The sequence below is a fragment of the Dendrobates tinctorius genome, unplaced genomic scaffold (genome assembly GCF_039654945.1).
Source record: "Dendrobates tinctorius isolate UK_male_01 unplaced genomic scaffold, ASM3965494v1 ptg000021l, whole genome shotgun sequence".
Taxonomy (NCBI): domain Eukaryota; kingdom Metazoa; phylum Chordata; class Amphibia; order Anura; family Dendrobatidae; genus Dendrobates; species Dendrobates tinctorius.
The window spans coordinates 45,775,084-45,847,172 of record NW_027361689.1 but is presented as its reverse complement, the minus strand read 5'-3'; positions in this window follow the sequence as shown (position 1 = coordinate 45,847,172).

Sequence of the window (72,089 nt, the reverse complement as noted above, 5' to 3'; positions counted from 1 at the left end):
AGGAAAGGTCTGTAAAATATCTGAGGATCAATGTTTGATCACAAGTTGGGGATTTTTATACATTAAATTAATTGTCCCTGGTAGATAAAGTGACAAGGAAAATGCAATTGTGGAAAAAACAAACTTGCATGATTGTGGAGCCTACTGAAACAAACTATAGCCGTTTTTTCCAGACGCCGGATTGAGACACATTGCCGGATCGGGCGAAAACCGGATGAAACGCATGGCCATCCGGCCCGATCCGGCGCAAATGCAAGTCAATGGGGGGGAAACCGGATCCGGCATTGCATTTCGCCGGATCCGGTTTCTGTCAAAAGCGCCGGATCGCGCCTGACGGCGAAAACCTGATGTGTGAAAGAGGCCTAAGCGACCTTTTTAAACACATAGGAAGCCTTTCCAGGTGTTTTTTGTCAATAATTCAAATTTACTGAGATAATGACTTTGGTTTTTCATTCCCTGAAAGCCCTAATCATCAACAGTAACAGAAATTTGCAAAAATAAAAACCCTGTTTGGGAGAGAAGAACAGACAAATTGCGGCACCCTAAGTGCGTAAACACAATATTACAGTCTTTAAAGGGTGCACAATTTTATGCACTCACCTGATAGAAGACTAATAAGGCTTTACAGTCATGGCCAAAAGTTTAGAGAATGACACAAATATTAATTTTTACAAAGTCTACTGCTTCATTTTTTCTAATGGCATTTTGCATATACTCCAGAATGTTATAAAGAGTGATCAACTTAACAGCAATTACTTGCAAAGTCGATATTTGCCTAGAAAATTAACTTTATCCCCCAAAACACATTTCAACATCATTGCAGCCCTGCCTTAAAAGGACCAGCTAACATCGTTTCAGTGATTGCTCCATTAACACAGGTGTGGGTGTTGATGAGGACAGGGCTGGAGATCAATCTGTCATGATTAAGTAAGAATGACACCACTGGACACTTTAAAAGGAGTCTGGTGCTTGGCCTCATTGTTTCTCTTCTGTTAACCATGGTTATCTCTAAAGAAACACGTGCAGTCATCATTGCACTGCACAAAAATGGCCTAACAGGGAAGAGTATCGCAGCTAGAAAGATTGCACCTCAGTCAACAATCTATCGCATCATCAAGTACTTCAAGGTGAGAGGTTCCCTTGCTGCCAAAAAGGCTCCAGGGCGCCCAAGAAAGACCAGCAAGTGCCAGGACCGTCTGTTAAAAGTGTTTCAGCTGTGAGATCGGGCTACCAGCAGTGCAGAGCTTGCTCAGGAATGGCAGCAGGCAGGTGTGAGTGCATCTGCACGCACTGTGAGGCGGAGACTCTTGGAGCAAGGCCTGGTCTCAAGGAGGGCAGCAAAGAAGCCACTTCTCTCCAGAAAAAACATCATGGACAAACTGATATTCTGCAAGAGGTACAGGGAGTGGACTGCTGAGGACTGGGGTAAAGTCATTTTCTCTGATGAATCCCCTTTTCGATTGTTTGGGACATCTGAAAAACGGCTTATTCGGAGAAGACCAGGTGAGCGCTACCACCAGTCTTGTCTCATGCCAACTTTGAAGCATCCTGAAACCATTCATGTGTGGGGTGGCTTCTCAGCCAAGGGAATGGGCTCTCTTTCAGTCTTGCCTAAAAACACAGCCATGAATAAAGAATGGTACCAGAATGTCCTCCAAGAGCAACTTCTCCCAACCGTCCAAGAGCAGTTTGGCGATCAACAATGCCCTTTTCAACATGATGGAGCACCTTGCATTAAAGCAAAGGTGATAACTAAATGGCTCAGGGAACAAAACATAGAGATTTTGGGACCATGGCCTGGAAACTCCCCAGATCTTAATCCCATTGAGAACTTGTGGTCAATCAAGAGACGGGTAGACAAACAAAAACCTTCAAATTCAGACAAAATAAAAGCATTGATTTTGCAAGAATGGACTGCTATCAGTCAGGATTTGAACCAGAAGTTGATTGAGAGCATGCCAGGGAGAATTGCTGAGGTCCTGAAGAAGAAGGGTCAACACTGCAAATATTGACTTGCTGCATTAACTCATTCTAACTGTCAATATAACCTTTTGTTACTCATAATATGATTGCAATTATATTTCTGTATGTGATAAAAACATCTGACAAACACACATAAAAACCAGAGGGCAGCAGATCATGTGAAAATATAATATTTGTGTCATTCTCTAAACTTTTGGCCATGACTGTATATTGTGTATCCTCAAAATCCTTCCTTCTGGGATACTTCTCAATAGACAGGGCTTGCAGCTTGCCTCCGATGGATCCAAGTGAAAGAGCCAGATGAGTAAATTAAGAAAGGCACATCCAGCCCATGAATGGCAGTGCTTCCCTGGACTCATATCCAAAGATAATATTTCATATTTTTTTTTATTTGATAGGTTAAAAAAGAGGAGATACAACGCGTTTCGGATACAGTGTATATCCTTCATCAGGTATCATAAAATCACGGAACAAATCCTAATAGCATAAAATTCAGTTACACTTATATATAGCAGCAACCTTTTATCCCAGTCTCAAAAATTTGATTTATGGTGTGGACCAAGCTCAGGAACACACACACTGATTGATCCAACCTTGACAACATAGATGCAAGAAGACGAAAAGGAAAAAAACCAGAGGAAAAAAAAAACAGAAAAAAAAGGCAGTGTTCAAACTCTCTATGATATCATTCCATCCATTTGAATATCATGTTCCCAGACGATATATCCAAATTGTTTCTTTCCGGTTTAAAAGATCATTCCTTTTTGCAACACCAGAGGGTATCTGTTCCACCAGAGTTACTTTCATGTTAAAAAATTTTGTTATGTTTAATTAGCAGATGCCTTGAGAGACTGTTTTAAAAAGCCATTTTTTGCTCTATTTCTGTGATCATTAATGTGGGACCGCAGTGTCTGCACAGTGCGTCCCACATATTGCAAACCGCAAATGCATGTGATGACATATACAACAAAATCACTGCTACAGCTGAGTCTTTGTGGAATCTCAAACACCTCACCAGTACTATTACATTTGATAGTTTTAGCCCCATGATCTAGGATCCCACAGGTACAACATTTTTTAGAGGTGCATTTAAAAACTTCGGTTCCTTGAGAAACACCACAAAAAATTTGATGAGTACTTTTTTTTAATTTTTTTTTATTTTGAAGTCCAACTATTTTTTTAATTTACTGGGGGCCACCAAATTTTTCAAAGTTTTCCCCCTTCTATATGTAATCCCTGGTTTATCAGGGAGATGTTTTCCCAAAACAGGGTCACGCTTCAAGATACACCAGTATTTTGAAAGCACAGTTCTTATGACTTTGCTTCCCCTATTGAATGTTGTCACAAAATTCAATTTCCAGAAATCATCACTTTTTTCTTTACCAATGGTCAAATTATCCCCCTTCCTATTTTTTCCTTTTAAACATTCCTCCTGTGTTTTTACTTTGTTATCCCTATATGCATTATTTATCAAATTTTTTGGGTATCTTTTTCCTTAAATTTTCCTTTTAAAATTTTAGACTGAGCTACATAATCAGATTCTCTTGTACAATTCTTTCTTATACAAAAAAAATTGGCTGTGGTGTATATTATCCTTCCACTTCTTGTAATGTGCACTGTTCAAATCTAAAAAGCCATTTGAATCCACCTTTTTAAAGTGGGTTTTTGTAGTAATTTTTTTCCCACTATGGCTGATCTCTAGATCAAGAAACACCATTTTTTCTTTATTAATTTATGATGTAAAGGTAATCCCCCAGGTGTTATTATTGAGCTCCTTTATTAACTGTGCCGATTCCTCCTCTGTCCCCTTCCAACAATCAGATCATCAATGAAGCGCTTATAAAGCCTTATTTTGTCATTGAAAACAGGCTTAGAGAGTGACTATGAGGACTCGAATCACCACATGAATAAGTTTGCGAAACTTGGCGCAACCCAAGTCCCCATAGCGGTGCCGAGCAACTGTAAATACAGTATGCCTTCAAAAATGAACACATTGTGTTCAAGAGTGAATTTAAGACCCTTTAATAGAAAATCTCTTTGTTCAGGGAGCATCTCTGTCTTTGCTAAATAAAAACCCAACGCATTTACCCCCATTTCGTGATCTATGTTGGAATATAATGAATTTACATTCAACGAGATAAAGGAATAGTTATCTTCCCTTTCAATACCCCTCAGTTCCTCGATTAATTGTGTGGAATCTCTCAAATATGAAGGAAGAGACTTTACTAGATCTTGTAAAAACAAGTCAATATAATGAGAAAGATGACAAGTCAAAGACCAATTCCTGATATAATCGGTCTGCCAGGTGGTTTTTCAGGGTTCTTATGCAATTTTGGTAAATGCTAAAATAACGCCATGGTTGGCGCAGGATTTGCTAAAAACTTTTTCTCTGTTTTATTAAGAACTAGCTGAAGAGCCCGGCGCTGCCCGGGGTATATTAACTAACTGTGGTTAGTTATAGCAAATTATAATTATCCTCCATCCCATAGTCCCGTGCCCATTAACCCATCATTCATATCCATGATCCCATAGGCCCGTGCCCATATACCCATCATATGTATCCTCCATCCCATAGTCGAGTGCCCATATACCCATCACACATCCTCCATCCCATAGTCCCATGCCCATATACCCATCATACATATCCGCCATCCCATAGTCCCGTGCCCATATACCCGTCATACATATCCTCCATCCCATAGTCCAGTGCCCATATACCCATCACACATCCTCCATCCCATAGTCCCGTGCCCATATACCCGTCATACATATCCTCCATCCCATAGTCCAGTGCCCTTAAACCCATCACACATCCTTCATCTCATAGTCCCATGCCCATATACCCATCATACATATCCTCCATCCCATAGTCCCATGCCCATATACCCATCACACATCCTCCATCCCATAGGTCCATGCCCATATACCCATCATACATATCCTCCATCCCATAGCCCCGTGCCCCTATACCCATCATACATATCCGCCATCCCATAGTCCCATGCCCATATACCTGTCATACATATCCTCCATCCCATAGTCCAGTGCCAATATACCCATCACACATCCTCCATCCCATAGTCCCGTGCCCATAAACCCATCATACATATCCTCCATCCCATAGTCCCGTGCCCATATACCCATCATACATATCTGCCATCCCACAGTGTGATGGGACTGTGCCAAATTTTGTGGCTGTAGCTGCGACGGTGCGGATGCCCATCCCAGACATACATACACACAAACACACACTTGAGCTTTATATATTAGATATTCCTCTCATAGGCTTCCTTGATCATATGGTGATAGTCCCGGACAAAGCATTGTGTAGGATCTTCTTTTAAAATGTTATAATATCTCATCTCAGACAATATGTTCAAAGCTTCCTCAATATAGCCAGATCTGTTTTTCACAACTACTCTCCCCCTTTATCAGCTTGTCTTATTACTATATCTGTATTTTTTCTCAAATCCTCCAATGCCACTTTTTCTCTTTTAGATATATTGTTCTCCTTTTTTACCTTATTTTTCCCAATTACATGCTTTTCAATTTTATTTTTATTATTATTTTCCCACTTTCTAAATTCTTCAGATACTAATGAAAAAAGTGTCTATATTTGGTCCTCTGTGTTGATGAGGATTAATTAGAGATTGTGGGTGTACCTCCTTGTGGATATAGTCACTTTCTTTGTTTGTCTCTGTTGGGATCAGTATTTTTTTAGATCCCCAATGTCCCCATTTTTTTCAGTCAACAAGAAATGCCTTTTAAGAGTAAGTTTGCGAGTGTATGCATTTAAATCGAGAAAAAGATCAAATGCATTCATATCCTGAGCAGGACAGAAATTAAGTCCCCTACTTAAAATTTCTATTTCTGAAGAGGATAAAATGTGGGATGATAAATTAAATATTTTGACCAGAGGCAGATTTGGTTGTTTATTAGTTTTTGGGCTCCTTGGTTTTTTTTTTATATATATATTCTCAGATTTCTATTAGATCTCTTTCTTCTTTTTCCTCTTGCTCTACTTTTCTTTTTTTGGACCTTGATGTTACAGCAGGTGCAAAGTAATTTGTAATATGATTCTTTTGTATTGGACTTAAAATTTGGGCTGTTTGTGAAGAGTTGATTAGTGGTGGTAAAATCATTTCTGAAACACTTGGACGTGTGGGACCTATCTATAAAAAAGGAGATTATGGATATTACTGAGGATGGGGATGGTGTAGGCGCTTTTATTACTGTGGGTATCTGTTCCACCGGAGTTACTTTTATGTAAAAGATTTTGCTATGTTTAATTAGCAGATGCCTTGAGAGACTGTTTTAAAAAGCCGTTTTTTGCTCTATTTCTGTGACCATTAATGCGGGACCGCAGTGTCCGCACAGTGCGCCCCACATATTGCAAACCACAACTGCATGTGATGACATATACAACAAAATCACTGCTACAGGTGAGTCTTTGTGGAATCTCAAACACCTCACCAGTATTATTACATTTGATAGATTTAGCCCCGTGATCTAGGATCCCACAGGTACAACATTTTTTAGAGATGCATTTAAAAACTCCGGTTCCTTGAGAAACACCACAAAAAATTTGATCAGTACTTTTTTTAAATGTTTTTTCCTTTTGAATCTGTTTTTTTCATTTACTGGGGGCCACCAAATTTTTCAAAGTTTCCCCCTTCTATATGTAATCCCTGGTTTATCAGGGAGATGTTTTCCCAAAACAGGTTCACGCTTCAAGATATACCAATGTTTTGAAAGCACAGTTCTTATGACTTTATTTCCCCTATTGAATGTTGTCACAAAATTCAATTTCCAGCGATCACTTTTTTCTTTACTAATGGTCAAATTATCCCCCTTCCTATTTTTTCCTTTTAAGCATTCCTCCTGTGTTTTTACTTTGTTATCCCTATATGCATTATTTATCAAATTTTTTGCTTTTTTTCTTTAAATTTTCTTTTTAAAATTTTAGACTGAGCTACATAATCAGATTCTCTCGTACAATTCTTTCTTATATGAAAAAATTGGCTGTGGGGTATATTATCCTTCCACTTCTTGTAATGTGCACTATTCAAATCTAAAAAGCCATTTGAATCCACCTTTTTAAAGTGGGTTTTTGTAATAATTTTTTTCCCTCTATGGCTGATCTCTACATCAAGAAGCACCATTTTTTCTTTATTAATTTGTGATGTAAAGGTAATCCCCCAGGTGTTATTATTGAGCTCCTTTATTAACTGTGCCGCTTCCTCCTCTGTCCCCTTCCATATAATAATCAGATCATCAATGAAGCGCTAATAAAGCCTTATTTTGTCATTGAAAACAGGCTTAGAGAGTGACGATGAGGACTCGAATCGCCCCATGAATAAGTTTGCGAAATTTGGCGCAATCCGAGTCCCCATCGTGGTGCCGAGCAACTGTAAATACAGTTTGCCTTCAAAAATAATACATTATATGTAAATTACATACAATATATATACAATGCAAAGTTGACATCAACCCCAAAAATATGAACCCCAATTGCCAAAGCCAAAGGGCAAGTGTGAAGAGCAGGGCAAATGCCAGAATTGGTCCATCTAATAGATGCACCTTTTCTTGGGTGGCTGCTGGCTGATATTTTTAGGCTTGGGGGAGCCAATATCTATGGCCTTTTACCAGCCTGAGATTAGTAGCTACCAGCTGTTTGCTTTAGCTTGGCTGGTTGTCCAAATTATGGGATCCCAAGCCATTTTTTAAATTATTTAAATCATTAAAAAATGTGGTGTGGGGACCCCTTTATTCTTGATAACCAACCTTGCTGAAGCTGACAGCTGAGGGTTGCAGCCTGCAGCTGCCAGTTTTGCCTGGCTGGTTATCAAATATACAGGAAAATCCAACATCATTTTGGGATGCGTCTCCTATTTTGATCAGCAGGAAAGGCTAAGTATACAGCCATGAACTGATGGTAATAGTCTGGAAACCTTTATGATTATTACCTTTTCCCAGAATATTAATATCAGACCCCAGATGTTGGCTTTCCTTCAGCTGTTTATGACATTTATGGGGAATTTTCATTTATTTACTAGTAAAGTAAAATACACACCCCAGGTAGTCTTAGTTTAGAGCATTCAGATTTTCCAGCAGCTGGAGACATCAGGAACCTGAAAATGGCACTCAAAGTTTCATATGAGGTTTTCGGGCCTCCCAGCTGTGTGGAAAAGGTTACCTGAGTTCAAGCCACCAGGTCTTAAGATAGCTCCAGTACAAGACTGTTGAATGCCAGACTGCCGAGTGCAATGAACGGCCGTTCATCAGTGCAACGCTGGCACTTGCAAAGCAAGAGAAACAGCTGAACTCTGGTGACCTTACTGTTCTTGTTGACAATTAAAAAAATTTGAAAAAACGGATGGGGTCCCCTATAATTTTCATAATCAGCAGAGGGAAAGCCAATGGTTGGGGGGTGATGTTAATATTCTGGGAAAGAGATAGTATTCATAAAGCTTCCCAGGCATTTAATATCAATATCAGATCACAGCTTTATACCTAGCCTTTCCTGGCTATTTAAATGGGTGAACCCCCCAAAAAATGATGTAGTGTCCCCCTATATTTAATAACCAGCAAAGGCTATGCAGAAAGTTGTGTATTAATATTAATAGCCTATGAAAGGGCCATGGATATTGGCCCCAACCAGACTAAAAATATCAGTTCTCAGCCGTCCCAGAAATGGCGCTTCAATAGGATATGTCAAATCAGACACTTAACCTCCCCCTTCTATTTCCCCTGGTGTGGTGGCATTTGGGGTGATAGTTGGGGTGATTGATGTCACCTTTGTATTGTTAGATGAAATGAAGCCCAGACGATGGTAATGAAGAGGCATATATAAGACTCCCCCAATACTAACCCCATTGTCATATTGGAAAACCAGATCCTGATGCTAAAATAAAGCCAAGATCAACAACAGAGCATTCAGTGGTAAAATCCACTTTTATTAATTCACATATAAAAAATTTAAAAAAGTTTTTTTATGTTTACAACAGAGGTACAAGAAAAAGAAGAACACAAAACTCGCATTGTCATAAAAATTGCTGTATGGCTCAGGACCATATGGCTACAATTCATGAAAAATAACACAGAAGGTATAATTAATTGAACAAGTAGATGTGTGCTGATTAACCCAGTAAATAATGATGGCTGGAAATGCCAAAACAGTTTTCAAGAGGCACAGGCACAACTACTATTCTGACTGAAAGCACCCACTATGTCCTGACAGCCACAGATGATTAGCTATAGTATTAACCCACAGTTGTAAGGGCTGTATATTTATAAGGACTGCTGTCTCAACCAGACACAAAGGAAAAATCTAGTGAATGTAATTCGTGATAGGAGCCACAGGGGCCATTACCTGGATCCTAGTAGCATATTCTGTGTGTGTAAGGTGAAAGTCCTGTCCTTCTGCCCCGACGTGCACGTTTCGCCCTGCTTCCTCAGGGGGCATGTCTAGGCAGAGGGTGTGTGTGGTTTATATATGAGCAACATCCAATCAACAGGGTTCTTTAATTAATGCAACTTAGGATGGCAAAACGGCGCATGCGTCAGCCTCGCGACGCTCACAATAATAAAGACATGTAGCGGTCATGGTGACTCATCCACCACCCTCCACCCTCAGTCACGTGGTGGGGAGTGAGTGATGTCAGTGTGTAAGACCGCAATTAACATGTCGAGAGCGCGCCGGCCTGCGCATGCACACAGCGATCCACAGAGCTGATAGTGTCTGAAGAAAAAAAAAAATAGACATCTAATTAGTGTGAATGTTAGTTTCACCTAATTATTCATCATAAGAGGATAAAGAATGGGTATAGTGCCAATTGCCACCATTGTCATATTGTATAAAAAAAACACACACCCAGAATAAAGTCCTTTAATTTAAATAATGACACAGACTCCTTTAATGAATATTAATTAAACCATACTTATCGCCCAGTCCACAGAAGAAAATGTCTCCTGTAACAGAATTAAAATAATAAACAAAGTTATTCCTCACCTGTCTACAGTGATTATAATCCATTTTTCCCATGATTGGTCTAACTCTGCTACATCTAGAAGATAGGCTGCATTGTTGCATGATGCGACTATACAGCCTGCCATCCAGCAGAGACACTGAGTAGCGTGTGCTACCGCTGCTCAGTGTCTCATGGTGTACTCCTATGACCTGACTGATGTCACAGTGAGTGTGAGAAAGCCAATGAACTCAAAGCTAATGAACTTTGCTCAACTCACTGACAGCACGATCGCTGTTGCAACCTTTCCCACTGCGCTGTAGCTGACATCAGGGCTTCTAGCTCCTTCTGCAACTCCTAGCTAGAGGTAGCCAGAAGTGATGCTATGGTTCCAACCTCTCAATAACCCTCCAAGACCTGTTGAGGGCCAGTCCCTGGCTCTGTTATTCCGCTGGCTGATGAACGCCTGGAAAGCAGAACGTTACCTGCATTCTACCCTCCAAGGCGGTGAGTAACAGCACCTAGGTAGCCTGTCTCTCCAAGGGACAACAACATAGACCTATCGGACCCAACTAAACTACTATCCGGACCGGCTGTAAATATTACCTCCCTGCCACTCTGACAGTTTGTGGGACATACCTGCAAACCACCCTGACCGACTGGAGACACAATTTTCCCACCCCTCTGACAGGCTATGGGTATCTCTTTCACATCATCCAGACAGATGGAGGAAAAGATATTGTTGTGGGGTGTACCTTTCTCCATCCCACACAAGCTGGGGGTAAGACCTTCTCTGCCCTCCTTGCTAAGAGCTATGATAACTATGAGGAAGCAACCCCTGGCCATGTCAGAGTCTGTCGCGACACTGGTCAGCTGCATGGGATCACCTGCTTTTTGAACTCCGTACCAGCTCCCATCACCATCACCCTGCAGCATAATGTGGCTTAGTTCTCCTTTACCAAAACACAGATTTTCATTAGGCATGACATTCACACTAATGTAAACAAAGAGAAAATTTCAGCTCACCCCTGAGCTGTAATCCTGGTCTGGCACGGAGCGTGATATCCTTGCTGCTGCACAGCGCCAGGGACAATGAGGAAATGGAGGTGGATCCAGCTCGACACACCTGGCAATTAATTTAAATTCAACAATCTTTATTGGAAAATCCTTTCAAAACTTGTAGTGGGGTGGTGTGTGTAAGAAATATTGCCAATATATGCTTTGTCATCTGAGATGTCAATTTTTTGGTCTTTTCTACAAGTTTTGAAAGGATTTGCCAATAAAGATTGTTGAATTTTAATTAATTGCCCGGTGTGTCGAGCTGGATCCACCTCCATTTCCTCATGACATTCACACTATTAACTTTTGAAATGCATGACGTATCAGATCTGGGAGGGTTGTCAGAAAGGTATTGGGCAACTGACCATCCCAGAACAGTTGCCAATAATACATTTGTGAGGAGATTCTTGGACACCTTATCCTACCTCCCCGCACCCCAATCCAGGAAAACCCAAGCCATCGATAAGGGACAGTGAATACCCCCCCCAACATGGTGACATTCAGGGTCTTCCCAGGGATGAGTTATTTCAGTAACACAAACTCAGAGTAGATGAGGAAACGTTTTGCGCACATGTCTTGCGTCAAATAGCCACAGTGTTGCCCACAGTAACCAGTTGCAAATTTTCACTGGCCATCCCAACTATCTCACCCACAAAAATAATAGCTGTACTTAGCCCCATTTGAGGGACACAGTCTCCCATTTGCTGCAGAAGGAGGGGCACACAGGAGTTCACTCCATTCTGGCAGCTGTGGTTTCTGCTAGTTCCCCCTCTGAGTCTGACCGCTCTGAAGCTGGAACCATGGTGACACATTGTGCTCGTCACTGGCATCCTTAAACAAGTACGGATTAACATCTCTTTGATTTTGTCAAAAATATCAAGAACTCGCTTCTCACATAGAATGAACAGCACCACTTTCTCTTGCTATTTATGAGCTCAAATGGGCCTCTTTAGCTCATCCCAGTTGCAGTCACTCTTTTTCTCTGGACTCTGCTTTGCACCTGACATGATCTAAACATGACACATAGGTCAGCAAGGGAAGCCAAAACAATCAAATAGGACCTCTAAGGCCCACAAACACAGTCAAAATATCTTACTAACCTAGCAGACCCGAGTGGGCTCTTCTCATTATCTCAGTTGTAGACAACAATCCTTTTTCAGACTCTACTGTTTCTGGGATAATCTGAAAAAGACCATCAGGTTGCCTTTCCTGGACAATGCTCTTTCCTTGGAATGATTTGAAAAGATCTTCTCAATGATACAAAAAGAGTGAGAACATCTTGCTCATCTAGTGCACTCAAATGGGCCACTTCAGCACACTGCAAAATGGCCACTCAAGTCCAGAAAGACTGCTGGAGCATCTGACTCATGATGCAGAGTTGAGTGGGTCTCTTCAGCTCATCCTAGGTATTTAGGTAGTTATCCCTTTTTTCAGTCAGTTAGGGTCTTACCAGACAATGAGGACCCTTCACATGGGTTGTGAGCTTACAGAATTTCAGAAAAAATATTCAAAATTTATTTTTTGTTTGATTATTTTGGGTAATTTACTCTGATATGCTCTGAACACTGTATTCACAGTGTCGGGGAGTGGTGATCAGCAGCCTGGTATTGTACTACTAACCCAAGGCTATCTGTCATGATTCCAGTGCAGGTTTTTGAGCTGCACACCGGGGGTTAATGTCTGGAGCTCTGTGCAGGTTTTGACCTGCACACTTGGGGTTAATGATTGTGGCCTCTTTCTGGTTCTGGGAGAGCTTCCTAAACCTCTGGGTAGCTTCAATCCCTGCCAGTTATACTTTTGCCTTTGGCCTAGTGTGCTGACCCCCCGTGTGCCTGTTTGTTGCTATAGCTTGTTTATATGGTTCTGACCCGATTCTGTTTCCCGTTGTGAGTTTGCCTGTTGTTTTTGTACTGCGTTATTATCTGTGTATGACTCATTGCTTGTGACCTGACTACTCTCTGCTCACCCCCTTTGGTACTTTGCAGCTATCTCTGTGTGTGACTCATTGGCTATGCCCTGACTATCCTCCCTGTCTATGCCCCTTGGTAACTTTGTCTCGCAGTTACTCTGCTAGGAATTGTCTTGCAGCTCCTAGTTCTGTGGAGTTTAGGCCACGCCTCTAGCAGTCACGTGCTTCAGGCCCTGCAGCTCTGAAGTACGCATCTATTCGGTTGCTGCCCGCTCCACAGGTATCTTTGAGCACGCTTTCGCTTTACTCAGGACACGCGCACTGGCTCAGTGAGCAAGTTCAGTGAGGTGTCTCTGACATTATAACAGGCCTACAATTTTTTTTTCTCTCCTCACTTCTGCAGCATGGACCCAATGTGTGCTTTATCTGAGCAGGTGAAAAGCTTGACTCAGTCACTGCAGAAGCTTAGTTTGGAACACCAAGCTCTGGCCCAGTCCCAACGGCGGGTTGAGGACTCAGTTCAGGGGGTACTTTCCGCTGGCTTCCAGCAGGTGGGGAATAGAGATGTCATTTTAGTCCCACCTGAATCCCCGGTTAAATTACCAGATATGTTTTCTGGTAACAAGGATGGTTTCAGGGCATTTAAGGAGGGCTGTAAGCTTTTTTTTTTCTTTGAAACCCCGCTCCTCTGGGTATGAGAAACAGAGGGTGGGGTGGTGATGTCCCTGCTTAGGGGGTCCCCACAAGCCTGGGCATTCTCGCTTTCCTCTTCTGCCCCTGAGAGAATGTCTGTGGATGCATGTTTTGAAGCCTTAGGGCTTATTGATGATGAGCCTGATAGAGTGCGGTTGGCTGAGGACAAAGTGATGAGTGTCTGTCAGGGGGAGCACTCGGCCGAATGGTTCTGTACTGAATTCAGACGTTGGGCAGCGGAGATTTCCTGGAGTGACGCCGCCCTGCGGGGGCTGTTCCACAGAGGCCTGTGTGAACGTCTGAAGGATGCTTTGGCACTTCATCCTCCACCTGACTCCCTGGAGGATGCCATGGTCCAAGCGGTTCGCATGGATCGCAGGCTGCGGGCTAGAGGCATTATGCAACGGGAAACGCCCTTATTCTTCAGTGGAGATGAGACCCAGACTCTTCCTATGGCTATGGAGGTGAACGCTGTCACCTGTGAGGGAAAGGAAAGGATACGCCACCGGGAAAAGCAGTTGTGCTTCTATTGTGGGAAATCTGGACATTGGAAGAAGGACTGCCCCTCCTGTCCGTCATCCTCCAAGATGGCGGGAAACGACTAGGTCTGGGTAGTAATCAAGGAGGCTACCCAGACCTTCAGGTACAATTTTCCTCATGTGCAAAAATGGTGCTGCAGGTGGAACTGGAACTTGGTTATGGTCCTGTTCAGACTACTGCTTTTATTGACTGCGGTTCAGCTGTGAACCTGATTGATACCAAGGTTATGACTCTTTATAAGATAGGGACAGTCAGGCTTCACGATCCTGTTAAACTTGTGGCAATTGACTCATCTCCTCTTACCCAAAACGGTATCTGTTGCAGGTCTGAACTTTTTTCTCTAAAAGTGGGTTCCACTCATGTGGAGAAACTAAGTTGTCAGGTGGTAGATAACTTGCCTGCAGGACTGGTACTGGGGATGCCTTGGCTTCAACGCCATAATCCTACCATTGATTGGGTTACAGGAGAAATCACTCAATGGGGATGCAATAGTAAATGTGGTAACCGGGGACATCTTGTTAACGCTGTTAAATCAGTGCCTGTGTCATCTGTCGATCTGGAAGGTATTCCGGAGTACCTGAAAGATTTCAAAGATGTTTTTTCCGAAAGTGAGGCTGAGGTGCTGCCACCACATAGACCCTATGAATGTGCCATTGATTTAGTACCCGGAGCCAAGTTACCTAAGGCTCGATTGTTCAATTTGTCTGGGCCTGAGCGCCAAGCCATGAAGGAGTACATAGCTGAGAGTCACCGCAAAGGGCATATCAGGCCTTCTGTGTCACCTGTGGCAGCAGGGTTCTTCTTTGTGAAGAAAAAGATGGTGGTTTGCGGCCGTGCCTCGACTTTCGGGAACTGAACAAGATAATGATTAGGAACTCTTACCCGCTTCCACTCATCCCAGACTTATGTAACCAGTTAGCTGGGGCCCAATGGTTCTCCAAGTTGGATCTGTGGGGGGCCTACAATCTGATAAGGTTTCGGGAAGGGGACGAGTGGAAAATGGCATTCCTCACATCAGAAGGACTCTTCGAGAACCTGGTAATGCCATTTGGGTTAACTAATGCACCCGCTATTTTCCAAAACTTCATCAATGTTGTGTTTTCTGATCTGATAGGCCGTTTTGTTATTATTTATTTGGATGATATTTTGGTGTATTCCCCGGACAGTCAATCTCACTTGCAACATCTAAAGACAGTTCTCCAGAGACTCAGGGAGAACCAATTGTTCGCCAAATTGGAAAAATGTTCATTTTTTGTACAGGAGCTGTCTTTTTTGGGGTTGATTGTGTCCTGTGAGGGGTTTCGTATGGATCCTAAGAAGGTGCTGGCGATCGCTGACTGGGTTCAGCCTCGAGATCTCAAGGGGCTCCAGCGCTTCTTAGGATTTGCAAACTATTACCGGAGATTCATTAAAGGTTTCTCACAAGTGGTTAAACCACTCACGGATCTTACCCAGAAGGGAGCTGATGTAAAAAATTGGTCTGTACTCGCTAAGGAATCCTTCTCAGCTATTAAGAAATGTTTTATGTCTACCTCGGTGTTGGTGCAACCTGACCCGTCCAAACCATTCATTGTGGAGGTGGATGCTTCTGAAGTGGGGGTGGGGGCTGTGCTGTACCAGGGTCCGGCCAACCTTACCAATCTCAAACCCTGTGCCTTCTTCTCCAAGAAGTTCTCTTCAGCTGAGAAAAACTATGATGTAGGCAATAGGGAACTTCTTGCGGTCAAGCTGGCATTTGAGGAATGGAGGCACTTTTTGGAAGGGGCAGCTCACCCTATCACGGTTGTCACGGATCACAAAAATTTGGCATACCTTGAATCTGCTAAGAGGCTTACTCCTAGACAGGCCCGTTGGTCATTTTTTTTTTCACGATTTCAGTTCTCAATTACTTTTCGACCGGGATCCAAAAATGTTAAAGCGGATGCCCTGTCCAGAAGTTTTGATCCAGTGTCTCCCCCTGAGCTGCCGTCCTCCTTTCTTCCCCCAGGGGTGGTAGTGGTGGGGGTCTCAACTGAGTTGGAACAAGAAATCCTAAGGGCTCAGGCCCATGCTCCGGCAACCAGGCCAAGCGATAAACTGTTTGTTCCTGATTCATTGCGGCCTAGACTTCTGCAGGAGTTTCATGATTCTAGGCTGAGTGCTCATCCAGGTATCACGGCCACTAGAGAGGCAGTAACCAGGGGTTTTTGGTGGCCTTCATTAAGGTCCTATGTCAAGGAATTTGTTTCTGCTTGTGGCATGTGTGCCCGTTCCAAAAGCTCGCATAACCGACCGGCTGGGGAACTCATACCTTTACCGGTTCCTGATAGGCCATGGACTCATCTTTCCATGGATTTTATTACCGGTCTTCCACCTTCCAGGGGCAATACCATGATCTGGGTGGTGGTGGATAGGTTTTCTAAACAGGCCCATTTCATTCCCTTGGCAGCATTACCTTCAGCAGAAACATTGTCAAGGTTGTTTGTGCAGCATGTGGTCCGATTGCATGGGGTATCCCTGAATGTTGTGTCTGACAGAGGTGTGCAGTTTGTGGCCAAATTTTGGAGGGCGTTCTGTATGAAATTGGGCATCTCACTCTCCTTCTCGTCAGCATATCACCCGGAGAGCAATGGTCAGACGGAACGCACCAATCAATCCCTGGAACAAATTCTCAGTTCTCTGACCTCAACCAGACAGGAGGATTGGTGTGATGCGTTACCGTTGGCTGAATTCGCTTTTAACAACCGGGTGAGTCAGTCCACCAACATGTCCCCATTCCTGATTAACTACGGCTTTAATCCGCATTTTGGGGAGTTTTCTCGGGTGGATTCCTGTTGTCCAGGAGCAGAGGGGTCCGTTCAGCGGTTAAAAAACCTCTGGGCTGAAGTCCGGCGTAATATCTCTCGGGCCCAGGGGAGATACAAATATTTTGTGGACAAAAAGAGAGCCTCGGGAGACATGTTTCAGGTGGTAGAGAAGGTTTGGCTCTCCACACGTAACTTCAACTTAAAGGTACCATCAGTTAAGTTGGGACCAAAGTTCATTGGTCCGTACGAGATTATGGAGATAGTCAACCCTGTGGCATATAGGTTGAGTCTCCCCGCCTCCTTAAAAATATCTAATGTGTTCCATAAGTCTCTGTTGAAACCAGCAGGATCTGTCAAAGAGAACTCTGAGACTGTTGTTCCTCCAGTGCTGGTGGAGGGTCAATTGGAGTATGAGGTCGGACATATTGTGGACTCTCGGAGGGTGCGCCGCTCTTTGCAGTACCTGGTCCACTGGAAGGGATATGGACCAGAAGAGCGCTCATGGGTCCCTGCTCGTTCGGTACATGCAGATCGCCTGGTTCAGGCGTTCCATGCCAAGTACCCGGGGAAGCCTGGGGGTCCAGAGGCCCCCCGTTGAGAGGGGGGTACTGTCATGATTCCAGTGCAGGTTTTTGAGCTGCACACCGGGGGTTAATGTCTGGAGCTCTGTGCAGGTTTTGACCTGCACACTTGGGGTTAATGATTGTGGCCTCCTTCTGCTTCTGGGAGAGCTTCATAAACCTCTGGGTAGCTTCAATCCCTGCCAGTTATACTTTTGCCTTTGGCCTAGTGTGCTGACCCCCCGTGTGCCTGTTTGTTGCTATAGCTTGTTTATATGGTTCTGACCCGATTCTGTTTCCCGTTGTGAGTTTGCCTGTTGTTTTTGTACTGCGCTATTATCTGTGTATGACTCATTGCCTGTGACCTGACTACTCTCTGCTCGCCCCCTTTGGTACCTTGCAGCTATCTCTGTGTGTGACTCATTGGCTATGTCCTGACTATTCTCACTGTCTATGCCCCTTGGTAACTTTGTCTCGCAGTTACTCTGCTAGGAATTGTCTTGCAGCTCCTAGCTCTGTGGAGTTTAGGCCACGCCTCTGGCAGTCACGTGCTTCAGGCCCTGCAGCTCTGAAGTATGCATCTATTCGGTTGCTACCCGCTCCACAGGTATCTTTGAGCACGCTTTCGCTTTACTCAGGACACGCGCACTGGCTCAGTGAGCAAGTTCAGTGAGGTGTCTCTGACACTATCGTGCTAATCTCACCACTGGAAGAAGTCAACTCTGCAGACCTGGTCTCACCACTCAGAGCAGTACTGTGGTAGTAGTTTCTCCAGCACTGTGATCAGCTCAAAATCCAGGGATTAGCTGTAAATTGTGAGGCTGTTGACCTTTGCTGCACCTCGGCACCTCCCGTCATTGCTTTTGCTGAGCACTGTAAGCGGAGACAGGGGATAATTTGTACCTCACAGCACAGCTGCAAGCTACAATAAAATTATTCCTTGATCTGCCAATGGCTATGACCTGGACAGCCCAGGGGATGAGACCAGTTCACATCTGGAGGCAGCCACAGTGTAGGAGATACAGTAAGGGTACCGTTACACTTAGCGATGCACCAGCGATCCCGGCAACGATATGGATGGCTGGTGCTTCGCTAAGTGGTCGCTAGTGAGCTGCCACACATGCAGATCTCACCAGCGACATAGCAGGGGTCGGGGGTCACTACTTACCTGTCAGACGCGGCGATCCTGACGTCCTCCCGCCCGCATCCACGCGTCGCTCGTCGGCGCCACAGGAAGCCCAGCAGGAAGCGCCTGACAAGAAATGGTCCAGGATGTTCTCGCGCGACCAGCGATGAGCAGCGGGGGAGCCAGTCGGAGGTAAGTATCACATGTAGCGATATCGCTAGCAATATCGCTATAATGTCACAAAATCGGTGATGTTACAGCGATATTGCTAGCGATATCACTATGTGTAACGGGCCCCTTAGACATGGACTGTGGCCTCCTAGAAATTCTGCTGTGTTTAGCTGTCCAAGCAAAGTGGATGTGATTTCATGAAAACTGCATCTGCTGTGGTCTAAAGACACTGATGAGCTTTGCGGTTTTGGGTCTTTTTTTCTCTTTTGTCTTCTATGTGCAGTCTACAAAAATGCATGTAGAAAACTAGTTACTTTTTAAGTGCAGAGTCAAAGCTTTTCTTTGACATAAACCATGGCCTCCTTTGCCCAGGAGTTTCCATATTTAAGGTGTGTAAGTATCGTGCCCAGATACTTCACATCAGCGAATACAAATGGCCACCCCAGTGGCTGCAGGAAAAAGTAATAAATAAAAAAGTTAAATCAGGACATTTCATTTTCTATTAAAAAATTTAATATATAATCAATAATTATTTTTATGATAGTAATAAAAAGCATGACGCTTTCCCTTTAACCTCTTAACGTCCAATGACTGACACAGTCTGTCAATGTACCCTTCCCCTGTTTGGTGCGGGCTCAGGCGATAAGCCTGCACCTTTTCCGGCACATGACAACTGATCTGATCAGCTGACATGTGCCCAGAACAGTCACGGGTGGAATCGCGATTCACCCGCAGCTGTTAACATTTTAAATGCTGCTGTCAAACTCTGACAGCGGTATTTAACATGGTTGCACAGCAAGAGCGTCTTTACCTTCTCCCATCGACCCCCGTGTCACATGACCACGGGTCACTGATGAGTTGGCATTACAACCCTGGGTCAGCAGAAGACCCTGTATTGCTGGATCGCTATGAGCGCCGCCTTGTGGTCGGTGCTCATAGCACGTGAGCATATTTGCTACATAGAGCAGGGCTGCAGCCCTGCTGTATGTAACAGATGCGATCAGACAAGTGCAGCTTCTAGTCGTTCATGGAAACTATTGAAGAAAGTAAAAAGTAAAAAAAAGTTTTTAAAAATATTAAAAATATGAAAATTCAAATCACCCCCCTTTCGCCCTATTCAAAATAAAATACTAAAAAAAAAATCAGACGTATACATATTTGACATCATTGCAGTCAGAATCGTCTGATTTATCAATATATAAGAATTAACCCGATCGCTAAACAGCATAGCAAGAAAAAAAAATCGAAATGCCAGAATTACCTTTTTGGTCACTGAAACATTGCAATAAAATACGATAATGGGTGATCAAAAGAACGTATCTGCACCAATATGGTATCAATAAAAATGTTTGATCGGCATGCAAAAAATAAGCCCAAAACCAGCCCCAGATCCCGAAAAATGGAGACGCTACGGGTCTTGAAAAATGGCAAATTTTTTTCTACAAACTTTGGAATTTTTTTTAACTACAAAGATAAAAAAACCTAGACATGTTTGGTGTCTATGAACTCGTAATGACCTGGAGAATCATAACGGCAGGTCAGTTTTAGCATTTAGTGAACCTAGTAAAAAAAAGCCAAACAAAAAAACAAGTTTGGGATTGCACTTTTTTTGCAATTTCACTGCACTTGGAATTTATTTCCGGTTTTCTAGTACACGACATGGTAACACCAATGGTATCATTCAAAAGTACAACTCATCCTGCAAAAAAAACAAGCCCTCACATGGCCATATTGATTAAAAAAAAAGTTATGGCTCTGGGAAGAAGGGGAGCAAAAATTAAAATGCAAAACCAAATATACCCCTGGTCAACAAGAGGATAAGGCCCATTAGGACACACACCTGTGTTTTAAGATTGAGACTCAAGGCTGTGATTTGGTTTGCCACACCTTCTGTGCACACCATGCTTTACCTTCCTTCAGTTCCTGCTGGAATCTTCTGCATCCATCCTGCTGCTCCCAAGTCCTCTGTCCCCAACTGCTTTCCTGCATCAACCCCTGGGGTCAGTATGCCCACCAAGACCTGAGGTCTTTAGGTAAGCCTAAACAGGGGCTAATGTGATGCTAATGGCTCAAATTAAGCCTTTCTGAGAAAATTCATATGTGAGTATTGACACCCATATATTATATTTCTTTGGATTTTTACGAATATGGAGGATGAATGTGTGTGGCTTTTTCTTTAACATTTTAAAGTAAAAAAATTTTGTATTTTTTTTCTTCAAAGAGTCATAACTTTGTTTTTATTTATTTTTTTGCCAAAGCTGTCCACACGAAGTCCTTTTTTTTTTTTTTAGACTAGTTGTAATACTGAATGACACCACTTTACAATGTATTATACTAAAAAATTAGAGAAAAGCTACGTCTGGTCAAACTGGTGAAAAAATGTGAAGTTATTTGCATTCTATTTTTATCAGCGGCAATGAAGGTGATGCACCTGATATTATTGTTGCCACCATCTCATGAGTATGGGGATCTCCTTTCTGAGAGTCATCTGTTGGGGAAAATCAAGGAATCACCAGTTTGAATTGAAATTGCGCCAGTTCATGTATCTGAGGGAGACGGGTCATCATGGGATCTCAAAAAAATAAAAAAATTCGTAGATGTGACACCGTAAAAGGCAGGCAGATGCTGTCAGTAGTGATGAGCAAGCACTAAAATGCTCGGGTGCTCATTGAACGGGTCGAGCAAATTGGATTACTCTGGTACTCAGACAGAACAACAAGGCCAATGTAATTCTATGGGAGACCCTAGAATTTTTACTGCGATTCCTCCCGGGGGTCTTTTCAAGGTCTAAAAACATCAGAAAATGATGGAAACACTGCTAAAATACCACAGGAACATTGTGGCAACTGCCCCTGGAAGCATTTCTTACTCTTAGGTCACAGTTCTAAGCAATGTCAGAGTTTCATGCCCTTTTCCAGGATGTCCCTCCTGATAGCACCACCATGAGGATGTCCTTCTTATCCTTGATAGGGATATGAACACAGGAGAGCTTAAATAGCCCCTCCCCACTAACACCCTTCAGTGTTTTTCCTGTCCCTATCGGGGACAGATGCAGAGGAGCACAGGTGCATGAGTACCTGTTAGGCCGGCGTGGAAGCGTTGGGACCCGGTGGCATGAGCTCCTGGGAGAAGCGGTGCCCTCTTCAGAGGGTTCCCGGCGGAGGAGGCAGGACGGATCCCCTCCGCAGCAGCGCTGATATCGCTGGAGGTCCCTCAGCGCTGGGGTCAAGCTGGCTGCTCCCCATCGGGCTACATTCCATCAGAGGGCTCTGTGCTACGGCAGCTGCTGCTCCAGGCTGCATGATGCCAGCACCTCGTGCCCTGATTTCCGGCGCGCCGCATCATCGAGGAGCGTACCGGTGGTGACTTCTGGGGGCGGGGCCAGGAAAACATGGTGGCGCCCAGCGCGACATGTCCCGGGCAAAAAGGGATCCCACCAAGGCCGGCGTAGCATGGATTCTGGTACCCAATGCATGGTGGGGATTTAGACCAGTGCAGATCGACGCACCGGGAGCATGCGCAGTAGGGCAGCCACATCATTACCAGCAGCTGGCTCGGAAGGAGGACTAATCAGATGTCTTCAAGCCAGGTGAGGCGACTACTTAAGACACGCTGACAGACAGCACACTGACTCAGTAAAGATGGAAAGTGGTAGACGTCCAGTTCCTAGAGCCAGCTCCGGACCGTGTGAGTAAAGGGGTTAGTAGGGTCCCTTACATGTCTCCATACACAGAGAGACAGGGCCCTCTTTCATATATATATATTTTGCAGGCCAAGGAAGTACCTAGGCAATCCACCTCAGCTACCTGGAAGAAACCTAATAAATGCCCCTTATGCTCGGCACACCAAAAACCTACAAAAACTAAACCAAAATGGATTTTGCTGGGAAATTTATTCAGGAATATCCTTTCCAGGTTAAAATTTTTTATCTAAGCCAAAATAATTAACCCAAAACAAAAATGTTCCTCCACCACTTGGGCTATGTTCACACACAGAGTTTTTGAGGCGTTTGGAAACTTTAGTATTGCATTCAACCAAAACAAATGCATTCACTGAGAAATGTCATTGTAACATTTAACAACCCTTGCTGGCCATGTGGTGTGTGACACATAAGTAGTCACATCTTGTTTCATTTATGAAGGAGGGACTCTTAAAGTCACAGAGCCTATTTTTTACAGGAGCATCAGGCAGCATTAATCTTCCTAAAGGGCCATTACTAAATAGTGGGTCTCCTATGCTGTTATTGCCTATGCAGTGAGTGGATGGGCATTAGTGATAAGTGACCGTGCTTGCTACTACTCGGTACTCGCCCGAGTATCACTATGCTCGGTGTACTCAGCGAGCACCGAGTATTTCCAGGATTTTTCGAACAGCGTTCGGGTCTCCGCCCTGCAATTGTGGCGTCAATGAACACGCAGGGATTCTGTGCCATGCACTGTAATACCGCCACCATCTTTGTTGTGGTATTACAGTGACTGGCTGGCCGCACAGCGGCATCTGGTCTGTGACAGACCTGACGTCGCCCTGTTTAGCGCATTGTGCTCCGGACTCAGCTAGTGTAGGGAAAGGTACAACTGAGATGGGGTCATATTTGTTCTTTTATTTGTTAGTGTAGGTCTACTAGTGTTCAGTCCACAAATCCTGATAAACCAACAGTACTTTTTAGGGCTATTTTGGGGGGTGTATATAGATCATTGTGCTAGATAGGCAGGGGAATCTATGTGCACATATCCATATCAGTGCAAGGCATGCAGGCACTGTATGTGAGTATATAGATCTCACTGCATACATCAAAAGGCTCCATTACAGTCTGCTGCTGTGTATGTTGTATATACTGTACCAAGCTCTGGAAATCCGTGCCCAGTATTATTTACTTTATTTTTTGGAGCACCTTATATCTGCTAATTTTAGTCAAAAGCAATCCTGAGCCCCATTACTCTCTCCATTTACTTGCTTGGTCACACTGCTGACTACAGCCAGGTAATTTTAATACAAGAGTGTTAAAATCTAACCATTGAAAATGGTTGTTTTTGTCAGATGTGGCATCAGATGTGAATGCGCAGAAAAATGTGTTCTTTTTTTGGGGGGGGTACTATTTTTTTTTTTTTTTTTTTTGTCTTACGACATTTTTGGACAGCATTTTGCTAACCAAAAAATTTGTACATGGCAAAAAAAAATATTTAGCTACTGTTCTTATATTTAGCACTGTGATTTGTACCACACATGCATTGCATATCATTGCGCTTAATATTGTACAATTCTACTACTCCAGTTTTTTTTTTTTTAGTGTCACAGCCTATTTATTGACACAATTTTGCTGTTCCCAAAAAAATAAAGGCCACATTTAGATCAGTCTGTTATCTTCGTCACACGCACGGTCTATCTGTGCTGTCCAAAAACTTGGTTTTCAGGCATCCATTCCACTTTTTGGTCTGTCTGTTACCCTTGGTCTATACATTATTTTTTATTTTTTTTTATTATAAAAAATAGATAACTCAAGGCCACATATTGAAACAGTGTGTTATCTCCGTCCGACGCCCAGTCTGTGTGGTCTACAAATAGTTGTTTTTCATGCATACACTCCAATTTTTGTTCTGTCTATACACTATAGAAAAAAAAAGGAACATATATTACAGTTTGTTGGTTCCGTGACACGCCTCATCTATCTGAGGCTACAAAGTGTGCTTGTGAGGCTTCTATTGACCTTTTTTGCGGTGTGCTACCCCAGCTCTAAACACTATTTAGCAGTTAAAAATAAATGAACAGTCTGGTATCTCAGTCAAACGCCAGATGTGTGTGGCCTACAAATTGTGGTATTTCAGGGCTACATTCCACAGTATTTGCTGCCTTTGACCTGATTTCTATACACTATGTTTGGGGTCAAAATAAAAACACAGGCCACATATTTTAGTGTGGTATCTCCGTGACACACCTCATGTGACTTTGGGCTACAAAGTGTGCTTTTTAGGCTTCCATTCACCTTTTTTTTTTGTTGTGTGTTACCCTAGCTCTAAACAGTAACACTATTTTGGGGTTATTTTTGGTTTTTTTAAAAGGCCACATATATTTCAGTGTGGTCTTTCCCTGGCACACCTCAATCTGTGGCATACAAAGTGTGCTTTTGAGGCTTCCATTCACATTTTTTGGATGTGTGTTATCCTAGCTCTAAGCAATATTTATCAGTAAAAAATAAATATAAAAGTCACATTGAAGAGCCTTGTATCTCGGTAAAAATCGTTATGTTTCAAGTTATGGCTGCTTCATGACTGTGTCTTCAATGCACCAACTACTGCCATCATCATCATCATTCTGCCTAGAGGCAGATAGAAAGTCTGAGGATCAGAGGCTGAATGCTTGGCCGGTGTTGGACTCTGTCTCTGGATTACAAAGATCAAATCTTCTAGATTAAATCATGACTGGAAAAGTCAGAGGAAGAGCACAGGGCCAGTACTCACAACTACTGAAGCCTTGTGTTCCTTTGACAGATTCTGATAATCCATCAACTACTAATTCTGAACTTGTTGGACGAGGATGTCAAAAAGGAGACCCTGCAGTTTCTGGAACAGAAGCTAGATATTTTGACATTTCTGCTGTATTTCAAGAGGTGTCAATATTAGAGCATGGTGGCCATAGATGTAACTTCTACTATATGGGTGTTTCCACTAGACAATCCATCCCACATGTTATTGAATCAAAATGTTGTTTTTTTTCTCGCACTCTGTAAAGCTGTGCACAAACTGTATCAAATTGCTAGCTAGACCCCATTGGTTCTTGTCAGTGTCATGTTGACTACAGTCCACAGATGTTGTGTAGATCCCTAATCTCACCTACTTTACAAGCATGATTAATTCATCGGAAAAGCACGGGGTATTGATAGAACGGTTGTTTTCTTGACACCGAAAAAAACTAAGCTCAAAGAGGTGGTTAGTCGCACACGCAATGGAGAAATACTCAAGATGACAATTACTTTCACATTTGAGTTAACACACACTTCAGCAACTTGCTTTAAGTTTTACATTATATTCAGAAGCATTGAAGAAAATGAATATATTGTGGAGCAAATAGATCTGAATAATTATCACCCAAATGATGTTACAGAAGTCAGAACATGCCCAACCTGTGGGCAAATGATTGAATTACCAACGAAACTTTGAAGCATGAGACGAGTGTTATCTTGTGGATTGATGTGAGCCACAAAGTGAAAATGTTCTGAATGTAATGTACAATTTGATATTTAAAATTAGAACATGCATTCTATGATGCTTGCTTTAAAGAACTGATTGGCCAGATATGTACAGACTCAGGATGCCCAAGGTTTGGGTACCTGTGCTTCCCCGAGTCCAGAACTGTCAAGGCTGTGTCCCCTGTTCCCCGAGGGAAGGAATAGGGGAACGGAAAGGCCCCATTACCAAGGAAGAGGGGGAGTGTTTAGACAGGCAATCTGGATGGAAGCTGAGGGAAAAAACACGCAAAGCAGGAGTGAGTACCCAGATGTCAGCGTGTGAGCAGCAAGGGGGGCAGTGCACTACGCATCAGAAGCATCGGCACTACGAAGAACTGCAGCTGCCAGACCCGGTGACCTAGAGGCAGGAGGGTCAGCTTAAGAGAAAGCGTGCACACAGTTGAAATTTTTGGCATGGCCAAGCAGCGCATAGGAGGCTGAGCAGCATGCTCTGTCCTTAGAGCACTGGCTCTACAAAGCAGTGATCATGTTTGCTCATGCAAACTGCCAGAGAGAGGCGCTGTGTGCAGAGTGACCGCCATAGAGCAAAGCTCCATGCTCTACATGAATGTGAGTACAGCGTACGTGCGCAGGAGAGAAAGCTAGTTCATGCAATGTATTCAGCTTCACTAGCCAATAATTATAAGGCACAGAGGAATGACAGAGGATGTTGACACAGTCAGCAAGGTATTGCCCAAAGGCTACAGTTCAAAGCACTAACTGGGACATAGAAAACCTTCCACAACCTGTCTCCTCTTTACATCTGTGACATGGTCTCCCAATGTCCGACTGGATCATGGCTTCCTCTACACTAACCCAGTGTGCCATCAGCAAAATGTACCATCTCTGCCCACAAGCACTTGTCCACGTGTCCGTGGTTAGGTGCACTTTCCCAGTCCCTGTCATACAAGCGGTGGATACCGCGTTTTGATCTACATACCCCAACCGACCTCCACAAGGCCAAGCATCTCACAATGTGCATCATCCTAATTTGAATCCAAGGAGTTAGATACCGCACCAAAATCAATATATATTGAGTCTGGCTAGTTTACCAGCCCATACGCAAACAGTATCAAGTGAGTGCACAGTGCACACCTGCACCAACCTTGATAGCAGGAATCAATATATACAAAATTTTGGACTTGCATTTAGTCACCACACTGTGACATCAGGGCAGCACGGTGGCTCAGTGGTTAGCGCTGCAGCACTGGGGTCCTGGGTTCGAATCCCACCAAGGACAACATCTGCAAGGAGTTTGTATGTTCTCCCCGTGTTTGCGTGGGTTTCCTCCGGGCACTCCGGTTTCCTCCCACACTCCAAAGACATACTGATAGGGAATTTAGATTGTGAGCCCCATCGGGGACAGTGATGAAAAATGTGTGCAAACTGTAAAGCGCTGCGGAATATGTTAGCGCTATACAAAAATAAAGATTATTATTATTATTATCAGTCGGCAGACCGATGAAGGCCTGTTGTGGGCCGAAACGTTTCTGAGACTGCACATAATAAAATTTTCTTTCAAAAAGGATCATTCAAGTTGAGTGCCAAGTTACTATTTGTTATTCATTTGGGTCTGGGTAACCTACTTGTGCACCCTGCGGTAGTGCCACGCTATACTTATCACACTTTCCCAGTAACAGCATTGTTGAGGGCACGGGTACTGTTGTGGGACACATGCTTGCTTTGCTTGTGTAATGCCATGACGGCAGACTGGGAGAAATTGTTGCAGCTGGGGACTTAGTACCTTGTGACAGTCTCTGCCATCAGGTTGCGGAAAGCTTCCGTCTCCATTGCTAGCGCAAGCAGATGAGAAATGCGTGAATTTAGTACTGTGGCTAGTGTGTGACATTGGCTACGTATTTCTGCTTGTGCTCCAAGGACTGGGGTATAGAGAACTGAACTCTGCACTGGGACAAGGATGTGGATATGCTTGATGATGATGATGGTAGTTGATTTTGTGTGCAACTACACATGCAGGCCAGGAGGCATAATTGCATGCACCATGGACAGAGGACTGGCTTGCACACACAGCGGAAGAAGCAGTGGTATCACCCGCAGACACTGTTCATGGATCCTGTTGTTCGGCCTACAAAGTCGGGTGCTCTGCTGCCATGTTTGCTGGTGGTGCTTAGGTTGGTAGTTTTGCTACCCCCTACTGATGCGGGCATGGCAGGTGGTGCAAATGGCCTTTTTTGTGGTTATGGGCAGAGTCTTTAAAAAACAAACAGACTGTTACGGGGACACTCAGTGTCTTCATCTCCGATACCTCCCCCTCACCTCGAATATTGTCTTTCTGTGTTCCAAAAGGCTTAGTTATTGGACTCCTATGCTTCTCCATCTACACTTTTGACCTGGGACAGCTCATGTAATGGCACAGTTTACAATATCAGCAGTATGCCGATGATGCAAATATCTACCTATCTGTACCTGACATCACCTCCTTAGTGACCAAAATCACACATCTTCCCGCTAATTGATCCTTCTTGTCTGCTTGCTTTTAAAAAAGTGAAGATGGACAAAATGGAATACATGAACTTTCAACCATCTCACACTAAATAGACATATGAGAGCTGTGGATGCATCATTCGGTACCTCTTTAGTAAGAGGGAAAGTTTGCCAAAGAGAAAATGATTTTCCAGATATTGATGGCCTTTTAGGCACATTTTTTTTTGCAGCAGTGATCTTCGACTTGGTGTGGATGTGGTTAATTTCAAAGTCGTCATCAATACTATCATCTCCCATATCTTGTAAAGGGGAAATCTGGTGTTTCCCAGGGTTGTAGTAATCTACGTTTAGTGGCATTCCTTTAACAGTGCTTGGTACGCTATAGCAAATAATTGTCGACTGTGAGATTTGGATATTATTGGTAATATGTATGGAAGAAGAAACATGGGCCACGGTTGTGTTCATAGTTACGGATGGTGCACTCCTCTTTAACCCCTTCACTACCAAGGGTGGTTTGCACGTTAACTACCGGGCCAATTTTTACAATTCTGACCACTGTCCCTTTATGAGGTCATAACTCTGAAACGCTTCCGTGGATCCCGGTGATTCTGACATTGTTTTCACGTGACTTATTGTACTTCATGTTAGTGGTAAAATTTCATTCATATAACTTGCTTTTATTTATGAGAAAAATGGAAATTTGGCGAAAATTTTGAAAATTCCGCAATTTTCCAACTTTGAATTTTTATGCCCTTAAATCACAGAGATACGGCACACAAAAAAGTTAATAAGTAACATTTGCCACATGTTTACTTTACATCAGCACAATTTTGGAACCAAAATTTTTATTTGTTAGCAAGATATAAGGGATAAAAGTTGACCAGCGATCTCTCATTTTTGCAACACCATTTTATTTTTACACACCACATCACATTTGAAGCCACTTTGAGGGGTCTATATGATAGAAAATACCCAAAAGTGACACCATTCTAAAAACTGCACCCCTTAAGGTGCTTAAAACCACATTCAAGGAGTTTATTAACCCTTCAGGTGCGTCACAGGAATTTTTTGAATATTTAAAAAAAAATTAACATTTAACTTTTTTTCACAAAAAGAATTACTTCAGGTTCAATTTTTTTTATTTTACCAAGTGTAACAGGAGAAATTGGACTGCAAAAATTATTGTGCAATCTGTCCTGAGCACGCTGATACCTGATATGTGGGGGGGGAACCACTGTTTCGGCGCATGGCAGAGCTCAGAAGGGAAGGAGCGCCGTTTGACTTTTTCAATGCAAAATTGGCTGGAATTCTGATCGGACGCCATGTCGCGTTTGGAGAGCCCCTGATGTACCTAAACAGTGGAAACCCCCCACAAGTGACCCCATTTTTGAAACTAGACCCCCTAAGGAACTTATCTAGATATGTGGTGAGAACTTTGAACCCACAAGGGCTTCACAGAAGTTTATAATGCACAGCGGTACAATTAAAAAATCATATTTTTTCCACAAAATGATCTTTTCACCCCCAATTTTTATTTTCCCAAGGGTAACAGGACCCTAAAAGTTATTGTGCAATTTGTCCTGAGTACACTGATACCCCATATTTGGGTGTAAATGACTATTTGGGCACATGGCAGAGCTCGGAAGGCAAGCAGCGCCATTTGACTTTTTTGGCTGGAATTGAGATCAGACACCATGTCGCGTTTGGAAAGCCCCTGATGTACCAAAACAGTGGAAACCCCCCACAAATGACCCCATTTTGGAAACTAAACCCCCCAAGGAACTTATCTAGATGTGTGGTGAGAACTTTGAACCCCCAAGTGCTTCACAGAAGTTTATAACGCCCAGGCGTGAAAATAACAAAAAAAATTTTTTCCACAAAAATGATATTTTTGCCCCAAAATTTTTATTTTCCTAAGGGCAACAGGAGAAATAGGACCCCAAAAGTTGTTTTGCAAATTGTCCTGATTAGGCTGATACCCCATATGAGGGGGTAAAACACTGTTTGGGTGCATGGCAGGGCTTGGAAGGGAAGGAGCACCATTTGACTTTTTCAACCCAGAATTGGCTGGAATTGAGATCAGATGCCATGTTGCGTTTGGAGAGCACCTGATGTGCGCAAATAGTGGAAACCCCCAATTCTAGCCTTAGCCCTAACCCTAATGGGAAAATGGAAATAAATAATTTTTTTAATTTTATTATTTTTCCCTAACTAAGGGGGTGATAACGGGGGGTGTGATTTACTATTTATGGCGGTTTTTATGTTTGACAGCTGTCGCACGCTAAAAGACGCTTTTTATTGTAAAAATAGTTTTTGCATCACCACATATTGAGAGCTATAATTTTTCCATATTTTGACCCACCGAGTCATGTGAGGTCTTATTTTTTGAGGGACGAGTTGACGCTTTTATTAGTATCATGTTCGGGCATGTGACATTTTTTGATGGCTTTTTATTTAGTTTTTTGGGACGCAGAATTTACAAAAACCAGCGTTTCATGAATTTCTTTTGGGTGGTGCGTTTACGCCGTTCCGGGTGCAGTAAAATTTATAAGGCAGTTTTATTCTTCGGGTCAGTACGGTTACAGCGATACCTCATTTAGGTCGTTTTTTTATGTTTTGGCGCTTTTATGCAATGAAAACAATTTTATATAAAAAATAATTATTTTTGCATCACTTTATTCTGCGAGTTTTAACTTTTTTATTTTTTCACTGATGATGCTGTATGGTGGCTCATTTTTTGCGGGACAAGATGACGTTTTCAGCGGTACCATGGATATTTATATGCGTCTTTTTGATCGCGCGTTATTGCACTTTTTGTTCGGCGGTATGATAATAAATCATTATTTTTTGCTTCATTTTTTATTTTTTAAGGGGTTCACTTAAGGGGTTAACTATTGGGACAGTTTTATAGGGCGGGTCGTTACGGACGCGGTGATACCAAATATGTGTACTCTTATTATTTTGTTTTTAATTTCCAAAAAATGAATTTAGTGGGGAGTATATATATATATATATATATATATATATATATATATATATATATATATATATATATATATATATATATATATATATTTTTTTTTTTTTTTTTTTAAATTATTTTTACACTTTTTTTTAATTTTTTTTTTTTACTTTATTACAATGTCCCATGGGGGACATCACTGTCCTGTGACAGATCGCTGTGACAGATCAGCGATCTGTCACAGGCACTGCACAGGCTTCCTTATGCCTGCGCTTTGCAGACACTGAGGAAGCCAGCTTCCTGCAGGCCCCCGGAGGTCCCCGTCGCCATATTGGATCCGGGGACCTGCAGGAAAGGAGTCCCCCGCAGCAGCGCTGCACATTGCGCTGCCGTGGGGGGCTCAGGGAAGCACGGAGGGAGCCCCCTCCCTGCCGATGCTTCCCATTAACCCCCGGTACACCGCGATCGTGTTTGATCGCGGTGTGCAAGGGGTTAACGTGTCGGGGGCGGTCCGTGACCGCCCCTGACACATTGTGCCGGGTGTCAGCTATGATAATTAGCTGATACTCGGCTGCGATCAGCGGCGCTCACCACGTGGGCGCCGCTGATCGCGATGATGTAATATTCCGTCCATGGTAATTAGGTCCATGGTCACATGGACGGAATATTACGTCAATTGTAGGTAAGGGGTTAAACTTTGTGAAAAACTAACATCCATCAGTTTGTTTGGTTTTACTCCAACAATGATCTGCTTTCTTTAATTCGGCATGTCATGAACATGTTGCACTTTGCCTTTTAGACAGACACATGCGTCTTTGGCATCTTATTTTGGACAGGCGATTTTTAAGCCGAGTCTCTCACTTGCATCTCTTACACTGATCTTCAGATGGGGATGAAACACATTCTGGTAATTGATGGTGGGGTGGCTAAAAGAATACTCATTGTAGGCTGTATCCTGGATCTCATACCTCAAAAACCACGAGAGCAAAAAGAATTTGACCCTAAAAATTAACTTTTATTCCAATATTAAAAACCTGGATAGTACCAATATCACGACCAGCTCTACCCTCGCCTACTGTATTATCACCCATCCCTTGAAGATTGTGAGCCCTCGCGGGCAGGGTCCTCTCTCCTCCTGTACCAGTTATGACTTGTATTGTTTAAGATTATTGTACTTGTTTTTATGTATACCCCCCTCACATGTAAAGCGCCATGGAATAAATGGCGCTATAACAATAAATAATAATAATAATAATAATATAGGGAGCAGGGTACATAATATTTTGAACATACAAATTGTGCAATATATCAGGGCACTACACTCGCCCTAATAGGCCCTAGTGCGTCCCTTCCTTGCCGCGGAGGTTGGCACCCTAATATATGCGATATGGCGCCCCCGCTCAACGTCGGTGACCCTAATAGCACCCTGTACAACCCTAGTTGACGAAGAGGATACACAAAAAAACACAAACACACACAAATCCCGAAAAAATGACCCCTAGTGGAGAGACCATGTACTGTCTCTAGGAGTACACCTAATCTTAACACAGAGTGGAGGGTATATATCCACCCTAATATCTCGTAGTAAAAAATGCTTATGGTTGCAGCTCAATTAGAACCTTATCTCGTAGGAAAAAATGCCAAATGCTGCATAGATGACAGACTGTAGCTTTCTAAAAAAGCGTTTACACATAGCAATAATGCATAGATTAAATCCAACAGGAGTTCATCAGGAAAACATATTTGCTGATCTAGCGTGTCCAAGGGACATAATAGTCCTCAAAAATCACAATAGACACAATAATCTCTTTTATAAACAAGTATGGCAAAAAGCACCATTAAATTCATTCATGGGATGACCCAATTACCCAATAAACAAATTGCCATCCATCAGTCTGTCAGCATAAAAAAATCAAAAAATACTTATCAGCCATCAGATGATAACGAGCCCAGCCCGACGCGTTTCCCCCTCTTAGATGTTGAGGGTTCATCAGGGGCAAAAGAGCACAAGGGGTCTCATCACCCCAGCCGAATGATCAATGCAGTGTGCGGCGTGTTTTCTGTCTCCCGCCGGCTCATATTTACCGCGTTCAGACTACGACGTCACTTCCGGTATGACGCCGTGCTTGTGATCATTGTGGGACGCGCCCCCATGTCATGTGGCCAAAATCATCACTTCCGGTAGCGCATCCTAATTACGCGCATCACTAGAGATCAGTACACTGAAGTATAGTCCCACCGCCACATCATGTGACCCTAAACGTCACTTCCGGTGACATACCCCGATCACGTGTCCCTCTCGGTGCATATCACATCATCTCCCCACGTGACCGCCATCCCCTCCAGAACCACAATGGGGAGGAAACCACAGTAGGTCGCAGCCTGTGTAATTAACAAAGGAAATGAATTATAGCAGAGGAGGCACATAGCCCGAAGGCAGCATTTATCCAGGGGTAGACAAACTATATATTCGCACATAATAAGACAGTGTTATTATTAACCCCTCCAGGAGACAGCTCTATGTATCCCAGCTAATCAAATGGTCCAAACATAGAATGATAAATATCCAAGAAAAATTTCTTTGCTTAAAAAGCATGAAAAAATAGCATGGTGGATCCGTCAGGTACACTAACTACAAGAAACTAGTAAAATTCAAATTTTCATTAAGGCCTTTAGGGCTTTGTGATTCTAGCCAAAAAATCCAACGTGTTTCCCGTTAAAGGATCTTCTTATCCCAATCACCCTGCCTCACTGTGGGTTGAACCCTTTCAATAACACAAAATCCAATCTGTTTCTCATCACCGCCATGGACCAAATTAACATGACGTGCTAATGGGGTCTCTCTTTTATGTCTAATGTCTCCCAGATGTTCCCCAATCCGTATCCGCAGTTCCCGCTTCGTTTTGCCCACATAATCCAACGGACAAGAACATGTGCACAGATAAACAACTCCTGCAGTTTTGCAATTAGCAAATGAGTTCATTTTATACGTTCTTTTCGTGTGGGCACTACTAAACGTTTTTGATGGTACCACATGCTTGCAAAAACTGCAGTGTCCACATCTAAACGTCCCAACCTGCCTGTTTTGTAGCCAAGTCTCCTCCTTCTTATGTGGTTCCAGATGGCTCTTAACCACTAGATCTCTTATAGATTTTCCCTTCCTATAGGTCACTGAGGGTTTGGGAGAGATTATCCCCCTAATATCTTGGTCAGTCCTGAGTATATCCCAGTGTTTCCTCAAAATCCCCATTACTCTCTTTGACTGATCGTCAAAGGTACCTATTAATCTAGTCAGATTTTCCTTATCTTTCTTCTCTCTGGGATTTAGTAGTGAAGATCTCCTAGTCTGTCTGGCCAATTTCAAGGCAGGTTGAATGACATTGGTGGGATAGCCCCTATCCTTAAACCTATCACACAGGTCCCTAGACTGGGCCTGAAAGTCACCCCACTCGGAGCAGTTTCTCCTAAGTCTGAGAAACTGCCCCCTGGGGATACCACATCTCAGGGGGAGAGGATGATGACTCTCCCATCTAAGAAGACTGTTTGTAGAAGTGGGTTTCCGGTACAGAGATGTTGTCAATGACCCATCTTTTGCAATTGATATCGTGGTGTCCAAGAAAGTAATACTTTCTCCACCAATCTCATATGTGAAAAACAGGCCCATCTCGTTAGTATTCAGATGATCCACAAAGGATTTAAACGATTCTCCATTACCCGTCCACAGGACGAGGATGTCGTCAATATAACGTCCCCAAAATAAAATATTCGGGGACCAGACGACATCCTCGTCACTGAAGACCACAGTGTCCTCCCACCAGCCCAGGAGCAAGTTTGCATACGTGGGGGCACAAGGGCTCCCCATCGCAGTGCCCCTGAGCTGGTGGTAGTACCTGCCATCAAACAAAAAATAATTATGGCAAAGTACAAACTCCAACAACTGCAACAAAAACTTATTGTGTGCACCCAAATGTACCCCCCTACCTCTCAGGAAATAGTTGACCGCCTTCAGGCCCTCCACATGCCTGATACTGCTGTACAATGCCTCAACATCAATAGATGCAAGAATGGTACCCGGGTCAACTACAATCCCCTCTATTTTGTTGAGAAGATCCATAGTATCCCTGAGATAGGAAGGCAGGGTCACCACAAATGGTCTCAACATTTTGTCAAGATAGACACTGGAGTTCTGACACAGGGCATCAATCCCGGAGACAATCGGTCTCCCTTTAATCGGGTCCATGCCCTTATGGATTTTTGGTAGTGCATAAAATGTTGCGATTACCGGCCATTTTGGTAACAGAAAATCGAGTTCCTTCTTAGAAATCAGCTTGGTTTCTAGAGCCATTTTCAAGATTTTTGACAATCCCAAACTAAAATCTTTAGTTGGATCCATTCTCAAGATCTCATAGGTTGATTCATCAGATAGGATGGCTAAACACATCTCAATATATTTGTCCCTATTCAAGATAACCGTGTTGCCACCCTTATCTGAGGGTTTAAGTACAATCTGCTTATTATTCATCAGTCCCTCCAATGCTTTTCTCTCACGATACGTGAGATTGGGTAGGGTCTGTTCTACTTTGGGATTTATATTCCGTATCTCATCAGATACTAACTGTAAAAAAATATCAATACAGCCAGTCTCTCCTATCGGAGGTGTTTTTTTACTTTTTAATTTCAAATCTGAAAATGGTCCAGTTCCCACTCCCCGCTGTCCCTCCTCCGCCATCTCTGTTAAAAGGAGCACATCAGGGAGTTCGTCCAACGTTATACCAAGTTGCTGACATTTAGCCTTATCACTCAAGAGAGAAATTTTTTTCCATTTCAATTTACGTGTGAATAAATTTATATCCTTTATCCATTCAAAGGGATCAAATTTGGTGGTTGGTACAAAAGAGAGTCCTCTCCTCAATACAACAATCTCCTCATTGGAGAGAGAATATGACGACAGATTGATTATCTGATTCTTATATTCCTCCCCCAACCTCACCTTGTTTGATTGGTACGTTCCCTCAATCTGTAGGGGACCAAACCTTTGGTCTCTAAAAAAGAGGAGGAGGAGGAAGACGACAATACTCCCCCAACTGTGGTGGAGGGCTGATTTAGATTCCCTACAGTAGTATTCATTGATGCTCTCCCCGATGTTCTTGTATAGTACCTGTCTGTTCCTTGCCATCTCTTATAGCCACCTCTACGGCTATGTCCCCTGTATCTGAAATGGGTTTTCCTACTATTATACCCTGAATTACCCTCAGTATCAGATGATTCAACCTCCGAGGATGATCTATCTGTAGGACAATAATTATTATCTGTGAGAGCTGGGTATGCTGTTTTTTCCTTGAATTCAGCTATGTCTCTTAGGAACCTTTTATGTTTCCTCTCTTTCATATACAGTTGATATTTCTCAACCGCAGTTTTGAGATTCTCCTCCTTGGTAGTAAAATCAGTTACTGTCTTAAATTTTAATACAGCCTCTGTCAGTTCCTTCACTTTCTGAGACGTTTTTTCAAGGGTAATTTTTTCTTCATCTAACAAAACCTGCATCAGACGTAAGGATGAAGATGTTAGTTCTTCCTCCCACTTAGTTAGCAATGACGGGGTTCTACATCGAGGAGCAGGCATCAAATGTATCCGTAACCCACGTGGGACAGTTTTTTGTTTGATATAGTTCTCTAATGACTGTACCTCCCACCACGATTTGATATTATCCTTAAACGCCTCAAGTAAATCAGAAAACAGTGCCCTAAGGGATAGACCCGTAGTAGACAGGGAATCAGTTTCAATGTCAGAAAATACCTCTTTTGCATCATTCAGCCATTTTCTTGTGTCAAATGAACCCGACAGAAATCCAGCCATGCTAGTCCAGAAAAAACCTCAAACGATTATTGGATCAAATATTCTGAAAAAACCACGAGAGCAAAAAGAATTTGACCCTAAAAATTAACTTTTATTCCAATATTAAAAACCTGGATAGTACCAATATAGGGAGCAGGGTACATAATATTTTGAACATACAAATTGTGCAATATATCAGGGCACTACACTCGCCCTAATAGGCCCTAGTGCGTCCCTTCCTTGCCGCGGAGGTTGGCACCCTAATATATGCGATATGGCGCCCCCGCTCAACGTCGGTGACCCTAATAGCACCCTGTACAACCCTAGTCGACGAAGAGGATACACAAAAAAACACAAACACACACAAATCCCGAAAAAATGACCCCTAGTGGAGAGACCATGTACTGTCTCTAGGAGTACACCTAATCTTAACACAGAGTGGAGGGTATATATCCACCCTAATATCTCGTAGTAAAAAATGCTTATGGTTGCAGCTCAATTAGAACCTTATCTCGTAGGAAAAAATGCCAAATGCTGCATAGATGACAGACTGTAGCTTTCTAAAAAAGCGTTTACACATAGCAATAATGCATAGATTAAATCCAACAGGAGTTCATCAGGAAAACATATTTGCTGATCTAGCGTGTCCAAGGGACATAATAGTCCTCAAAAATCACAATAGACACAATAATCTCTTTTATAAACAAGTATGGCAAAAAGCACCATTAAATTCATTCATGGGATGACCCAATTACCCAATAAACAAATTGCCATCCATCAGTCTGTCAGCATAAAAAAATCAAAAAATACTTATCAGCCATCAGATGATAACGAGCCCAGCCCGACGCGTTTCCCCCTCTTAGATGTTGAGGGTTCATCAGGGGCAAAAGAGCGCAAGGGGTCTCATCACCCCAGCCGAATGATCAATGCAGTGTGCGGCGTGTTTTCTGTCTCCCGCCGGCTCATATTTATTGATGTGATATGCGCCGAGAGGGACACATGATCGGGGTATGTCACCGGAAGTGACGTTTAGGGTCACATGATGTGGCGGTGGGACTATACTTCAGTGTACTGATCTCTAGTGATGCGCGTAATTAGGATGCGCTACCGGAAGTGATGATTTTGGCCACATGACATGGGGGCGCGTCCCACAATGATCACAAGCACGGCGTCATACCGGAAGTGACGTCGTAGTCTGAACGCGGTAAATATGAGCCGGCGGGAGACAGAAAACATGCCGCACACTGCATTGATCATTCGGCTGGGGTGATGAGACCCCTTGCGCTCTTTTGCCCCTGATGAACCCTCAACATCTAAGAGGGGGAAACGCGTCGGGCTGGGCTCGTTATCATCTGATGGCTGATAAGTATTTTTTGATTTTTTTATGCTGACAGACTGATGGATGGCAATTTGTTTATTGGGTAATTGGGTCATCCCATGAATGAATTTAATGGTGCTTTTTGCCATACTTGTTTATAAAAGAGATTATTGTGTCTATTGTGATTTTTGAGGACTATTATGTCCCTTGGACACGCTAGATCAGCAAATATGTTTTCCTGATGAACTCCTGTTGGATTTAATCTATGCATTATTGCTATGTGTAAACGCTTTTTTAGAAAGCTACAGTCTGTCATCTATGCAGCATTTGGCATTTTTTCCTACGAGATAAGGTTCTAATTGAGCTGCAACCATAAGCATTTTTTACTACGAGATATTAGGGTGGATATATACCCTCCACTCTGTGTTAAGATTAGGTGTACTCCTAGAGACAGTACATGGTCTCTCCACTAGGGGTCATTTTTTCGGGATTTGTGTGTGTTTGTGTTTTTTTGTGTATCCTCTTCGTCAACTAGGGTTGTACAGGGTGCTATTAGGGTCACCGACGTTGAGCGGGGGCGCCATATCGCATATATTAGGGTGCCAACCTCCGCGGCAAGGAAGGGACGCACTAGGGCCTATTAGGGCGAGTGTAGTGCCCTGATATATTGCACAATTTGTATGTTCAAAATATTATGTACCCTGCTCCCTATATTGGTACTATCCAGGTTTTTAATATTGGAATAAAAGTTAATTTTTAGGGTCAAATTCTTTTTGCTCTCGTGGTTTTTTCAGAATATTTGATCCAATAATCGTTTGAGGTTTTTTCTGGATCTCGTACCTCCCATAGCCCCCACTGTTATTAATCATGTACGTTCCCATTCCTGTCAGCACCATGGCCCTTTTTCTGATCACTTCATCCGATTCGGCCACCATATTTTTACTAAAAACCTGCACCAACTGTGTAGAATACAACTTTACAGTTTTGCAAGGTGTTTATGATGCCCATAAACAATTTTATTTTTTTAAAATGTGCCCCCCATGGGGAAATGTTGGTCAGCCCATACACATAGTGTAAGGGCATTTCAAGTCTAGGAGACCTGCTCCTTTAAGTTGTGACTATTTTTTTAATGAGGCCTTCCTCCATGTCTCATCAACCACTGCCACTTGAACACCAGGGTGAACATGTTCTATGCTGCTACAGCTAGGCAATTTTTTGGCAAGGATGTCTGTGATTCCAATAAAAAATTTTTGTAAAAAATGTACCCCCAAGGGGAACTGTTTCTCAGCCCATACACTTAGTGTATGAGCATTACGAGTCAAGGAGAACCGCTCCTTTGCAATAAAACATTTTTTATGAGACCCTCCTCCATGTTTCTTCCAAGGGGTGATTGGGGTGCGTGCAAATTTGGGTTAAGGCGGCCCTTGCATTCAATGCATAAGGAAACTGTATGGCAGGAGTATCTGAATAATGTGAAGTGGGTTTTCCTGTGGCCATCCAGTACCTGGGTTCAAAGGTCTGTTTGGGTGCATATGACTTGATGGCAGGGCAGGCCTTGCATTCAATGCAGCATTTTTTTAGGAAGCCCTCCTGTACCTCTCGTGAAAAGGGTATTGGGGTGTGTCGCAATTCTTGGCAGCCCAGCCACTCATTGCATAGGTAATAACAGCATAGGAGACCAACTGTTTAATAATGGCCCTTTTAAGAATATTAATGCTGCATGATGCCTCTCTAAAAAATAGGCTCTGTGACTTTCAGAGTCCTTCCTTCAGAAATGAAACAAGATGTGTTTCCTTATGTTTCACGCACCACAAGGCCAGCTAGGGTTGTTAAATGTTACAATGGCATTTCCCAGTGAATGCATTAGTATTGGTTGAAAGCAATGTTAAAGTTGAAAAACGCATCAAAAAAGCTGCGTGTTAAGATAGCAATGGTGGTGGAGGAACATTTCGTTCTGGGGTTAATTATTTTGCCTTATATTCAAGTCATTACCCTGGAATGGATGTACCTTAACATGCTTCCCAGCAAAATCCATTTTGGTTTCGTTGTTGTATGTTTTTTGGTGCACCTATAAAAATGGCGTGAAACTCTGACAACATTGCTTAAAGCTGTGACCTAGGAGTCAAAAATGCTTACGGGGCAATCCCCATGATGTTCCCATGTCATTTGAGCAGTGTTTCCATCATTTTCTGACATTTTTAGTCCTTAAAAGGACCCCCGGGGGATGGCAGTAAAAATGCTCGGATCTCCCATAGACTTGCATTGAGCTCGTTGTTCTGTCCGAGTACCCGAGTATTCCAATTTACTCAACCCGTGCAATGAGCACCCGAGCATTTTAGTGCTCGCCCATCACTAATGGGCATCAAAGAATTACGATGCACTCCAATAGCCCTTTCACGAGATATTGGAGGGATTCCTGAAAAAATGTTTCATTGAATGCAAGGCCTGGCCTGCCCCAAAGTTACATGTACCCCAATAAGCTTTTCAAACCACGTACTGGAAGGACGCATGAAAATCCACTTCACATTATTCATTTTGTACTTCCATACTCTTTTACTATGCATTGACTGCAAGGCCTGCCCTGCTACCAAGTCATATGCACCCCAATAATCCAATGCAGCCTTGAAAGAAACACGGATGAGGGCCTCATAAAAAAAAAATAAAAAAAAAAATGTCCCATTACAAAAGAGCGGATCTCCTAGACTTGTAATGCCCATACTGTACACTAAGTGTATGGGCTGACAAACATTTCCCATTGGGGGGTACATATTTTTTTAAACTTGGTGACAGGCATCATAACACCCTTGCCAAAGAAAAGTTGCTGGAGCATGACATTGACAAGCACATTCACATATCTGTGATAATTCCACCAGCGGCACTAGAAACCCGCTCAGACAGAACGCTAGCGGCAGAGCAGGCCATGACCTCCAAGGCACAGAGATCCAGTCCATGCCATGTGTCAAGCTTGGATACTCAATAATTAGAAGTCATGGAGGATGTTGGTATTGTCGGCAAGGTACTCCATCAGCATCTTAGATAAGATTCCATTCCTTGTGACATTCCCCCGCACCCCAGGGCAATGGGAGTGGCTGAGAAAACTGTCCCACAACTTTGCCAGTGTTCCCCCTACCTCTCCTGGATTGGAGTTGTCTCTCTCACCTGTACTCCTTGGTTGTCCAACGATCTGTTATGTCTGCTGCCAGCATTTTGAGATGGGAATTTTTTTAATAACTCTGCAACAATGGCCCTCTGGTACTACATCATTTTTGTGCACCTGTCTGCCTCTAGAACAAGAGATTGAAAGTTATCCTTGCAGCGTGGGTCTAAAATGTCACTACCCAGTAATGATTGTTACCCAATATTTTGACAACACAAGGGTCACGGGAAAGGCAGCGCAACATAATCAGCCATGCGTGCCGGACTGGTAACAGGCAAGCCTTCCTCTTCTTTCTCCCTGTCCTCAGGCCATCCACGCTGAACAGACGGTATGACAGTTGTGGTTGTAGTACCATTTATAGCGCATGAAAGTAGCTCCTGTTCTTCCTCCTCCTCTTACTCATTGTCAACCAATCCACGTTGTCTGTTATCACCCTATCTGGTTCCTTGCTCCATGTCCTTGTGCTTTGTCTACAATGCATCCTCTTTCATTGTGAGCAGAGAGCTTTTCAGAATGCAGAGGAGCAGGTTGCTGATGCTAAATATGGCGTCATCATCACTCACCATCTTTGTGGACGCCTCAAAGTTTTGGAGGATGCTACATATGTCTGACATCCATGTCCACTCCTGAGGTCTTATGTGTGGAGTCAAACCTGAATAACGATGTCCTTGTTGATGCTGGTGTTCAACAATTGCCTTCTTCTGCTCGCAAATCCTTACCAACATCTGCATTGTAGAGTTCCAATGTGTGGGAACATCACACACCAGTCGGTGAGCCGGAATCTGCAATCGCATAGCAAGGGTGGCTGAAGCTGTAGCTGAAATGGGCACAAAGGCTGCGTACTTTCACCAGGAGATCGGGCAGCTCCGAGTAGCTTTTTAGAAAATGTTAAACAACGAGGTTAAGCACATGGCCCAGGCATGGTACGTGGGTCTGTTTTCCTCGCCTCAGAGCTGCCACTAGGTTCCTGCCATTGTAGCACACAACCATGCCTTGCTAGAGATTCAGCATTGTCCGCCACACATCTGCCTGCTTTTTCAGAGCTGTCAACAACTCTTCAGCATTGTGCTGCTTGTCACCTAAGCAAATTAGCTTCAGCACAGCATGTAGCTGCTTAGCTTTGGCAGTGCTTCCAGCTTTTGACTGATGTGCTAATTTTGGAGATGGAGGAGGTGGTGCAGGAGATGTACACTGTGGGGGCAACCCTGATTGATGTAGGAACTGTAATCCTTGGCATCGGGAGGACGTGTGCCATCCCAAGGTCTGACTGGGTCCTGGCTTCCACTCTGTTAACCCAGTGTGCCATCAACAAGATGTACCATCCCTGGCCACAAGCACTTGTCCTCTTGTCCATGGTTAGATTTATTTTACCTGTGCCCTCAACAATGAAATTACTGGGAATGTTGTGGGACACATGTTGTGTAATGCAGGGATGGCACAGCGGGAGAAATAGTGAAGGCTGGGGACCGAGTACCTTGGGATGGCTGCCACTATCAGGTTGCAGAAAGAGCTTACATCTCCATGAGCTTAAAAGGCAACATTTCGAGTGCAAGCAGACAAGAAATGGGTGAATTTAGTTTTGAGGCCTGTGGGGCGTTGGGTGCATATTTCCGCTTGTGTTGAAATGACTGTGGTATGGACAATTGAAGGCTGTGCTGTGACGTGGACGTGCTTGATGATGGTGCTATTTAGCTGTGGGCAATGGCAGGTGCAGGGCAGAAGGCATCTTTGCATGCACCATAGATAGGGGGATTGGCTTGCACGCACAAGAGTGGTGGAAGAAGCAGTGGTGTCACTTGCAGACACTGTTCTTGGGGTTGGGCCCACAAAGTCAGGTGCTTTGCTGCCATGTGCCTGATCATTCTGGTGGTGGTAAGGCTGGTAGTTTTGCTACTTCTGCTGATGCTGGCATGGCAGGTGTTGCAAATGGCCTGTTTGGGGGTTATCGTCAGAGTCTTTAAAAAATAAACAGACTTGGGAAGATCTAACAGTTGGACTGGCAACTTCCGTCATGTTGGTGTTAAGGGGAATGATTGAATGCTTTCTTACTGTCTGAAGGGGTGCTATGCCTCCCTCCCCTTAAATATTGACTGGTATATGTGATCTCTATTATAATGCCACTTTTTTTCCAGACTTTTCTATTTGTGGTGTCTAGGTGTTGCTGACTCCCTTATATATTATATCATTAATTATTTTTGTATGATCTTGTTTTTACTTTTTATACTTGTACAATAAAATTCATATACTTTTATGAACTGCTTCTAGTCTAATTTGTTTTGGGTTTTATGTTATAATGGATGAGCTTTAATATTTACAGCCTTATTTGGGATTATAACTATATGCACACATACAGTGCCTGCAGGCCTTGCACTGATATGTATAGATCGACGTACAATCCCCTGCCTTCCTAACGCTGCAACCTACATACTCCGAAATTAGTCCTTAGGCTATGCCGCGGATTCACCCACGGATTTATATCTGCGGATCCGCAGGTAAAATGACCTGCGGTTTTCCCGGCGGATTGGCCATCGGATTTCCCCTACGGATTGATACCTGGACAATGGAGTAGGTGGCAAACCGCAGCGGAATCCGCAGAAAGAATTGACATGTCAATCCTTTCTGCGGATTCAAAACCGCAGCTTTTCCGCAGTTGAAAAACCGCAGCATGTGCACAGTGGATTGAAAATTACATAGACTTGCATTGTACTGTACACTGTCTGCAGAACTGCTGCGGATCCACAGAGGCCAAAACCGCTGCGGATCCACAGCAGAAACCGCAGCGTTTGCACATAACCTTAGAAGGACTATTGGTTTAGCTGGATTTGAGTAGTTTAGGATGGTAGACCTCACACTAATAAATCCCCAAATCTGACCTTATTTCTCTAATCCCCTCCACGACAGCACATAGGAGGTTGCCTCCCCATCCTGATTAGGGACAGGAAACAAGAGGTTAAATAGCCCTCCCCTTCCTCTAATCCCCAGTGTTTTCCTGTCCCTTAACAGGAATGAAGAGAATGTGCTCCATGGATGGGGCCGGCGACATCGGGGTTCTCCTAACCATGAGCCAGGCAGCCGGGGTCGATCGTCCTGCACCTTTCTCCCCGTTCCTGCTCCCGCCGCTGGCGGGACCCGCACCATCCTCCGGCGCTTTGGCAATGCTGGATGGTGAGTGTGGCTTGGGGCCTCCCGTAGCTTCCCAGCCTGGTATTCGCTCCCCCCCGCGCGCCGCATGCCTGTCTCTCCTGAGCGACATGCACCGGAAGTGAGGCACACCTCGAGGCCCGACGACGCGATGTCACTTCCTCCTTGCATTCCACAGTGGACCGCCATCTTGGTGGGAAAGTCAAAAAAAAAAAAAAAGGGGGGAAAGGAAAGTGGCGCCAGGAACTTGAGGGGGAGCGATCTCATCCAATTGGATGAGGAAAAGGAAGCTGGATCTCTGTTCCTATTTAAGGACCCTGATGGAAGACGCCATAAGGTAGGACATACGTCTGCAATATGGATGCGCCTTCCCTGAAAGCTGTGTCTGCAGAGCCCAGCTCAAACCCTGGCCCAGTGAGTACACTCGGAAAAGGGTATGTACCATTTTGGTTTAGGACCCATTCTTAGGGCCCCCCTTCTTCTCTCTCTTTCAGGGAGACAAGGATCCCACACCAAAAACAGAAGAAAAACCTACAAGCCAAAAATGCGCCATCTGTAGGAAAAAACTTTCCTCCGATTATAAAAAGACATTGTGTCAGCAGTGCACGGCAAAAATTGTACGGGAGGAACAACCATCCCTGATAGAGGAATTAAGGGGGATGATGCGACAGGAAAACCAGTCGTCCTTATCTACCTTCTCCCAGTCATCCGGGGGGGCCCTCAACCTCAAGGAAGAGGAAATATGCCCCAGAGGACATCTCAGATTCAGAACCCAAATCATTGGTTTCGGCGGACTGGAGGGAAGAGGGTGAACTAACCCCAGTCCAGTCAGAAGATAAGAAGGGGTTCTTTTCCTTAGATGATATGGAGGAACTGCTCTCAGCAGTCAGGAACACAATGGGAGTAGAAGAAGATAGGCCACCCCGCTCAGTGCAGGATGACCTATTTGGCGGCCTGAAAATGGTTTTCCCTATCCATGATAATATCCAGAGTCTAATCCTAGAAGAATGGGGGGAAAATATAGAATTTTCCTCCAGCCCCCCCACAAAACTTGGAAGTTACACTTCGTCCATCAGCAAAACTGCAAAAGGTTCTACACGGCGAGCTCCAAAAGATGCTATCATCAGCAGTAATCTCTCCAGTCCCATAACTGGAACAAGGTCAGGGCCACTAGTCCCGACTGTTCTTAGTAAAAAAAGCCAAGTGGGAAATACCGGGTCATCATCAACCTGAAGAAGCTAAACCAATATGTCCGGTACCAACACTTCAAGATGGAATCGTTAAAGACTATGATACCGCTGATTGGACGAGACTTTGCCATGGCCACCATAGATTTCCAAGAGGCCTATTACCATGTTCCCATCCATCCTATTGGCAATATCTAAGGTTCGCAGTCACTCTAGACATGGAAGTACACCACTTCCAATTCAGAGTTCTACCCTTCGGCATCTCTTCGGCACCCCCGAACATTTACAAAGATAATGGCAGAAGTGGTGGCATTCCTCAGAGGGAAGGAGATATGTGTCATTCCTTACTTAGACGACCTCCTGGTCTTGGCTCCCTCCAACACCATTCTAAGACAACACCTACAAACAGTTCTACAGACCCTGACGTCCCTGGGCTGGATGGTAAACATGGAGAAATCAGACCTGAATCCCTCAACCAGGAAGATCTTTCTAGGGTTACTCCTGGATTCCCACAACCAAATATCCTTTCTTCCGTCCACAAAGCAGATGGGTGTGAGATCAAAAGTTCAGACTCTAAAAAGTCAGAAAGCAGTGACCATAAGGTTTGCCATGTCAACATTGGGGTCAATAACTTCATGCATTCAAGCGGTCCCCTAGGCCTAGGCCCACTCAAGGATACTCCAGAGATATATCCTTTCCCGCTGGAACAAAGACCAGGAGACCCTCAATACGAGAATCTCCCTACCCCAGCAGGTAAAGCTGTCTCTCAACTGCTGGCTCAACCAGGGAAATCTAGCGAAAGGGACACCCAGGATACGTGATCCCATGATGTCAATCACAACAGACGCCAGCAAACGCGGCTGGGGAGTAGTATCGTCTCGGGGAATCTTCCAGGGCCTCTGGCCCAGAGACATGGAAAAACAATCGTCAAACTACAGAGAACTGAGAATGGTAGAAGAAGCCCTAAAGGCAGCAGAAGCATTAGTCCAGGGAACTCCTGTCCGAATTTACTCCGACAATATGACCACTGTGGCCCATCTACGTCATCAGGGCAGCACAAAATACGGAAGTCTGCAAAACATTTTGGCACGGATATTCAGCTGGGCAGAGCACAATCTCCAGTCCCTTTCAGGTCTCTACCTAAAAGGATCCGACAACACTGAGGCACACTTCGTAAGCAGGACAGACTTAGATCCAGGGTATTCCACCAGAGTATTCCATACCTTAACCAAAAAATGGGGTCTCCCAGAGGTAGACCTATTTGCGAGCTGGGAGAATGCCAAAATAAAGCATTACTTCTCCATAGAGCTGAACGAGAATCACTCAAGAGTTGATGCCTTCGCTCACCCGTGGAACTTCGGACTGGCATACGCCTTTCCGCCAATTCCCCTAATATCAAAAACTCTGCAAAAGGTCAGGAAATATGTGGTCAACACTATCCTGATCACCCCTCTCTGGCCAAAAAGAAGCTGCTTCGGAGCCCTAAAACTGAAGAACTCAGAGGGTCCCCTGATCCTGCACACAGACAGCGACCTTCTACATCAAGGTCCCATCCTTCACCCGGCTCCCCACAGCCTAAGCTTGACAGCCTGCTATCTGAAACCACAATTCTGAAAGCCAGAGACCTCTCAGATGCAGTGATAGCTACACTTCAAAAAAGTAGGAAACCAATCACAAATGCCATATATTTCAGAATATGGAAAACCTTTTCAGCATGGTTTGGATCCACTCCCATAGATCCCTTAAACCCCAACATGTCAAAAATCCAAGACTTCTGACAGGACAGGTTATCCAAGGGTCTGAAGCAAAGCACCTTGAAGGTACAAATATCAGCCCTAAGTTCTTTCTTTGATCAAAGCCTGGCAGAGCATCGATGGATCAAGAGATATGTCAGCAGCTTCCAGAATCCATCCAAATAAATCCAATATGGCCCCGGCATGGGACCTGAATATAGCACTAAAGGGTCTAACGAACCCTCCATTTGAACCTATCGACCAGGCCCAGATAGATAAACTATCCTGGAAAACAGCACTACTCGTAGCTCTTACAACAGCAAGGAGAGTGGGAGAAATTCAGGCTCTGTCCATCAGAGAACCCTATCTAAAATTTCTGGACGATAGGCTAATTCTTCGGCTTCCTTTTGTGCCAAAAGTGTCTTCAGATTTCCACAGATCCCAGGAAATAATACTGCCCTCCTTCTGTGATAGCCCGAGTAACGAGAGAGAAAGGGGATTCCATTCACTGGATGTCCAGCGAGCAGTTCTGACCTATTTGGAAGAGACAAAACTTTGGAGGAAAGATCAGAATCTCTTTGTTCAGTATGGCAGACGAAACAAGGGGAAGAAAGCATCCAAAAGCTCCCTAGCTAACTGGAGCAAAAAAGCGATAACGGCCGCTTATAAAAACCAGGATCGACCTCCTCTGGTATCCCTGAAACTTATGACTGTAAAAATAATGGAAAAAAATCAGCGTAAAAAGGAGAAAGTGTACAAAGAATTAGAGATTATGAAAATTGCCACCAGGTGCCGTTACTTGATGTCACTGCGGGCATTTGTGGAGAAACCAGACTATTATTTAATTAGTATGGACTATATGGTCAGAGGAGACCTGTTCAACCACGTGACATGACACATTGGATGCCGTTTAATATTCAGACAAGGTAAGTCTTATACTGTACTCTGACAATCATGCACCCATACATTGAAGTCCTTGTATGTAACCACTGATCCATCCTCTACAGGGCCGGCCCGAACGTATAGGCGAACTAGGCGGCCGCCTAGGGCGCCGACCCAAAGGGGGGGCCAGAGAAAAAATAGAAAAAATAATAAAAAAATCTTTTCAAAAGGCAAAACGTTTTAGGGATGGAAAGAAAAGTGTACATATTTAAGGGCAAATATGACACAAGAGAGGTTGGTTGGGTTGGCAACAATTTCGATAGAATCTGAAGTTGCTAAACAAATTACTCTCGGTGACTTAGTGTCATCCTTTTCAAAAAAAAAAAAGGCAAGGAAACAAATTTTAATTACCTATGGTCGTTTTTGTTTTGTGTTATTGATTACTTTGTATATATTTGTCCTATACAACTTCTCAGAAGATTAAAGAGTTAGGAGAGAGTTAATCGTTGTTGTGGTTTATTTTGCTCCTAAATTTTATCCCAAGTTTTCATCTACTGCCAAGAATAGTAGGGGCGCAGCAAAATAGTTTCGCCAAGGGCGCCGTAATCTCGCGGGCCGGCCCTGATCCTCTACTTTCTACTCCACAGGCTCTTTGCAGCAGAGATGGTATGTGGCCTCCAATTCCTGCATGAACATGGCATCATACATTGGTAATCAGTTCATTTTCATAAATCTGTCCCCTCTGTTGTCTAATTACATTGGCTTTCTAATGGTATATCTTACTGACCGGTCATGAATAGGAATGTATGAGATTATACCTGAAAAATCCTGCTGTTATGTTGTAATTCATGTCTATGTTCTGTTGCTGTGATGCTGTAGTTTCCATCGATATCAACAGTATCGTATCTATTGTAGAAAATTATTTTCATGACTTATTCTCACAATCAGTGTCTGCTCTTTCCTCTTGCAGTGACCTGAAGCCAGAGAACATTCTTATTGATGACAACGGACACATAAAAATCACTGACTTTGGCTTATCAGCCATAAATGTGTTTCAGGGAGTGATATTGAAGAACTTTGTTGGCTAAAAGGGATACATGGCACCCGAGGTAAGGAACATCCCCGTATGATTAGTGCCAATGGTAGGACTGAGGTGTAATCTGGTCCCAATATATCCTGCTCATATCTAATCACAGACCGGTCCTGACTGAGTGTGTGCAAAACTCCTTAACCCCTTCCTGACATGAGACGTACTATCCCGTCCATGGGACCCGGGCCCCTATGGACGGGATAGTACGTCTAGCGCGATCAGCGGCGCCCACGTGGTGAGCGCCGCTGATCGCGGCCGGGTGTCAGCTGATTATCACAGCTGACACCCGGCACAATGTGTCAGGGGTGGTCACGGACCGCTCCGACACGTTAACCCCTTGCACACCGCGATCAAACATGATCGCGGTGTACCGGGGGTTAAAGGGAAGCATTGGCAGGGAGGGGGCTCCCTCCGTGCTTCCCTGAGCCCCCCACGGCAGCGCAATGTGCAGCGCTGCTGCGGGGGGCTCCTTTCCTCCAGGCCCCCGAATCCAAGATGGCGACGGGGGCCTTCGGGGGCCTGAGGAAGCTGGCTTCCTCAGTGCCTGCAAAGCGCAGTGCCTGTGTCAGATCGCTGATCTGTCACAGTGATCTGTGATGTCCCACCTGGGACTATTTAATAAAGTAAAAAAAAAATAAAAGTGTTAAAATAATTAAAAAAAAATTGCCAAATAAATTAGAAAAAAAAAAAATATTCCCCCAATAAATCCATTTTTTGGAAATAATAAAAAAAACAAAACAATAAGAGTACACATATTAGGTATCGCCGCGTCCGTAATGACCCGCCCTATAAAACTGTCCCATTAGTTAACCCCTTTAGCGAACCCCTTAAAAAATAAAAATAAAAAACGAAGCAAAAAATAATGATTTATTATCATACCGCCAAACAAAAAGTGTAATAACGCGCGATCAAAAAGACACATATAAATATCCATGGTACCGCTGAAAACGTCATCTTGTCCCGCAAAAAACAAGCTGCGACACAGCATAATCAGTGAAAAAATAAAAAAGTTATAGCTCGCAGAATAAAGCGATGCAAAAATAATTTTTTATATAAAATAGTTTTCATTGCATAAAACCGACAAAAACATAAAAAAATGACACAAATGAGGTATCTCTGTAACCGTACTTACCCGAAGAATAAAGCCGTTTTATCAATTTTACCGCACGCGGAACGGTGTAAACGCACCCCCCCAAAAGAAATTCATTAAACGCTGGTTTTTGTTCATTCTGTGTCCCAAAAATAGGAATAAAAAGCGATCAAAAAATGTCACGTGCCCGAAAATGGTACCAATAAAAATGACAACTCGTCCCGCAAAAATTAAGGCCTCACATGACTCGGTGGGTCAAAATACTGAAAAATTATAGCTCTCAATATGTGGTGATGCAAAAACTATTTTTACAATAAAAAGCGTCTTTTAGCGTGCGACAGCCGCCAAACATAAAAACCGCCATAAATAGTAAATCAAACCCCCCCCGTCATCACCCCCTTAGTTAGGGAAAAATAATAAAATTAAAAAAAAGTATTTATCTCCATTTTCCCATTAGGGTTAGGGCTAGGGTTAGGGCTAGGGTTAGGGCTAGGGTTGGAGTTATAATTGGGGGGTTTCCACTGTTTGGGCACATCAGGGGCTCTCCAAATGCAACATGGCGTCTGATCTCAATTCCAGCCAATTCTGAGATGAAAAAGTAAAATGTTGCTCCTTCCCTTCCAAGCTCTGCCATGCGCCCAAACAGTGTTTTACCCCAAATGTAGGGTATCAACCTACTCAGGACAAATTGCAAAACAACTTTTGGGGTCCAATTTCTCCTGTTACCCTTAGGAAAATAAAAAATTGGGGGCAAAAATATCATTTTTGTGGAAAAAAATGATTTTTTTATTTTCACGTCCGAGTGTTATAAACTTCTGTGAAGCACTTGGGGGTTCAAAGTGCTCACCACACATCTAGATAAGTTCCGTGGGGGGTCTAGTGTCCAAAATGGGGTCACTTATGGGGAGTTTCAATAGTTTAGGTACATCAGGGGCTCTCCAAACGCACATGACACCGGCAGACCATTCCATCAAAGTCTGCATTCCAAAACGTCACTGCTTCCCTTCCGAGCCCCGACGTGTGTCCATACAGTAGTTTTCTCCCACATATGGGGTGTCAGCGTACTCAGGCCAAATTGGACAACAACTTTTGGGGGTCCAATTTCTCCTGTTACCCTTGGGAAAATGAAAAAATTGGGGACTAATTGATCATGTTTCTGGAAAAAATATGATTTTTTTTTTATTTTCATGCCCTGGCATTATAAACTTCTGTGAAGCTCTTGGGGGTTCAAAGTGCTCACCTCACATCTAGATAAGTTCCTTAGTGGGTCTAGTTTTCAAAATGGGGTTATTTGTGGGGGGTTTCCACTGTTTAGGTACATTAGGGGCTCTCCAAAGGCAACATGACACCCGCAGACCATTCCATCAAAGTCTGCATTCCAAAACGTCACTACTTCCCTTCTGAGCCCCGACGTGTGCCCATACAGTAGTTTTCTCCCACATATGGGGTATCAGCATACTCAGGACAAATTGGACAACAACTTTTGGGGTCCAATTTCTCCTGGTACCCTTGGGAAAATAAAAAAAAAATGGTGACTAAAAGATCATGTTTGTGGAAAAAATACGATTTTTTTATTTTCACGCCCGGGCATTATAAACTTCTGTGAAGCACTGGGGGGGTCAAAGTGCTCACCACACATCTAGATAAGTTCCTTTGGGGGTCTAGTTTCCAAAATGGTGTCATTTGTGGGGGTTTCCACTGTTTTGGTACATCAGGAGTTTTCCAAACGCGACATGGTGTCCGATCTCAATTCCAGCCAAAAACGTCAAATGGCGCTGCTTCCCTTCCGAGCTCTGCCATGCGCCCAAATAGTGGTTTACCCCCACATGTGGGGTATCAGCGTACTCAGGACAAATTGCACAATAACTTTTAGGGTCCTGTTACCCTTGGAAAAATAAGAATTGAGGGTGAAAAGATCATTTTTGTGGAAAAAATATGATTTTTTAATTGTATGGCTTTATGTTATAAATTTCTGTTTAGCCCATGGGGGTTCAAAGTTCTCACCACACATCTAGATAAGTTCCTTAGGGGGTCTAGTTTCCAAAATGGTGTCATTTGTGGGGGGTTTCCACTGTTTTGGTACATCAGGGGTTTTCCAAACGCGACATGGTGTCCGATCTCAATTCCAGCCAAAAACGTCATATGGCACTGCTTCGCTTCCGAGCTCTGCCATGCGCCCAAATAGTGATTTACCCCACATGTGGGGTATCAGCGTACTCAGGACAAATTGCACAATAACTTTTAGGGTCCTGTTACCCTTGGGAAAATAAAAATTGGGGTGAAAAGATCATTTTTGTGGAAAAAATATGATTTTCCCTTCACCCATGACAGCACCACCTGAGAGAGGGATCCGCCCCGCCAGGACAGGAACCTACTGAGACATAAGGGGTGGCACCTCTCCCCCGCTTCAGTTGGGTTCCTGTCCTGGAAGGAATCCCACTGTGGCGGTGCCTGTCATGGGCGAAGAAAAAGATAAGACCCAGGCCCGTCCCGGCGCGGGAAGAACAGGTAGCTTACCTGTAGCGCCGGCCGTCGGGTCCTGGAAGCGCAGTCCCCGGGGTCCCTGGGGCTCCGGGTTCGTGCGGGCGTGGATGGGATTCCGGTGGCTCCGGGAAGCCCCCACCACGCCGCCCTCCCCTCGCGCACGCCGCATCTCGATCCCCGTGGTAGGGGAGAGACGCTGGCGTCTTCCGGCCGCTGACGTCAGCGGCGCTTGGAATGCTGGGTGCGCCGACTGACGTCAGCAGAAGGAGACGGTGTAATGGCGCTGGGTGCGACGCCGGCCGGCTTCTGAAGCGCTGAGCCGGCGGTCGCAGGGGGGAGGGGAGGAAGACGCTCACCAGGCGGAGGCATGCAATTTAAAAGGAGGAAGACAGCTGTAGATCGGCGGTGCAAAATGGAGTCCGAGCAGGAACGTTCAGCGTCCCTGCCTCCCTCACAGCCCTCTGGCAGGAAGCATGGAAGCCATTCAAGCAGCAGTCGCCCCAGCCGCAGGTCGGGGCACTCCTCAAGGTCCAAAGAGCGCGGGTCAGGTGCTCCGATGCAGCCTCAAAGTCCGGTACCCTTGATTACGGGTGGTGAGTGATCTTCATGAATGTTAACAGTATATTAATAGGGGTTTTCTATTGTATGCTTCACCCTGTAGGAAAGGCCTAGAAAAGCGGGAAGCAAGAAGAACAATAGGGATTGTGCTATATGTAAATCTCCCCTAGCAAGAGACTGGCAAAAAGATCTCTGTGCTTCGTGCATTCAGCGGACTATGGCGGAGGAAGCGCCTAGTTTCGCAGCCAATCTAATATCTGCCCTCAGGTCAGAAATGGAAGGCTCAATTAAGTCCTTATTGAAAAAAGGGAAAAAAGCAGGAAGGATTTCCCTAGTTCCCCCTCAGATTCCGCATCAGTATCATCTCAGGCGGAAAAATCATCCTCCTCAGACTCCTCAGATAGTGACACAGGGGGTAAGCCATGTTTCCCTGTAGAAGATACAGATGCCCTCCTAAAGGCCATTAGAACCACAATGGGCCTACAGGAAGAAAGGGCGGCTAAAACCCTAGAGGACGTCATGTTTGGGGGGCTTCAGGAGAGGAAAAAACGAACCTTTCCAGTAAACGCGAAAATCCAGGCGCTTATTGAGAAGGAGTGGAAAAAGCCTGAAAAATCGGGGGCCCTTCCATCCGCCTCTAAGAGACGATACCCCTTTGAATACAAGGATACGGAGGTATGGGACAAAGTCCCAAAAATAGATGCAGCGGTGTCCAGATCTTCCAAAAGGTCGGCCCTGCCCTTGGAAGATGCAGGGGTTCTTAGAGACCCGCTGGACAAAAAAGCGGACTCATATTTGAGGCACGCATGGGAAGCAACAGCAGGAGGTCTAAAGCCGGCGATAGCGGGCACCTGCACGGCACGCTCCCTCATGATCTGGCTGCAGCAGTTAGAAGAGAAGCTGGCGTCAAGGGTCCCAAGAGAGAAGATCTTATCAGACATGTATCTCTTGCACGGGGCAGCGGCTTTTTTGGCAGATACCTCGGCGGACTCTATGCGATTGACAGCCAGAGCAGCGTCACTATCAAATGCTGCTAGACGCGCGTTATGGCTTAAGGGCTGTCCGGGTGACCTTCAGTCCAAGGCCAAATTGTGCTCTCTCCCCTGCGATGGTCGATTCCTGTTCGGCAAGAACTTGGACGATATTCTGGAGAAAGCAGGCGATAAGAAAAAAGGCTTCCCCAGATTCCCTATGGATCAGAGGAGACAGCCCTTTCGGAGGGGGAGATTCAATAGAGGGCGTCCTCCCGCTGACAGGAGAAGATGGGAGGATAAAAGAAAGAAAGAATCAGGGTTTATGTTTGGTGGAGGCACCTCCACCTCAAAAAAGTCACCACAATGACGCCGGTATTCCAGTAGGAGGGAGATTGGCACTCTTTTTCCAGGCCTGGGAAAAGATCTCCTCCAATACCTGGATTCTGAGCATCCTAAAAGAAGGCCTGAAAATCCCCTTTATTCGTCAGCCAAAACCCGTGGTCATCATCACACCTATCAGAAAGATGACCGAAGAGCAACTGGCCTTAGAAACAGAAATCCTGAGCCTGATAGACAAGCGGGTACTGTCCGAGGTGCCACGCTTACAGGAAGGAAAGGGGTTTTATTCACCCCTTTTTCTAATAAAAAAACCGGATCAGTCGTTCAGGACAATCATAAATCTCAGACGCCTCAATCTTTGGATAAGGAACCCGACCTTCAAGATGGAATCAGTGACTACGGCAGTGAAGCTGCTACATCAAGATTGCTTCATGGCCGTAGTCGATTTAAAGGATGCGTATTATCACATCCCTATCCATCCAGATTACCAGAAATACCTGAGGGTAGCGCTTTATATTCAGGGCACACTAAGGCACTTTCAGTTCAGGGCTCTTCCGTTTGGCATATCCATAGCCCCGAGGGTCTTCACCAAGGTCATAGCGGAAGTGACAGCCTTTCTCCGGATTCACGATACGGTCATAATACCATACCTGGATGATTTTCTTATAGTGGGCAGTTCAGAGGACCACTGTACAGCACAGTTGACTCAGGTGATCAACACCTTGCAAGAGTTAGGGTGGATAGTCCATTTCAAAAAATCAAAATTACAACCCCTAAAGAAACAGACCTTCCTAGGATTTATACTGGACTCAGAAAGGCAAGAGTGTCTGCTCCCAGAGTCCAAGATAGAGAAGGTACAAAATCTGGCCTTGGCGTGCCGAAACCAACCATGTATGACATTAAGAAAAGCAATGTCCCTACTAGGTACCCTAACATCCTGTATTCCGGCGGTCAGGTGGGCTCAGTTTCACACCCGGCAACTCCAGGGGGAGATACTAAGAGCACAAAGATCGCTAAGAGGGCGTTTGGAAGGGAAGCTGGAGCTTTCCTCAAAAACCAGAGACTCTCTCAACTGGTGGTTGAACGGGACAAATCTGACCTTAGGAATACCATGGGACAGACAGGCGACAGATATAATTTTAACAGATGCAAGCTCCTCGGGGTGGGGGGCACACCTAAGGGGCCTCATAGGTCAGGGTTCCTGGACACCTCAAGAAAGGAAGGCATCCTCCAACCTGAGAGAACTGTGGGCAGTGGGCAAGGCCCTAAGCCACTTCATTCCGCTACTCCAGGGTCGAGACGTACGCATCATGTCAGACAACAAGGTAGCAGTGGCATACATCAACCACCAAGGTGGGACAAAATCACACTCCTTAATGGAAGCAGCAACAGACATTCTGAGCAGTGCAGAGGAACACCTACACTCCGTGACAGCCCTACACATAAAAGGGGCAGAAAACAGAGGCAGATTTCCTGAGTCGCAATACCCTGAGGCAAGGAGAATGGGCGCTAAACCGGTCCATTTTTCAAAAGATAATTCAGCTTTGGGGGGAACCGGTGATAGACCTCTTTGCAAACAAGCACAACAGGCAAACAGAAAGGTTCTGCTCTCTAAACCCGAGGGAAAATCCATGGGCAGTGGACTCGTTGCACATCCAGTGGAACTTCAGACTGGCTTACGCGTTCCCCCCCAGTAGCTCTGAATCCAACTGTGGTAAGAAAAATCAGAAACGATCAAGCCAGGGTGATTCTAATAGCTCCATTCTGGCCAAAAAGGCCCTGGTTTCCTCTGCTACGGAAGATGTCCCTCTCCGATCCATGGGTTCTGCCAGAAATCCCGGACCTACTAGCTCAGGGTCCAATATTGCACGCTCAGGTCAAAGGATTCCATCTGACGGCGTGGAATTTGAAAGGTCGCTTTTAATGGATAGGGGGTTCTCCCCTGGGCTGGTGGCCACTCTGCTAAAAAGCAGGAAACCGGTGACTACTAACATCTACGGCAGAACATGGGATAAGTTCCTACAGTTCTTGGGTAAGCCGTTAGGAAAAGAACCACCGATTAGGGCCATCCTAGAGTTCTTACAATCTGGGTTGCAGATGGGGTTAGCAGTAAACACACTTAAGGTTCAGGTGTCGGCACTAGGGGCGCTCTACAATTGCAAACTGGCATCAGATAGGTGGATAGCCAGATTTATTAAATCCTGCCATAGAGCTAAGCCTATTCCAATACCCAGAATAGCCCCCTGGGATTTAAACCTGGTGTTAGAAGCCCTTACAAAAGATCCGTATGAGCCATTACATCAGCTACCCCTAAAGTTCTTGACCCTAAAAACAATCCTGTTAGTAGCCCTCACATCAGCCCGCAGGATAAGCGACTTACAGGCTCTCTCAGTAAATCCTCCTTACACGCAAGTCTTTCAGGATAGGGTAGTTTTAAGAACAGACCCCAGTTATCTGCCCAAGGTAGTATCAGATTTCCATCGGGGTCAGGAAATTGTCCTTCCATCCTTTTGCGAAAATCCAAAAAATCTGGGGGGAGGGAAAATTCCATAGTCTGGATGTTAAAAGGGCTCTCGTAGAATATATATCTGCCACTAGCCAGTGGAGGAGGTCACCGTCCCTATTCGTAGCTTTTCAGGGTGCCAGGAAAGGTTATGGGGTTTCAAAAGGGACTATTGCTAGATGGATTAGGGAAGCCATTAGTGTAGCCTATTCAGCTAGTGGTATCCCGATTCTGACGGCATCAAGGCTCATTCCACCAGAGCCGTGGCGACCTCCTGGGCTGAAAAGGCAGAGGTATCAATCGAACAGATTTGTAAGGCCGCTACCTGGGCCTCACCTTCAACCTTCTTTAAGCACTATAGATTAAATCTATCCTCCTCTGCTGACTTAACCTTTGGTAGAAGGGTGCTGCAAGCGGTGGTCCCTCCCTAAGGTGTTTCGAAGTCTCCAAAAATCTCTCAGGTGGTGCTGTCATGGGTGAAGGGAAAACCACCATGGTTACTTACCGGTAGCCGGTTTTTCCGGAACCCATGACAGCACCCGTACATTCCCCCCCTTTTTCACTGTATGGGTGTGCACAATTAGTAGGGTGTTTTGAGTGTTGTGGTGTTGGATTAAACATGTAACTAACCGGGAAGTCCTCTCAATGCTCTGTAACCCAACTGAAGCGGGGGAGAGGTGCCGCCCCTTATGTCTCAGTAGGTTCCTGTCCTGGCGGGGCGGATCCCTCTCTCAGGTGGTGCTGTCATGGGTTCCGGAAAAACCGGCTACCGGTAAGTAACCATGGTGGTTTTTTAATTGTACCGCTGTACGTTATAAACTTCTGTAAAGCCCTTGTGGGTTCAAAGTTCTCACCACATATCTAGATAAGTTCCTTGGGGGGTCTAGTTTCCAAAATGGGGTCACTTGTAGGGGGTTTCCACTGTTTAGGTACATCAGGGACTCTCCAAACGTGACATGGTGTCCAATCTGAATTCCAGCCAATTTTGCATTGAAAAAGTCAAACGGCGCTCCTTCCATTCTGAGCTCTGCCATGCGCCGAAACAGTGGTTCCCCCCACATATCAGGTATCTGCGTACTCAGGACAAATTGCACAATAACTTTTGCAGTCCAATTTCTCCTGTTACCCTTGGTAAAATAAAAAAAATTGAACCTGAATTATTTTTTTTATGAAAAAAAGTTGATGTTCATTTTTTTTTAAATATTCAAAAAAATTCCTGTGACGCACCTAAAGGGTTAATAAGCTTCTTGAATGTGGTTTTGAGCACTTTAAGGGGTGCAGTTTTTAGAATGGTGTCACTTTTGGGTATTTTCTATCATATAGACCCCTCAAAGTGGCTTCAAATGTGATGTGGTCCTAAAAATAAAATGGTGTTGTAAAAATGAGAAATCACTGGTCAAATTTTAACCCTTATAACTTCCTAACAAAAAAAAAATTTGGTTCCAAAATTGTGCTGATGTAAAGTAAACATGTGGGAAATGTTAGTTATCAAGTTTTTTGTGTGCCATATCGCTGTGATTTAAGGGCATAAAAATTCAAAGTTGGAAAATTGCGAAATTTTCAAAATTTTCGCCAAATTTCCGTTTTTCTCACAAATAAACGCAAGTTATTTGAATGAAATTTTACCACTAACATGAAGTACAATATGTCACAAGAAAACAATGTCAGAATCACCAGGATCCATGGAAGCATTCCAGAGTTATGACCTCATAAAGGTACAGTGGTCAGAATTGTAAAAATTGGCCCGGTCATGAACGTGCAAACCACCCTTGGGGGTGAAGGGGTTAATTGTCTAGTCAGGTCATCTCCTATCTTATTTTCCAACAGGTAATGGATGGTCAAGGTTATAACCATCTAGCCGACTCCTTTTCCTTAGGCGTGATCCTATATAAAAATGGCTGTTGGTCATCAGCCATTTTATAGCCGAGGATCACTGGAGGAGTACCGCCAGTCTCTGGAGGAGGATGTTCCGCATTATGCACTTGGGATCTGCTTTGATGCTGTTGACCTCATAGATGGGTGAGTAGAATTATACGAAGACGGATTATGGAGGATAACGAGAGATAAAAGATAAAATGTGGACAGTACATAAATTTTGTGTAATAACTTGATACATGATGTAATGACTAATGGTCTCAATTCTTTTTTAGCTTCTGTGCAAAAATCCTTTTTTCTGGTATACCATAACATCGTACTTCAGAACCCACCCTTTCTTCTCCTCTATTTCCTGGAGTGAGGTTGAGTCCGGCAGATCTGACCCACCATTCAGATGGAACACTTGTGAGTACAATAAGTAGGGACATCCATGGTGTTATCACTACCCAGTAACACACTTGCCCACTTTACACCTTATCGTTATATCTCCCAGTATTCTGCATATACTTGAGTATCTTATTTTGACATGTATATTTCTTTTCTTACAGAGTATTAGACTGCTAACAATCAGCCCCATGCAAGTATCATCCATGAAGGAAGCTTTACGCTATGATATGAAGATAATCTGACATTGAATCCTCTGAGTTAGTTTTTTTTCCTTTCTCTGGATCTAAATAGCAAGTTATTAAAAGCTTAAATGGAAGGACGTATTTCAGCCATACTTGCTCTGCCACCATCTGGTAGACTCATCTACAGCTTGACGGTAAGGAGAAGACAACCTGATATTGATAGAAAGCAGGCAGCAGCTGCTCACTGACCTACCTGGCCATGTAGAAACAAAAATTTGCCCAAGCAACACGATCAGAAAATCTGTGGTTGTTTCTCTAAGATGTTTGGATAAACCTCCCTACCGAACTCCTTCAAAAACTCTGTGTACGTGGCAAATACCTAGACGAGCTGATGAAGACAATGGGTGGTCACTAAATATATATGTAATTTAGATTTATGTTTTGTTTAATCATTTTGTATTTTACTAATAAAAAAGCTATTTACACTTTTTTTAATCTTACGTTAGAGGTTTTTCTCCACACATGCCTAAGTGTATCTGCACACGTTGCGGATTTGCCTGTGGAACTCTTCTGCACAGATTCTGCATCTCTTGGTGCAGATAAAAATCTTTGTGTGTATGATGCTTTTTTATGCATTTTTTTTCTGCAGATTTTAATGAGTTGTTTTCATGCAGCTGTATTTGCATTTTTGTAAGCTAAATAAAGATATATTATTTATCAAAAAAAGACTTGTGTTGTCATTTCCTTGTCAAACCCCTTCTTTTACATACTGCATTGAAGAAGAATAATGTTTACACACAGATAGATGGATAGATGGATATAGATCAATAGAGACTGTAGGTATGCATTACAATATATGGAGGACTATGGGGAGCCATTTCTATGCTATGGAAGGTTGTGTAGAATGCATGATAGTGTTTGGAGCGCTTAGATGATTCCTTTATATTTTATGGAGGGCTGTCTTGAGGCCGTTCATACAGTGCAAAGTGGTGCGGGGGCCATTATACTGCATGAAGGGCTGTGTGTGTCCCAGGTGTACCGGGGTCACCATACAGTGCCAAAGTAGTTGAGGGGTTACAGTGGGGGTCACACTGTGTGGAGGCTACTGTGGAGGAATTAATTATGGCGGATCATATTGTATGAGGGGCACTTTTGTTGGCTTCAAGCTTTATGGGGCCAATGAAAGGGGAATCTAAGGGCTCAATAGGAGGAAAATTACTTTGCAAGGGCAGCAATAGGGCACTGGGAGGGAGCACCAGAGGTTCCCCCAATTTACAATCGCCGCTGTGTAATTACACAGCCACAATCTACCACCAACTGCATGGGATGATTTGTCAGGTGTGTGATTGCCCGACAGATTATTTCATGTAAAATTGTTCTTCCTCTGTAGGTTTGTGCTTGGTTTCATCTTCTCTTGTTTGGCGTGTGAATCCAGGAAATCCCTGGATTGTTTCAGTAATTCATAATGCTTGTGGCCTCTGATCTACAGAAAGGTGTGTGATTAAGGCTGTGTGCACACGCTGCGGATTTTGCTGCGGTTCCGCAGCGGTTTTGGCCGCTGCGGACCCGCAGCAGTTTTTGCTGCGGTGTACAGTACCATGATTCCCTATGGGAATCAAAAACCGCAATGCAGACGGTGCGGAATTTTCCGCGCGGATTATCTGCGGTTTTCAATCCGCAGAAAGAATTGACATGTCAATTCTTTCTGCGGATTCTCCTGCGGTTTGCCATATCCTCCATTGAGGAGATGAAAAACCACAGGGCAAAACCACAGAGCAATCCGCAGGTAAAACCGCAGGTATTTTGACCTGCGGTTTCACCTGCGGATTTTACAAAATCCGCGCGGATGAATCCGCACCTAATCCGCAGCGTGTGCACACAGCCTAAGTGTATGGAGGAGAAATAGGAATGTGGACAGATGTGGGCAGGACATTACCTGCAAGAAAAAGATCTTCCTCCATTTCCTCCTCCATTCATTGTCAATTTCCAGGTCTTTCATTAACTGAAGCAGCTGAAATCCATAAATATCAAATTGTTAGTGAATATTTTATGTTACATCACAACCTAATATTCTTTATGACTCCTATGTATTTTCTAGGCAAACGGAATTGTGGAGTCCCGAGATGGAAAGGACTAATTTTTTTGTACTGCGTTTATGCTGCGTTTTTCAGCTGCACAAACACTGTAGTATAAAAATAAGCACAAATGCCAAGTGGGCACTTATCCTTAAGACTTGCACTGAAGGCTCATGTACCATGCCACAGTAGTGCTGCGTCCCCCCCCATGTGAATCATCATCATTAGAATCAGAGGACTGTGCTTCCACATATGGGGTAACCATTCACTAAATTACTAAGTAAATAAATGTAGTAATTATATTCTGCACAGGTATGTTTCCACGAAATTGCTGAGGATTGGACGCTGCGTATAGCTGCAGTGTCCAATCCGCAGCGGCCAGATGTTACAGCATAGTGGAGGGGATTTTATGAAATCCCATCTCCTCTGAGTGCAGAGATGCAGGCGGCAGACCCGCGTATACACACATGCGGCGCGTATTCAAAGACCGCAGAATGTCTATTTATCTTGCAGAGACTCTCATTCCTGCACTGCTTCAGAAGTAGTTACAAGTTCACACTCCCAGACTGAGTCCTCTAAGGGTATGTGCACACGGTGCGGATGCTTCTGCAGTTTGGCTCAGTGGTTAGCGCTGCAGCACTGGAGTCCTGGGTTTGAATCCCACCAAGGACAACATCTGCAAGGAGTTTGTATGTTCTCCCTGTGTTTGCGTGGGTTTCCTCCGGGTACTCCGGTTTCCTCCCACATTCCAAAGATGTACTGATAGGGAATTTTAGATTGTGAGCCCCATCGGGGACAGTGATGAAAATGTGTGCAAACTGTAAAGCGCTGCGGAATATGTTAGCGCTATTTAAAAATAAAGATTATTATTAGTTCTGCAGCAGATGTGGCCCTGCAGAACTGTAGCAGAGCTGCAAGTGATGTACAGTTCCCTTGAAGGCTATATAAAACAAAAACCGCTGTGCACATGCTGCAGATATTTCCGCACAGATTTGGTGCGGATGTAAAACTGCAGCATGTCACTTCTTCTGTGCAGTTCTGCTGCAGTTTTACATCTGCTCCATTATAGAAATCCGCAGGTGTAAAACTGCAGGGGAAATCCGCACAAAAACTGCACTAAATCGGCAGGTAAAACGCGGGTCATTTTACCTGCGGATTTAGGAAAATTCCACAGCAGAATCTGCAACCTGTGCGCACACCCTTAGAGTTGAAGTTACGTTTTATTACAATTAATTTCATGCCCATAGTGCTGTGATCAGGGATATAAAAATATATGCTGGCACATGGCATCTATATAGCACTGTCTTTGCAGAGCATTAACTCTTTCTCCATCAATAGATGAGCGGTAATGGGAATATTTAAAGGCTTTGTGTCTGGTCACCTGACACCAAGCAGCAGCTCATGAGACTGAGGAGCCACAGAAGTTAACCCTTAACCCCTTTCCTACATTAGACGTACTATTCCATCCTTGTGACCTGGGACCTAAGTCGCAAGGATGGAATAGTACGTCATAGCAAGCAGGGGCGCCCCCCCGTGTAGAGCGCCGCTGATCGTGGCTGGGTGTCAGCTTCTTATCACAGCAGACACCAGGCACTATGTGTCAAACATGATCTCAGTGCATAGGGGGCACAGGAGAGTAGCGTGCAGGGAGACCCCTGAGACCCCCGCAGCAGTGCAATGTGCACTGCTGCTGCTGGGATCTCCTTTCCCACAGGTCCCTGGATCCAATATTGTGGCGGGGGCCTGTAGGGAGCCGGCCTCCTCACTGCCCGCAGAGCGCAGGCATGAGGAAGCCTGTGTAGCGCCTGTGTCACACTGCTGATTTGTCACAGCGATCTGTGATGTGTCAGATCAGCGATCTGTCACATGACAGTGATGTCCCCCCTGGGACAGTGTAAAAAAGTAAAAAAAAAAAAGTGTAAAAATAATTTTATATGAAATCGCTAAATAAATTAAGAAAAAAAAATATTCCCTAATTCATTTTTTGAAAATAAAAAAAATAAAAGTACACATTTGGTATCGCCGTGTCTGTTACGACCCGCCCTATAGAACTGTCCCACTAGTTATCCCCTTTATTGAACCCCTTAAAAAATAAAAATAAAGCATTATTTTTTGCTTTGTTTTTTATCATCATACCGCCGAACAAAAAGTGCAATAACGTGCGATCAGAAAGACTGATATAAATATCCATGGTACCGCTGAAAACGACATCTTATTCCACAAAAAATGAGCCATGATACAGCGTCATCAGCTAAAAAATAAAGTTATAGCTCACAGAATAAAGTGATGCAAAAATAATTATTTTTTATATAAAATTGTCTTCATAGCATAAAAGCGCCAAAACATAAAAAAATGACATAAATGAGGTATCGCTGTAACCGTACTGACCTATAGAATAAAACTGCCTTATCAATGTTACCGCACGCGGAACGGTGTAAACACACCACCCAAAAGAAATTCATGAAAAGCTGGTATTTGTTCATTCTACGACACAAAAATCGGAATAAGAGGCGATTAATTGGTCACGTGCCCGAAAAGGATACCAATAGAAACGTCAACTCGTACCACTAAAAAGACCTCACATGACTCAGTGGGTCAATATATGGAAAAAATATAGCTCTCAATATGTGGTGATGCATAAACTATTTTTACAATAAAAAGCGTCTTTCAGCGTATGACAGCTGCCAAACAAAAAAACCAGCCATAAATAGTAAATCAAACCCCCATTTATCACCCCTTTAGTTAGGGAAAAATAATAAAATAAAAAAATGTATTTATTTCCATTTTCCCGCTAGGGTTAGGGCTGATATTAGGGTTAGGGGTGTGTTGGGCTTAGGGATGGAGTTAGAATTGGGGGGGGTTTCCACTGTTTATGTACATCAGGGGCTTTTCAAAAGTGACATGGCATCTGATCTAAATTCCAGCCAAAAAAGTCAAATGGCGCTGCTTCCATTCCAAGCTCTGCCATACGCCCAAATAGTGGTTTACACCCACACATGGGGTATCAGCGTTGTAACGAGGTCTTCCTATCTCGGGTACCTCTTTCAGTACCACCCCGTGTTTCCGGAGGTCCACTCTGCTTTAGCTGGAGTCTGAATGAAGGATGCTGGCTGGAATTCCTTGGTGGCATGGGCGCATATAAAAGATCACTGCTTCTCCACGTATTTACAGTCTGACAACACTTTACTCACAGGACACAGAATATATCACACAGATACAGAGAGCAGGCAAATAGAAAAGCGGCAGGCCAGACATACATTACAATAGCCGCAGGTGGCCGGAGCCTGCCGATATTTACTGTGGGAATTACAAAGGTGGGGGCCGGACAAAAGGGGAATATCATGCTCCCTCTGCCCAGGGGTGCAGCCTGTGGGCTGATGCATTAGGGACATGATCTCCCATGGAACCTATTATACATATACTGTATATAACTGCACAACATATTCTGGGTGCTGAGTGGTTCCGTAACACGGCTCCCCTTTTCAGCGACGCGATCGGCATACACAGTCTGATCCTTAACGGATCGGATTGGGGATGACCGAAGTTTATGGGGTTGTTGCAAGTTCCGTTTGACGACTTAGTCCATCGGCGTTACCATTTTGTTTGCCGGGTCTGTAGTGAATGGTGAAGTCCAGAGGTTGTAGGGCTAAACTCCACCGCAGCAACCTGGCATTGTCGCCGGAGACCCGATCAAGCCAGACTAGGGGATTATGATCCATTAGGAGGGAAAACTGTCATCCATACAAATATGGTTGCAACTTTTTGAGTGCCCATACTACCGCCAGGCACTCCATCTCGATGGCCGCATAGCTTACTTCACGGGGAAGTAGTTTCCGACTCAGGTAAGCTACTGGGTGTTCTTGGCCGTCCGGCTCGACTTGGCTCAGTACTGCCCCCAATCCAAACATAGAAGCGTCTGTGTGAACCAGGAAATGTTTAGTTGGATCGGGTGCAGCCAATACAAGGGTATTGGTGAGGGCATCCTTTAGTTGGCGGAAGGCTTCCTCTCACTCTGGGGTCCAGTTTACCTGGCGGGGTTGGTTCTTATGGGTCAGATCAGTGAGGGGCTTGGCTACGCTGCCGTAATTGGGAACGAATTTCCTGTAATACCCCGCTGTCCCTAGAAACGCCATGACCTGGGTTTTAGTGCGTGGGGTCGGCCATTTGGCTATGGCCTCAATCTTGGCTGGTTCTGGTCGCTTTTTCCCACTTCCCACACAATGTCCTAAATACTGAACCTCTGCTTTGCCCACATGACACTTGTTTGGGTTCAGGGTGATTCCGGCCTGGTGGATCCTGTCCAATACTGTCTCTAGGTGATTTAGATGCTCTTCCCATGTCACACTGTAGATGGGAATGTCATCCAGGTAGGCACAAGCATAGCCCTGGAGACCATCCAGAAGCCGGTCAGCCAGCCTTTGGAAGGTCGCCGGGGCATTCTTCATCCCGAATGGCATAACTCGAAACTGGAATAAGCCGAACGGGGTGACAAATGCCGACTTGGGAATAGCGTCAGGACTAAGGGGAATCTGCCAGTAGCCTTTGCATAGATCGATGGTGGTCAAATACTTTGCCCCCGCCAGCCGGTCTAACAACTCATCCACACGCGGCATGGGATATGCATCCGTCACTGTTTTCTCATTGAGCTTACGATAGTCTACACAAAACCGTGTAGTCCCATCCTTCTTGGGCACTAACACTACGGGGAATGCCCAGGGACTATCTGACTTTTCGATGACCCCTAAACGCAACATCTCTTGTGGCATCCCCTCTCGTACAGACTCATGGATCCGGAAGGGGTTTTGTCGCAGGGGGGTCTGATCCTGGGTCTCAACCTTGTGTTGTGCCAGGTGAGTGTACTCTGATCTCCCCGAAAACATCCTCTGTCGCTGCCTCGACAACTCCTCCGCCTGCTGTCTCTCCCAGGGGCCTAGGTCTTCACCCAAGTGTACCTGGTCCTATGTTTTAGACTGAGTCCTTTCCCCCTAAGACATCCGGCAAGGGAAGTCCGGCTAAATCCTCTGCTTCAGGTGCACAGATGGCCACTACCTCTTCAGGGCGCTCCCGGTAGGGCTTCAGCATATTCACGTGGAACATGCGGATAACCCTGGGGTCGTCACAATCGGCGATACTATAGGTTGTGTCGGCTATTTTCCCCACTACCTGGTAGGGCCCCTGCCATGCAGCTTGGAACTTGTTCTGCTTAGTGGGCTCTAACACCAGGACCTTCTGTCCTATTTCCAAGGTGCGCTCTCTGGCCCTCCGATCGTACCATACGCGCTGGCGCCACTGGGTCGCCTGCATGTTCCCACGTACAGCCTGAGTCAGCTCCTTAAGGCAGTCACGGAATTCCAGCACATAGGGTACAATAGGTACCCTTTCTATGGGGCCCTCCCCTTCCCAGTGTTCTAGCACTAAGTCTAGGGATCCCGTTACCCGTCTCCCGTATGCCAGCTTGAACGGGGAGAACCCCGTGGATTCTTGGGGCACCTCCCGATAGGCAAACAGGAGGTGTGGCAAAAATTTCTCCAAGTCCCTGTAGGTCCTGGTAAAAGTCCCAATGAGCTGTTTTAATGTCCTGTTAAAGTGTTCACACAACCCATTGGTTTGCGGGTGGTACGGGGCGCTTCTAATGGACTTTACGCCGCACAGCTTCCACAGTTGGTTGGTCACCTCTGCTGTAAACTGGGTACTCTGGTCCGAGATAATCTCCTGGGGAAATCCAACCTGTGAGAAAACCTGGAGCAGGGCGGCCGCCACCATCTCTGCCAGTATGTTAGGTAACGCAACAGCCTCTGGATACCGTGTGGCATAATCTAGCACTGTCAATATATACCTTTTCCCTGATGGACTGGGTTTGGCTAACGGCCCTATCAGATCGACCGCTACTTGGCTAAATGGTTCCTCCACAGTGGGGAGGGGGCGTAATATGGCCTTGCATCGATCCCTCCTCTTGCCAATGTGCTGGCAACTGTCACAGGTCTGGCAGTACTGACGAACATCATAGGTTACCCCAGCCAAAAGAAGTTTTGTGTCAGATGATGCCTGTTGCGACTGACGCCGAAGTGCCCGGCCAAGGGTATGTCATGAGAGATTCTCAGTAACTCCTGCCTATACTTCTTGGGAACTACCAGCTGTCTTTTTATAGTGGAGCTCGTCCCTGTGTGGTGCTGCTCTGTGATCCGGTAGAGGAGTCCCTGCTTCCATACAAAACTATTCCCCTTCTATTACCCCTCTCCCCTCCTGTGCCTTCCCACGATATCTCTCCAATGAAGGATCCTCAAGTAACTCCCTCTTAAATTCATCTGGGGTGGCCCAAGAAATGTGTCTGGCTATGGGAATAGATGTAGGGCTTGGATGTCTTGCCTGGGCCTCCTCTGAGTGTGATTCCGCCTCTGCAGCTCGAGCTTGTCTCCGGGTGGTCACAGGATATGTCTCAGCCAGAGGGGCAACCGAGAATGCAGACAACATAGGCCCCGAGTCATTTCCCAGCAAGACGTCTGCAGGCAAATCCTCCATCAAGCCGACCTCAACAAAGCCATCCCCCGACTCCCCAGTTCAGGTGAATCCTGGCAGTGGGCAGTCGATGTATAGCTCCCCCTGCTACACAGACTGCCACTGTCCGGTCCGTCTTCTTTTGGTCCCGGACGAGATGAGGCTTCACAAGGGTCAAAGTTGCCCCGGAATCTCTTAGTCCCTGCATACGTTTCCCATTAACCCACACGACCTGTCGATGCTGTTGTCAATTATCTTCCCGGGCTGCCTGCACGGGGTCTACTTCGTGCAGCACTTCCTCCACCTCTTCCACCCCTTGGTTAGTCATAGCCCCCAATGCCGGGTCAGCTTTGCCTTGGTAGCAGTGTACAGCAGCCCGGATGAAGGTAGATGTTCCCACCTTTGGCCACTGGGCATGCTGAGTCCGGTTGGGACATTGCCTTTGCAGGTGGCCCAGCTGACGGCAGGTGTGGCATCGCGCCCAAGGGGGACAGTGGTAGGCCGGGTTTCTAACTGGTCCTCCTACAATCTTTGGTGGTTTGGGGCCCTCCAGGTCCATGGGCGGGCCCCTAGTAGCCATCTTTGATCCGGACAACTGAGGCCTCTTGGCATCATGATGTTCATTGGCCAGACGAGCAGTCTCCTCAAGAGTCGTTGGCCGCCTGCCCGAAGCCATTCCTGTGTCATGGGGGTTAGTCCATTAAAGAATCTTTCTAACAATTAGAGCTGGAGGATGTCCTCCTTAGTGGTTGCTTGGCTCCCTTGTACCCACTGTAGCAGTGACCGCCGTAATTTACAGGCCCATCCAGCGTGGGTATCAGTTACGCGTTTTATAAGTCCGTGGAACTTTTGGCGGGATGCCTCTTGTGTCAGCGCATACCGGGCCAAGATCACTTCTTTGATCCGCTCATAGTCCATACAGTCCTCATCAGGTACCATGCGATAGGAGTCCGCTGCCCGGCCTGTCAGCTTGCTGGCCAGAATCTCAACCCGTTCCTCCGGCTTTACTTGATGAAGGGCACACTGCTGCTCAAAGTCCTGCAGAAAGCCATCAAAATTCAAAAGTACAGCTAAAAAAAAGGGCAGCACCGATTACCTGCCCAGGTCTGTGAACAAGTGCACTACAAGATGCAGCCAGCCCATATATCAAAGAAGTTGCAAAACTAATAGGCTGAGAACGAGACACTATGCATTACCTACATGTGAACAGCGTCCTATTCAGGCCTCTATTGTGCAAATGTATACTAAGCAGTCACCCCCTCCATGAATGGGTGGGTGGTGAGTGGCTGTCTATTTAGTATCTTGCACCTGTGTTGCCAACATCTTTGCTATATGGGTTGGCTGCATCCTGTAGAGCATTTATTCAGAGACCTGAACAGGTAAGCGGAGCTGCCCTTTTTCAGCTGTATTTTTGGAGGATTTTTAGTCTCTTCTGTGGTTTTGTTACTAAGTTTAATGTTAGCAGCAAAAAACACACTTCTTTTTATAAAGTTCAGAATTTTTTTCAGCCATTGAAACCATAAAACACAGCTACCCATGTTCGGTATGACCGAAATTGTAATGAGCTGGAGAATCCTAATGTCAGGTAATTTTTATTGCACAACGAACACCGTAAAAATAACACCCAACAAACAATGACAAAATTGTGTGGGTTTTTCACCATTTCCCCACACATGGAATTATTTTTTTGCTTAATTTTATATGGTAAAATAAATGAACTCCAACATCTTCCACATAAAAACAAGTTCTAAAAGGATGACCATGTGAAAAGGAGCGGAAAAAAATGAAACCGCAGAAACGAAAATTGTCCGTGTCCTTAAAGGATCAAAGGCAAAAGTAGGAAAAAGGAAATGTTCCAGCTTCTGGTAAAACTTTCTGAGTAAGGCCGGGGTCACACTTGTGAGAAACTCGCAGTAGTATCGTGTCTCAATACCCGCCACTGCCGCCGACACTCGGGACCGGAGTGTGCGGCTGCATGCATTTCTAAGCAGCTGAGCGCTTCGGTCCGAGTGCCATCGGCAGTGCCGGTTATTGAGACACGATACTACTGCGAGTTTCTAGCAAGTGTGACCCCGGCCTGATCTTTATTCCATCAAAAAAATAAAAATCTAATGAACAGGAGCAAGCGAAGCATTTTGAACAGTGTTCTTTTTCCTGTAATTGCTACATGTGAGTGGTCTGCTCGTGCTTCCGTGCATGTTGGACTCCTATAAACTTCAACGGTGAGCTGGCATTATAGTTTCTGTTTTCTGCATCAAAGAAAGAAGTGTATGGTGGGGCCGGGCAATACATGGATGAGGATAAAAATGACATGCTTGAAAAATAATGTATAAGTGGCATTCATTAATACATTGTATAAAACAACACAATGTTTGATCTTTAGTATATTGATAATTTTATACATGTCTTAAAGGGGCACTCCTGCTGATATTCTTTACTACCTCATATAGTGCAGTACAGGCCTTTATTGAGGAATAATGTAGAGTTTTCTGTGTATGCCTCGGGTACACCTCTTTACTTGATGTAACTATTTTAGGTTGTCGGCCATTTTGATTCCTTCTTCTCCCTCTTATATGGTTCCCCTAGTGCAGACTACATTTCCCATGATGCCACAGTCTCAGTATAAAGCCGGGGTCACACTTGCAACTGCAATGCGAGAACCTCCCGCATCAATACCTGGAACTGCCTCTGGCACTCGGGATCGGAGTGTGTGGCTGCATGTTTTTCTATGCAGCTGAGCGCTCCGGTCCCGAGTGCCGGCCGCAGTGCCCGGTATTGATGCGTGAGAGTCTCGCATTGCAGTTGAAGGTGTGACCCCGGCCTAATTCTTTCTTCCATGTAATGTCAGACAGTGATAGATCAGTGACACACAGCTGCTGTTCCTGGATGTATAGAGCTTTGGTGTATGTAATGTGATGCAGCTTTTCGCCTACTAATATCGCTGCTCTCTGATATAAAGCAAAAACAATAGGCCGAATTTATTAATCTGTCTAGAAAAAGAGCGACCAATGAGAGTGCAGCTTTCATTTTACCTCAGCAGAGAACAAAACAAATGATTTTCTGTAGTCACCTATACTGCCCATAGCAACCAATCATAGAGCAGGTTTAATTTGTCAAGAGACAATACAAAATAGAAGCTGCTCTGTGATTGGTTGCTATGGACTGTACAGGCAGTTTTGTTTTTCATATGCAATGACTACAAGGTCCCAATGCTCTGGAGCCGCAGAGAGTCAATGTCTGAGTGACATATGCATTGTGAGCGTGCACCAAATGCACTGGACTTGGTTTCTGCAGCTCGAGAGCATGCGCAGATATGAAATTAAGCTGGGAACACACACTCACATTCAATGCACATGCACCT